This window comes from Podarcis vaucheri (genome assembly GCF_965113315.1).
Source record: "Podarcis vaucheri genome assembly, chromosome: 9".
Lineage (NCBI taxonomy): Eukaryota > Metazoa > Chordata > Lepidosauria > Squamata > Lacertidae > Podarcis > Podarcis vaucheri.
In genome coordinates this window covers 80,923,296-80,993,765 of record NC_138767.1, presented here as the reverse complement: position 1 = coordinate 80,993,765, position 70,470 = coordinate 80,923,296, and the positions used below count along the sequence as shown (strand labels likewise).

The 70,470-nt window shown below is 46.1% G+C and overlaps 1 protein-coding gene and 1 long non-coding RNA gene across 3 annotated transcripts in view; both read right to left on the bottom strand.

Annotated features, from left to right (window-relative positions):
• Window positions 1–26,375: 26,375 nt before the first annotated feature.
• On the bottom strand, window positions 26,376–44,398 carry ISL2 (ISL LIM homeobox 2). Of its 2 annotated transcripts, none has more exons than XM_082238408.1 (7): window positions 44,268–44,398; window positions 43,292–43,481; window positions 41,759–42,030; window positions 37,488–37,771; window positions 33,178–33,345; window positions 26,706–26,818; window positions 26,376–26,575 (listed from the first exon to the last, which is right to left on the bottom strand). In XM_082238408.1, exons 1-7 carry the CDS (start codon window positions 44,323–44,325, stop codon window positions 26,542–26,544), a joined length of 1,119 nt encoding a protein of 372 aa, XP_082094534.1. In that variant the 5' UTR covers window positions 44,326–44,398; the 3' UTR covers window positions 26,376–26,541. The 2 variants fall into 2 exon arrangements, with proteins under 2 accessions (XP_082094534.1, XP_082094535.1); XM_082238409.1 differs by having other exon boundaries at window positions 43,292–43,540; window positions 44,268–44,333.
• A 25,095-nt stretch (window positions 44,399–69,493) lies between these two features.
• Window positions 69,494–70,470, bottom strand: part of LOC309541017 — a 3,117-nt gene continuing 2,140 nt past the window's right edge. Inside the window, exon 2 of the long non-coding RNA XR_014223616.1 lies at window positions 69,494–69,652. This is a non-coding gene — a long non-coding RNA (uncharacterized lncRNA). The remainder of the gene's footprint in view (window positions 69,653–70,470) is intronic.

Genomic DNA, 70,470 nt, shown 5'->3' with positions numbered 1-70,470 from the left:
GGGGCAGGGTTTCTGTTGAGGCAGGGGATTAGCTGTGGGAGGAGCTTATCAGAGTTTGCAGGGCATCAGTTGAAGAAGGAGCAAAAAGGGTTTTCTTGTGTGTGTGTGTGTTTCTTTGTGGCTCATTAGCTGTTTTCCCTGTGTAAAGGTCAGAGGGGGCAGGGTTTCTGTTGAGGCAGGGGATTAGCTGTGGGAGGAGCTTATCAGAGTTTGCAGGGCATCAGTTGAAGAAGGAGCAAAAAGGGTTTTCTTGTGTGTGTGTGTTTCTTTGTGGCTCATTAGCTGTTTTCCCTGTGTAAAGGTCAGAGGGGGCAGGGTTTCTGTTGAGGCAGGGGATTAGCTGTGGGAGGAGCTTATCAGAGTTTGCAGGGCATCAGTTGAAGAAGGAGCAAAAAGGGTTTTCTTGTGTGTGTGTGTTTCTTTGTGGCTCATTAGCTGTTTTCCCCTGTGTAAAGGTCAGAGGGGGCAGGGTTTCTGTTGAGGCAGGGGATTAGCTGTGGGAGGAGCTTATCAGAGTTTGCAGGGCATCAGTTGAAGAAGGAGCAAAAAGGGTTTTCTTGTGTGTGTGTGTTTCTTTGTGGCTCATTAGCTGTTTTCCCTGTGTAAAGGTCAGAGGGGGCAGGGTTTCTGTTGAGGCAGGGGATTAGCTGTGGGAGGAGCTTATCAGAGTTTGCAGGGCATCAGTTGAAGAAGGAGCAAAAAGGGTTTTCTTTGTGTGTGTGTGTTTCTTTGTGGCTCATTAGCTGTTTTCCCTGTGTAAAGGTCAGAGGGGGCAGGGTTTCTGTTGAGGCAGGGGATTAGCTGTGGGAGGAGCTTATCAGAGTTTGCAGGGCATCAGTTGAAGAAGGAGCAAAAAGGGTTTTCTTGTGTGTGTGTGTGTTTCTTTGTGGCTCATTAGCTGTTTTCCCTGTGTAAAGGTCAGAGGGGGCAGGGTTTCTGTTGAGGCAGGGGATTAGCTGTGGGAGGAGCTTATCAGAGTTTGCAGGGCATCAGTTGAAGAAGGAGCAAAAAGGGTTTTCTGTTGTGTGTGTGTGTGTTTCTTTGTGGCTCATTAGCTGTTTTCCCTGTGTAAAGGTCAGAGGGGGCAGGGTTTCTGTTGAGGCAGGGGATTAGCTGTGGGAGGAGCTTATCAGAGTTTGCAGGGCATCAGTTGAAGAAGGAGCAAAAAGGGTTTTCTTGTGTGTGTGTGTTTCTTTGTGGCTCATTAGCTGTTTTCCCTGTGTAAAGGTCAGAGGGGGCAGGGTTTCTGTTGAGGCAGGGGATTAGCTGTGGGAGGAGCTTATCAGAGTTTGCAGGGCATCAGTTGAAGAAGGAGCAAAAAGGGTTTTCTTGTGTGTGTGTGTGTGTTTCTTTGTGGCTCATTAGCTGTTTTCCCTGTGTAAAGGTCAGAGGGGGCAGGGTTTCTGTTGAGGCAGGGGATTAGCTGTGGGAGGAGCTTATCAGAGTTTGCAGGGCATCAGTTGAAGAAGGAGCAAAAAGGGTTTTCTTGTGTGTGTGTGTGTTTCTTTGTGGCTCATTAGCTGTTTTCCCTGTGTAAAGGTCAGAGGGGGCAGGGTTTCTGTTGAGGCAGGGGATTAGCTGTGGAGGAGCTTATCAGAGTTTGCAGGGCATCAGTTGAAGAAGGAGCAAAAAGGGTTTTCTTGTGTGTGTGTGTTTCTTTGTGGCTCATTAGCTGTTTTCCCTGTGTAAAGGTCAGAGGGGGCAGGGTTTCTGTTGAGGCAGGGGATTAGCTGTGGGAGGAGCTTATCAGAGTTTGCAGGGCATCAGTTGAAGAAGGAGCAAAAAGGGTTTTCTTTGTGTTGTGTGTGTGTGTGTTTCTTTGTGGCTCATTAGCTGTTTTCCCTGTGTAAAGGTCAGAGGGGGCAGGGTTTCTGTTGAGGCAGGGGATTAGCTGTGGGAGGAGCTTATCAGAGTTTGCAGGGCATCAGTTGAAGAAGGAGCAAAAAGGGTTTTCTTGTGTGTGTGTGTGTGTTTCTTTGTGGCTCATTAGCTGTTTTCCCTGTGTAAAGGTCAGAGGGGGCAGGGTTTCTGTTGAGGCAGGGGATTAGCTGTGGGAGGAGCTTATCAGAGTTTGCAGGGCATCAGTTGAAGAAGGAGCAAAAAGGGTTTTCTTGTGTGTGTGTGTGTTTCTTTGTGGCTCATTAGCTGTTTTCCCTGTGTAAAGGTCAGAGGGGGCAGGGTTTCTGTTGAGGCAGGGGATTAGCTGTGGGAGGAGCTTATCAGAGTTTGCAGGGCATCAGTTGAAGAAGGAGCAAAAAGGGTTTTCTTGTGTGTGTGTGTTTCTTTGTGGCTCATTAGCTGTTTTCCCTGTGTAAAGGTCAGAGGGGGCAGGGTTTCTGTTGAGGCAGGGGATTAGCTGTGGGAGGAGCTTATCAGAGTTTGCAGGGCATCAGTTGAAGAAGGAGCAAAAAGGGTTTTCTTGTGTGTGTGTGTTTCTTTGTGGCTCATTAGCTGTTTTCCCTGTGTAAAGGTCAGAGGGGGCAGGGTTTCTGTTGAGGCAGGGGATTAGCTGTGGGAGGAGCTTATCAGAGTTTGCAGGGCATCAGTTGAAGAAGGAGCAAAAAGGGTTTTCTTGTGTGTGTGTGTGTGTTTCTTTGTGGCTCATTAGCTGTTTTCCCTGTGTAAAGGTCAGAGGGGGCAGGGTTTCTGTTGAGGCAGGGGATTAGCTGTGGGAGGAGCTTATCAGAGTTTGCAGGGCATCAGTTGAAGAAGGAGCAAAAAGGGTTTTCTTGTGTGTGTGTGTTTCTTTGTGGCTCATTAGCTGTTTTCCCTGTGTAAAGGTCAGAGGGGGCAGGGTTTCTGTTGAGGCAGGGGATTAGCTGTGGGAGGAGCTTATCAGAGTTTGCAGGGCATCAGTTGAAGAAGGAGCAAAAAGGGTTTTCTTGTGTGTGTGTGTGTGTTTCTTTGTGGCTCATTAGCTGTTTTCCCTGTGTAAAGGTCAGAGGGGGCAGGGTTTCTGTTGAGGCAGGGGATTAGCTGTGGGAGGAGCTTATCAGAGTTTGCAGGGCATCAGTTGAAGAAGGAGCAAAAAGGGTTTTCATGTTGTGTGTGTGTGTTTCTTTGTATCTCATTAGCTGTTTTCCCTGTGTAAAGGTCAGAGGGGGCAGGGTTTCTGTTGAGGCAGGGGATTAGCTGTGGGAGGAGCTTATCAGAGTTTGCAGGGCATCAGTTGAAGAAGGAGCAAAAAGGGTTTTCTTGTGTGTGTGTGTTTCTTTGTGGCTCATTAGCTGTTTTCCCTGTGTAAAGGTCAGAGGGGGCAGGGTTTCTGTTGAGGCAGGGGATTAGCTGTGGGAGGAGCTTATCAGAGTTTGCAGGGCATCAGTTGAAGAAGGAGCAAAAAGGGTTTTCTTGTGTGTGTGTGTTTCTTTGTGGCTCATTAGCTGTTTTCCCTGTGTAAAGGTCAGAGGGGGCAGGGTTTCTGTTGAGGCAGGGGATTAGCTGTGGGAGGAGCTTATCAGAGTTTGCAGGGCATCAGTTGAAGAAGGAGCAAAAAGGGTTTTCTTGTGTGTGTGTGTGTGTTCTTTGTGGCTCATTAGCTGTTTTCCCTGTGTAAAGGTCAGAGGGGGCAGGGTTTCTGTTGAGGCAGGGGATTAGCTGTGGGAGGAGCTTATCAGAGTTTGCAGGGCATCAGTTGAAGAAGGAGCAAAAAGGGTTTTCTTGTGTGTGTGTGTGTGTGTGTTTCTTTGTGGCTCATTAGCTGTTTTCCCTGTGTAAAGGTCAGAGGGGGCAGGGTTTCTGTTGAGGCAGGGGATTAGCTGTGGGAGGAGCTTATCAGAGTTTGCAGGGCATCAGTTGAAGAAGGAGCAAAAAGGGTTTTCTTGTGTGTGTGTGTTTCTTTGTGGCTCATTAGCTGTTTTCCCTGTGTAAAGGTCAGAGGGGGCAGGGTTTCTGTTGAGGCAGGGGATTAGCTGTGGGAGGAGCTTATCAGAGTTTGCAGGGCATCAGTTGAAGAAGGAGCAAAAAGGGTTTTCTTGTGTGTGTGTGTGTGTGTTTCTTTGTGGCTCATTAGCTGTTTTCCCTGTGTAAAGGTCAGAGGGGGCAGGGTTTCTGTTGAGGCAGGGGATTAGCTGTGGGAGGAGCTTATCAGAGTTTGCAGGGCATCAGTTGAAGAAGGAGCAAAAAGGGTTTTCATGTTTGTGTGTGTGTGTTTCTTTGTATCTCATTAGCTGTTTTCCCTGTGTAAAGGTCAGAGGGGGCAGGGTTTCTGTTGAGGCAGGGGATTAGCTGTGGGAGGAGCTTATCAGAGTTTGCAGGGGCATCAGTTGAAGAAGGAGCAAAAAGGGTTTTCTTGTGTGTGTGTGTTTCTTTGTGGCTCATTAGCTGTTTTCCCTGTGTAAAGGTCAGAGGGGGCAGGGTTTCTGTTGAGGCAGGGGATTAGCTGTGGGAGGAGCTTATCAGAGTTTGCAGGGCATCAGTTGAAGAAGGAGCAAAAAGGGTTTTCTTGTGTGTGTGTGTTTCTTTGTGGCTCATTAGCTGTTTTCCCTGTGTAAAGGTCAGAGGGGGCAGGGTTTCTGTTGAGGCAGGGGATTAGCTGTGGGAGGAGCTTATCAGAGTTTGCAGGGCATCAGTTGAAGAAGGAGCAAAAAGGGTTTTCTTGTGTGTGTGTGTTTCTTTGTGGCTCATTAGCTGTTTTCCCTGTGTAAAGGTCAGAGGGGGCAGGGTTTCTGTTGAGGCAGGGGATTAGCTGTGGGAGGAGCTTATCAGAGTTTGCAGGGCATCAGTTGAAGAAGGAGCAAAAAGGGTTTTCTTGTGTGTGTGTGTGTGTTTCTTTGTGGCTCATTAGCTGTTTTCCCTGTGTAAAGGTCAGAGGGGGCAGGGTTTCTGTTGAGGCAGGGGATTAGCTGTGGGAGGAGCTTATCAGAGTTTGCAGGGCATCAGTTGAAGAAGGAGCAAAAAGGGTTTTCTTGTGTGTGTGTGTTTCTTTGTGGCTCATTAGCTGTTTTCCCTGTGTAAAGGTCAGAGGGGGCAGGGTTTCTGTTGAGGCAGGGGATTAGCTGTGGGAGGAGCTTATCAGAGTTTGCAGGGCATCAGTTGAAGAAGGAGCAAAAAGGGTTTTCTTGTGTGTGTGTGTGTGTTTCTTTGTGGCTCATTAGCTGTTTTCCCTGTGTAAAGGTCAGAGGGGGCAGGGTTTCTGTTGAGGCAGGGGATTAGCTGTGGGAGGAGCTTATCAGAGTTTGCAGGGCATCAGTTGAAGAAGGAGCAAAAAGGGTTTTCTTGTGTGTGTGTGTGTGTGTTTCTTTGTGGCTCATTAGCTGTTTTCCCTGTGTAAAGGTCAGAGGGGGCAGGGTTTCTGTTGAGGCAGGGGATTAGCTGTGGGAGGAGCTTATCAGAGTTTGCAGGGCATCAGTTGAAGAAGGAGCAAAAAGGGTTTTCTTGTGTGTGTGTGTGTGTGTGTGTTTCTTTGTGGCTCATTAGCTGTTTTCCCTGTGTAAAGGTCAGAGGGGGCAGGGTTTCTGTTGAGGCAGGGGATTAGCTGTGGGAGGAGCTTATCAGAGTTTGCAGGGCATCAGTTGAAGAAGGAGCAAAAAGGGTTTTCTTGTGTGTGTGTGTTTCTTTGTGGCTCATTAGCTGTTTTCCCTGTGTAAAGGTCAGAGGGGGCAGGGTTTCTGTTGAGGCAGGGGATTAGCTGTGGGAGGAGCTTATCAGAGTTTGCAGGGCATCAGTTGAAGAAGGAGCAAAAATGGTTTTCTTGTGTGTGTGTGTGTGTGTGTTTCTTTGTGGCTCATTAGCTGTTTTCCCTGTGTAAAGGTCAGAGGGGGCAGGGTTTCTGTTGAGGCAGGGGATTAGCTGTGGGAGGAGCTTATCAGAGTTTGCAGGGCATCAGTTGAAGAAGGAGCAAAAAGGGTTTTCTTGTGTGTGTGTGTTTCTTTGTGGCTCATTAGCTGTTTTCCCTGTGTAAAGGTCAGAGGGGGCAGGGTTTCTGTTGAGGCAGGGGATTAGCTGTGGGAGGAGCTTATCAGAGTTTGCAGGGCATCAGTTGAAGAAGGAGCAAAAAGGGTTTTCTTGTGTGTGTGTGTGTGTGTGTGTGTTTCTTTGTGGCTCATTAGCTGTTTTCCCTGTGTAAAGGTCAGAGGGGGCAGGGTTTCTGTTGAGGCAGGGGATTAGCTGTGGGAGGAGCTTATCAGAGTTTGCAGGGCATCAGTTGAAGAAGGAGCAAAAAGGGTTTTCTTGTGTGTGTGTGTTTCTTTGTGGCTCATTAGCTGTTTTCCCTGTGTAAAGGTCAGAGGGGGCAGGGTTTCTGTTGAGGCAGGGGATTAGCTGTGGGAGGAGCTTATCAGAGTTTGCAGGGCATCAGTTGAAGAAGGAGCAAAAAGGGTTTTCTTGTGTGTGTGTGTTTCTTTGTGGCTCATTAGCTGTTTTCCCTGTGTAAAGGTCAGAGGGGGCAGGGTTTCTGTTGAGGCAGGGGATTAGCTGTGGGAGGAGCTTATCAGAGTTTGCAGGGTATCAGTTGAAGAAGGAGCAAAAAGGGTTTTCTTGTGTGTGTGTGTTTCTTTGTATCTCATTAGCTGTTTTCCCTGTGTAAAGGTCAGAGGGGGCAGGGTTTCTGTTGAGGCAGGGGATTAGCTGTGGGAGGAGCTTATCAGAGTTTGCAGGGCATCAGTTGAAGAAGGAGCAAAAAGGGTTTTCTTGTGTGTGTGTGTTTCTTTGTGGCTCATTAGCTGTTTTCCCTGTGTAAAGGTCAGAGGGGGCAGGGTTTCTGTTGAGGCAGGGGATTTGCTGTGGGAGGAGCTTATCAGAGTTTGCAGGGCATCAGTTGAAGAAGGAGCAAAAAGGGTTTTCTTGTGTGTGTGTGTGTGTGTGTGTGTGTGTGTTTCTTTGTGGCTCATTAGCTGTTTTCCCTGTGTAAAGGTCAGAGGGGGCAGGGTTTCTGTTGAGGCAGGGGATTAGCTGTGGGAGGAGCTTATCAGAGTTTGCAGGGCATCAGTTGAAGAAGGAGCAAAAAGGGTTTTCTTGTGTGTGTGTGTGTGTTTCTTTGTGGCTCATTAGCTGTTTTCCCTGTGTAAAGGTCAGAGGGGGCAGGGTTTCTGTTGAGGCAGGGGATTAGCTGTGGGAGGAGCTTATCAGAGTTTGCAGGGCATCAGTTGAAGAAGGAGCAAAAAGGGTTTTCTTGTGTGTGTGTGTGTGTGTGTTTCTTTGTGGCTCATTAGCTGTTTTCCCTGTGTAAAGGTCAGAGGGGGCAGGGTTTCTGTTGAGGCAGGGGATTAGCTGTGGGAGGAGCTTATCAGAGTTTGCAGGGCATCAGTTGAAGAAGGAGCAAAAAGGGTTTTCTTGTGTGTGTGTGTTTCTTTGTGGCTCATTAGCTGTTTTCCCTGTGTAAAGGTCAGAGGGGGCAGGGTTTCTGTTGAGGCAGGGGATTAGCTGTGGGAGGAGCTTATCAGAGTTTGCAGGGCATCAGTTGAAGAAGGAGCAAAAAGGGTTTTCTTGTGTGTGTGTGTGTGTGTTTCTTTGTGGCTCATTAGCTGTTTTCCCTGTGTAAAGGTCAGAGGGGGCAGGGTTTCTGTTGAGGCAGGGGATTAGCTGTGGGAGGAGCTTATCAGAGTTTGCAGGGCATCAGTTGAAGAAGGAGCAAAAAGGGTTTTCTTGTGTGTGTGTGTTTCTTTGTGGCTCATTAGCTGTTTTCCCTGTGTAAAGGTCAGAGGGGGCAGGGTTTCTGTTGAGGCAGGGGATTAGCTGTGGGAGGAGCTTATCAGAGTTTGCAGGGCATCAGTTGAAGAAGGAGCAAAAAGGGTTTTCTTGTGTGTGTGTGTGTGTGTGTGTGTGTGTGTTTCTTTGTGGCTCATTAGCTGTTTTCCCTGTGTAAAGGTCAGAGGGGGCAGGGTTTCTGTTGAGGCAGGGGATTAGCTGTGGGAGGAGCTTATCAGAGTTTGCAGGGCATCAGTTGAAGAAGGAGCAAAAAGGGTTTTCTTGTGTGTGTGTGTTTCTTTGTGGCTCATTAGCTGTTTTCCCTGTGTAAAGGTCAGAGGGGGCAGGGTTTCTGTTGAGGCAGGGGATTAGCTGTGGGAGGAGCTTATCAGAGTTTGCAGGGCATCAGTTGAAGAAGGAGCAAAAAGGGTTTTCTTGTGTGTGTGTGTTTCTTTGTGGCTCATTAGCTGTTTTCCCTGTGTAAAGGTCAGAGGGGGCAGGGTTTCTGTTGAGGCAGGGGATTAGCTGTGGGAGGAGCTTATCAGAGTTTGCAGGGCATCAGTTGAAGAAGGAGCAAAAAGGGTTTTCTTGTGTGTGTGTGTTTCTTTGTGGCTCATTAGCTGTTTTCCCTGTGTAAAGGTCAGAGGGGGCAGGGTTTCTGTTGAGGCAGGGGATTAGCTGTGGGAGGAGCTTATCAGAGTTTGCAGGGCATCAGTTGAAGAAGGAGCAAAAAGGGTTTTCTTGTGTGTGTGTGTTTCTTTGTGGCTCATTAGCTGTTTTCCCTGTGTAAAGGTCAGAGGGGGCAGGGTTTCTGTTGAGGCAGGGGATTAGCTGTGGGAGGAGCTTATCAGAGTTTGCAGGGCATCAGTTGAAGAAGGAGCAAAAAGGGTTTTCTTGTGTGTGTGTGTGTGTTTCTTTGTGGCTCATTAGCTGTTTTCCCTGTGTAAAGGTCAGAGGGGGCAGGGTTTCTGTTGAGGCAGGGGATTAGCTGTGGGAGGAGCTTATCAGAGTTTGCAGGGCATCAGTTGAAGAAGGAGCAAAAAGGGTTTTCTTGTGTGTGTGTGTGTGTGTGTGTGTTTCTTTGTGGCTCATTAGCTGTTTTCCTTGTGTAAAGGTCAGAGGGGGCAGGGTTTCTGTTGAGGCAGGGGATTAGCTGTGGGAGGAGCTTATCAGAGTTTGCAGGGCATCAGTTGAAGAAGGAGCAAAAAGGGTTTTCTTGTGTGTGTGTGTTTCTTTGTGGCTCATTAGCTGTTTTCCCTGTGTAAAGGTCAGAGGGGGCAGGGTTTCTGTTGAGGCAGGGGATTAGCTGTGGGAGGAGCTTATCAGAGTTTGCAGGGCATCAGTTGAAGAAGGAGCAAAAAGGGTTTTCTTGTGTGTGTGTGTTTCTTTGTGGCTCATTAGCTGTTTTCCCTGTGTAAAGGTCAGAGGGGGCAGGGTTTCTGTTGAGGCAGGGGATTAGCTGTGGGAGGAGCTTATCAGAGTTTGCAGGGCATCAGTTGAAGAAGGAGCAAAAAGGGTTTTCTTGTGTGTGTGTGTGTGTTTCTTTGTGGCTCATTAGCTGTTTTCCCTGTGTAAAGGTCAGAGGGGGCAGGGTTTCTGTTGAGGCAGGGGATTAGCTGTGGGAGGAGCTTATCAGAGTTTGCAGGGCATCAGTTGAAGAAGGAGCAAAAAGGGTTTTCTTGTGTGTGTGTGTGTGTGTGTGTGTTTCTTTGTGGCTCATTAGCTGTTTTCCTTGTGTAAAGGTCAGAGGGGGCAGGGTTTCTGTTGAGGCAGGGGATTAGCTGTGGGAGGAGCTTATCAGAGTTTGCAGGGCATCAGTTGAAGAAGGAGCAAAAAGGGTTTTCTTGTGTGTGTGTGTTTCTTTGTGGCTCATTAGCTGTTTTCCCTGTGTAAAGGTCAGAGGGGGCAGGGTTTCTGTTGAGGCAGGGGATTAGCTGTGGGAGGAGCTTATCAGAGTTTGCAGGGCATCAGTTGAAGAAGGAGCAAAAAGGGTTTTCTTGTGTGTGTGTGTGTGTGTGTTTCTTTGTGGCTCATTAGCTGTTTTCCCTGTGTAAAGGTCAGAGGGGGCAGGGTTTCTGTTGAGGCAGGGGATTAGCTGTGGGAGGAGCTTATCAGAGTTTGCAGGGCATCAGTTGAAGAAGGAGCAAAAAGGGTTTTCTTGTGTGTGTGTGTGTGTTTCTTTGTGGCTCATTAGCTGTTTTCCCTGTGTAAAGGTCAGAGGGGGCAGGGTTTCTGTTGAGGCAGGGGATTAGCTGTGGGAGTAGCTTATCAGAGTTTGCAGGGCATCAGTTGAAGAAGGAGCAAAAAGGGTTTTCTTGTGTGTGTGTGTTTCTTTGTGGCTCATTAGCTGTTTTCCCTGTGTAAAGGTCAGAGGGGGCAGGGTTTCTGTTGAGGCAGGGGATTAGCTGTGGGAGGAGCTTATAAGAGTTTGCAGGGCAGTTAGATCCGTCTTTTAGATTTAGGGGAGCTAGTCTCAAACGTTTGTGGGGGGAGATCTAGGTGTTTTTTTTGTGTGTGGGAAGTTATTTGTCCTGTCTTCAAGCTTTTTATGATGGAGGACCTCTGTAGCCAACCCCAACGACACGATCTCAAGATGGAAGGGGAGGGAACAGCTGCAGTCGCCTGCGATTCCTGCGCAATGTTTGCCATCTTGCCAAAGGTTGTAGGCAGCTTTACCTGCAGCAATTTCATGTTGATTGCTCTCTTAAAAGACAAAGTCCAGCAACTGGAGGAACGTGTAGCTACGCTCCAAAGAATTAGAGAGCTGGAGCTCTTCTTGGAAGCAACAGAGCACACCGTCTCCACCAAGGAGGAGACAGGGGACTCCCCTGAGAAGGAGTCTAGTTCACCAACACAGGAGCCAGATATATGGAGAAACGTGACTCAAAGAAGTAGGAGGCCCAGGGTTCACTCTGATTGCTTAGAAATACACAATCGCTTTGAGGTCCTCTCCCCTAGCATGGAAGACGAAGAGCAGACTCCATTTGAGGATCTCTCCCTCATTACAGTCGATCAGGTATATGAAGACGAGCAGCAAAGTCAGTCCTCAGGGAATGTGCAGGCGACCTTGGAACGGACAGCTCACGGAAGAACCCCGACCAAACCCAAGAGGAGGCGTGTAGTGGTGATAGGGGATTCCCTACTGAGGGGAACAGAAGCAGTGATCTGTGGGCCTGACAAGATGTCTCGGGAAGTGTGCTGTCTCCCCGGGGCTAAGATCCAAGATGTAACTGAACGACTGCAAGGAATCATAAAACCCACTGACAAATACCCCTTCCTCTTGGTTCATGTGGGAACCAATGACACTGCAAGCAATAGCCTCCAGAAGATCAAAAGAGACTACGAGGCTCTCGGCAGGAAATTGAAGCAACTAAATGCACAAATTGTCATCTCGTCTGTCCTCCCAGTTGAACGACGTGGCCCAGGGAGAGAGGGGAAAATAGTGGAAGTGAACAGCTGGCTTCGCAAATGGTGTAAACAGGAACGGTTTGGATTCTTAGATCACGGACTGCAGTTTCTTGAAGATGGACTTCTGGCAAGTGATGGGCTGCACCTCACAACGGTTGGGAGAAATGTTTTTGCCAAAAATCTCAGAAACCTCATCAGGAGGGCTTTAAACTGACTAATGTGGGGGAGGGAGACAGTGCTCCTGAAGGTAGGAGCCTATCAATTAATGAAGATGATCATCCAAATGTCATAGACCAAATGGAGAAAACAGCACACGGACCTAGTGGTGGGAGGAAAAAATCCTTAAATAAGAGACACGGGGGAATGATTAATGGACTTCAATGTCTGTACACTAATGCGCAAAGCATGGGAAATAAACAAGATGAGCTTGAGCTCTTGGTACAGCAAACTAAATATGACATAATAGGCATCACTGAAACCTGGTGGGATAAGTCCCACGATTGGAATGTAATAATGGGGGGATACAATCTATTTCAGAGAAACAGACCAGACAAGAAAGGAGGAGGAGTGGCGTTATATGTCAGGGATGTGTATACCTGTGAAGAGATCCAAGATTTAGATCCTCAAAGCCAAAGTGAGAGCATTTGGGTCAAAATTAAGGGAGAGAAGAATAACAGAGACCTCATTGTGGGAGTTTACTATAGATCCCCAAGCCAAACGGAGGACATAGATGATGCCTTCCTGGAACAGATGGCCAAGCATGCAAAAGGAAGGGAGATAGTAGTAATGGGGGACTTCAATTACCCGGATATTTGTTGGACGTCAAACTCAGCCAAGAGCATAAGGTCAAACAGATTCCTCACTGGCCTTGCAGACAACTTCATTGTCCAGAAAGTGGGAGAAGCAACAAGAGGAACAGCCATTTTAGATCTGGTCCTAACCAATGTTGATGACCTGGTTAGTGGGGTAGAAGTGGAAGGATCATTAGGCGCGAGTGATCATGCTCTTCTGAAGTTTACTATACAGCGGAAAGGAGCAGCCAAGCATACTAGGACTCAATTTCTTGACTTTAAGAAAGCCGACTTCATAAAACTTAGGGAAGTGCTGGGTGAGATCCCATGGACAACAATACTAAAAGGAAAGGGAGTTCAAGATGGCTGGGAGTTTGTTAAGAGGGAGATACTAAAAGCACAACGTCAGGCAATACCAATGAGACGGAAACATGGAAGGTGCCTAAAGAAGCCAGGGTGGCTATCTAAAGAACTTTTAACTGAATTAAGATTAAAAAAGGATGTGTACAAAAAATGGAAAAGGGGGGAAACCACCAAAGAGGAATTCAAACAAAAAGCCAGCACATGTAGACACAAAGTCAGAAAAGCTAAAGCACAGAATGAACTCAGGCTTGCTAGAGAGGTTAAAAGCAACAAAAAAGGCTTTTATGGGTATGTTTGTAGCAAAAGGAAGAACAAAGCAACTGTGGGGTCACTCAGAGGAGAAGATGGTGAAATGCAAACAGGGGACACAGAAAGGGCTGAACTACTCAATGCCTTCTTTGCCTCAGTCTTCTCCGATAAAGAAAACAATGCCCGACCTGAAGAATTTGGAGCAAATGATTCAGCAAAGGAAACACAGCCCAGAATAACTAAGGAGATAGTACAAGAATATTTGGCTAGTTTAGATGTATTCAAGTCTCCAGGGCCAGATGAACTGCATCCAAGAGTATTAAAAGAACTGGCAGATGTGATCTCAGAACCACTGGCAGTCATCTTTGAGAATTCCTGGAGAACAGGCGAAGTCCCGGCAGACTGGAGGAGGGCAAATGTTGTCCCTATTTTCAAAAAGGGGAAAAGAGAGGACCCAAATAATTACCGCCCAGTCAGTCTGACATCAATAGCAGGGAAGATTCTGGAGCAGATCATTAGGCAAACAGTCTGTGAGCACCTAGAAAGGAATGCTGTGATCACCAATAGTCAGCATGGATTTCTGAAAAATAAGTCATGTCAGACTAACCTGATCTCGTTTTTTGACAGAATTACAAGCCTGGTAGATGAAGGGAACGCAGTGGATGTAGCCTACCTTGATTTCAGCAAGGCATTTGACAAGGTGCCCCATGATATTCTTGTAAAGAAGCTGGTAAAATGCGGTCTTGACTATGCTACCACTCAGTGGATTTGTAACTGGCTGACTGACCGAACCCAAAGGGTGCTCATCAATGGTTCCTCTTCATCCTGGAGAAGAGTGACTAGTGGGGTGCCACAGGGTTCTGTCTTGGGCCCGGTCTTATTCAACATCTTTATCAACGACTTGGATGATGGACTCAAGGGCATCCTGATCAAATTTGCAGATGACACCAAACTGGGAGGGGTGGCTAACACCCCAGAGGACAGGATCACACTTCAAAACGACCTTGACAGATTAGAGAACTGGGCAAAAATAAACAAGATGAATTTTAACAGGGAGAAATGTAAAGTATTGCACTTGGGCAAAAAAAATGAGAGGCACAAATACAAGATGGGTGACACCTGGCTTGAGAGCAGTACATGTGAAAAGGATCTAGGAGTCTTGGTTGACCACAAACTTGACATGAGCCAACAGTGTGACGCGGCAGCTAAAAAAGCCAATGCAATTCTGGGCTGCATCAATAGGAGTATAGCATCTAGATCAAGGGAAGTAATAGTGCCACTGTATTCTGCTCTGGTCAGACCACACCTGGAGTACTGTGTCCAGTTCTGGGCACCACAATTCAAGAAGGACACTGACAAACTGGAACGTGTCCAGAGGAGGGCAACCAAAATGGTCAAAGGCCTGGAAACGATGCCTTATGAGGAACGGCTAAGGGAGCTGGGCATGTTTAGCCTGGAGAAGAGGAGGTTAAGGGGTGATATGATAGCCATGTTCAAATATATAAAAGGATGTCACATAGAGGAGGGAGAAAGGTTGTTTTCTGCTGCTCCGGAGAAGCGGACACGGAGCAATGGATCCAAACTACAAGAAAGAAGATTCCACCTAAACATTAGGAAGAACTTCCTGACAGTAAGAGCTGTTCGACAGTGGAATTTGCTGCCAAGGAGTGTGGTGGAGTCTCCTACTTTGGAGGTCTTTAAGCAGAGGCTTGACAACCATATGTCAGGAGTGCTCTGATGGTGTTTCCTGCTTGGCAGGGGGTTGGACTCGATGGCCCTTGTGGTCTCTTCCAACTCTATGATTCTATGATTCTATGATTCTATGACTTCCGGGGTGGCACCATCGGCAATGGCGGAATTCCTCTGAACTGGAGGGACTAGCTCTGCGTGAAACGGGTCTTTTCCCCTACGGCGAAGCGGGGACCCAGCTAAAAATCACAGGCGGATGAAGCCTGTGACCATGGGACTCGGCAGGCACCCTTAGTGCCCCCCAACCCGCAAAGGAACCCACTAACGGGCTCCGAAGTGAAGAGGGGGGAGTGGCGCAGTGCTGTGAGTCAACTGCTATTTCCGTGGAGCGAAGCCGCACAGCCGTTGCCAGAGAGCGCTGCCTTTTTCCTGGGACAATTCAGTTTCTAAAATAAGCACCCGTGAGTACTTAAACTTTGAACAATTGGACTTTAAACAAGGACTTGCGAGAAGAAAGGAATTGGACTTAAAAATTTTATTTTAATTTGGTACTGAAATGGGAAGGTCTAAACAGGAAGTCGGCCTTCCATTTCTTTGTAGACAGAGTAAAGCAAAGACAACGTAAAATAGAGCTCAGAAAATCACTTTTAAAGGATTGGCTTTCATCATTTAAAATTGTTGAACCCCCCTTCGGCAGCAGGAGAAGAAGGGGGATCTTTTTTGAACTGTTTAAACCTGCAGAAGTGAGTTTAAATTAAAGTAATCTTCCACCGTCCTGATCCTGGAGCGGGGTGTCAGGACTGACGTTTTGAAGCTCATTGACCAGAGACAAACATTTTTGACAGATAGCTAAAGGAAGAGAAACATAGTGATTCCATTGTTTCCTTTCGCACTTTAAAGGAACAAATATTGACAAAATATCTCAAAAAAGATACTTTGTTGCAAGAACAAATAGAAGTCCCCCCTAGAGGGAGACTGAGAAACTGTAACTAATTCCAGGGAGCTTGCAGCTGTCTCAGATTACAATCGTGGGAATGGACTTGTGACCTTGTAGGACAATGTATTCAGAGGCTCTGTTGTGTGCTCTCTGTAAAACAAGTGCCCTACTGGAACAGTTAAGTGAGAAGATGGATTTGATGACTAATGCGGCCAGAATCTTTGAACAGGCAGTGGGAAACTATGTGGAGCCCACCCAGGAATTAGATCAGGAGTGTGTCCTGACAGAGCAGATGAGAGAAGAGGATGTTGCTGAATCTTGGGCGCCAGAGACGGAGGGAGCTGCGGCCTTGCAGGAACAAGAGCTTTTGGATTTGACAAATGAATTTGGAAAAAGCCAGATTTGGAAAGAAAGTTTGGACTGGTCTGGAAATGGGGGGTTGGATAGACCCCCCTATGCAAGGATGTTTGGACTTTCCGAGTCTGGCAATGGGCCGTGAGATGTTTGGAGCTGTGGGGGCTCTCAACTTCAGAGGGATTCTGAAACATCTTCTTAAACACCACATGGAGTTGAGTCTGGGCTATGGAAAAGGGGCTGATCTGTTGAAAACGGTCAAAAACATCACCAAGCTGGAGTTCCCACGAGTGAAAGGAGAATATGAAGAAGAGCTGCGGAAGGGACATGGAAGTGATTTAAGGGCCTCGGATATAAGGTTGCCAGGTTAATGCGCTAGATCGATGGGATAAAAAGGACTGACAAAACCCGGGACCAGGAGGAAGGGACGCTGGATGAAGATTGGATTGCTTTTATTTCTTCTTTTTACTATCAGGATTGTTTTATAAAATTAATGAATGTTAGGAAAATGTTGGAACAAAATTATTTGACTTTAGTAAAAAAGTTTAAAGAATTAGGTAAGAATATTATGGTTGTGAGAAGTTGGTAAAAATAAGATTTGAGTTTTAAGTTTTTAAGGTTTTCTATAAGATAAGATGAAAATAGATTAAGGTAACGTAATGACAGAATACTATGAAATATGGAAAGGATTTGCTGCATAATTATTAATCAGGATACAAAAAAAAGGGAGGAGGAGGAGGTCAAAGAAAGAAGGTAATGAGAGTTGAGGATTTGAGAATGAGGGATGTATTTTTGTTTGTGGTGTATTTTGTATTGTTTGAGGTGGTTTCTTTTTTATTGTTTTTCTATTTTCTTTTTCTGCTTTGTTTTTTCTTTGTAATTTCAAAAATTTTCAATAAATTTTTAATAAAAAAAAAAACAAAGCGGAGGAGGGGATCCGGGGGGGAGACCTCTCCTGTTTTGCCTCCCCTCCCTGGGTGCTCCAAGGCTGGTCCTGGTGGCAAGAGGCTTCCCTCCAAACTGAAGAGAGGGGGCAAACTTGGAGACCTGCAAGGCTTGAGGGCCAAGGCCGGGTCGGGTCCTGGGGAGAAGCCTAGTGGGGCTTCCCTCCCTGGCGTGTCTCGGAAACGGCCTTCTGTCTCGGTCTGGATGTTGGGCATCACAAGCTCCGCGCTCGAGGACGTGGCCGAGGGGGGGAGGGAGAGTCCCAAGGCCAGAGAGAAGCGCCTCTGGAGCGCCGGGCCCGACGCTCCCTTTCCAGCCCCAATCCAGGTGTTCGCCCTGTTCTCCGCACAGGGAAGGGAGGGATCCCTTGGAAGCGCCGCCAGGAGACGGACGGACAGACGAGTTGTGTTTCTAGGCTACGTCGCGGCTCCTTCCGAGGAATCCCCGAGCGCAGCGAGACCCGCCGCAGCCCCGGGGCGCTTCTTCCCGGGAGAGGCAGCCGCCGAGGGCCGAGGCCTCTCCGCTCCCGCCGCAGGATCGCCCGCGCAGATAAGGAGCCGGCGGCCCCTCCGCCCTCTAGGCCTCAGACTGAGCGCGGCCTCCCTGCGCCCCTGCGGCGGGCACGAGCCCCGAGGCGCGCCCAGCTGGCGCCCTTCTGGGCTGGCTGGCTGGGCCTGCAAACGCCCGAGCGGGCGGGAGCGCGCGCCGCCAGACTCTGTCGCTTTTAACTTGTTCTTAACTTCTTTTGGTTTCCTGGGTTCATCTTGTTGCAATTGTGATAAATTTGTATGATATGGTGGAATAGAACTATTTTTTATAAATAACCATCAAAGGCTGATGGCGGCTTTGCTGAGGCTCCTTCTCGGGTGAGGCTGGAGGTCCCAGGTCAGTCTAGCTCCGTGGGGCCACAGCTTGCCGGGTCTCGACTGGGACTCTGCCCCCCTGCCCATGCTCTGAGGTTCAGAGGCAACTGGCCATGACAAGAGACCAAGTGACAAGGCCTAGAAAGCAAGCAGATCACCAGGTGTAGGTGGCACCCATCAGAAAGTTCTTCAAGGGCTGGTCATCTATTGCCCCTAAGAACAGCCTCCAGACCCAAGAACTGGGAAGTGGCCGGTGTGAAATCAATTTTAAAAAGGGGTCCAGGAAGGTTCCAGGAAATTACAGGCTAGATAATGTCTGTTCTAGGAATACTAGTGGAAAGCATGATTAGAGATAGAATTACGAAGCACACAGAAGAACAAGTATTGTCTCAGAAGGACCAGCCTGGCTTCCATAAGAATGAGTCCTGTCTAACTTTTTCGAGTTATCTGAGTGTGTCAATGTTGCTAGGTAAGATCCAGCCCACATTCTGTGCTTAGGCTTTGAAACATCTCCCACCTTTAGGGGAGAGGAATGTACAGATCTGAGAAGTGGGTTCCTCCAAGGATCAAGAATAGGAACTCTGCTTTTTAAGTCAGGAGTGAGCAATGAGGTGGCCACGTGTCCCAAGGACACCACATTTTTCAAGGTAAGAACAAGAAGGGAGGGAACTCCAGACTGGCTGAATGGACATTATAATAGGAAATGCAATACAACATAAGCAAGTGCAGAGTGATTCACATTCACATCTATGCCTTCTGGAGGATAAGCTGTTGGGGGAAACCCCCCAAAAAATCTTAGAGTCAATGAAAATGTCAACCTAGGCCAGCTCCTTTTAGGTTTTTTAACCAGTATTGTTGCTTCTCTGGTGATGTGCTGGTATTTCTGACCCTTTTTCTGGGATTTATTGAACTAGTTTTATGCCAACTTCTTTGATTTATTGCATTTTACTTTGGCTGGCCATGCCAAGTGAGCCAGCAGTGTGATATTACTGCTGTTATTGGCGGGAGTATCCTTCATCTTGCAGAACAAGTCGAGTATCTTTCTCCCCAACTTCCTCCCCAGCCGATTTTTGACATTTAACATCCGTAGGAAGCCAGTCTTGTCCTTCATGTGGTGTCATACTCCACTGTGCAATAGTGCATCTGCACTGCTCTTATGTATTTGAAAACTCTTTCAGGAATTAAATTTGAATAAATAGTTATGCTGTCTGTGTGAGTTTTGGAACAGAGGGGGTTAAACTTGAACACAGAGTTATCCTTGCAGGTTACTGGACAAAGAAAATTGAAGAGGGGAGAAGAGGAGAGAGGAGTAATATAGATTCCATGTTTGAGAGCAATGAAACACTGGAAAATGTAGACTCCAGGGAATCAGACGCCAGGAGGGACATTTTAATCTTTGCTCCCTGCTTGGCAACACTGCAGACTTAAATTCCTTAATTAATTACTTCCTCTCCTGGAACAATTTGTACTCAATCCCTGGACAGCTATTTGTTTTGTTTCTTAGTAATAAGCAATGACAATGTAAAAAAATTATGCAGATTTGTCTTTAACAATTAACGGCAATTGTTTGCTGCTGCTGCGTGATTTGAATCAGTTGGATGGTGGCTACTGAGACTTTTCCTAAAAGAGCAGAGAAAATCCAGCAGACAAGTTTCCTACTAATTGCGTTGTGAAATTGCCTAGACAGATGGGGTGCAGAGAGGATTTCTCCTGGCCAGGCATTTGCAGGTGAAACTCATGGGATGCCCAGCCTGATCATATACAAGTTTACTCAGAGCTAAGGCCACAGTCCTGGTCTCCACTTAGCAGCCACTTTTTCTTTTCTTCTTAATCACTATTGTGCAGCCAACATTTTTTTAAAGGATTAGGTGTATTAAATAGAACACACACAAAAGTATATTTTATAGCGAGGGGACCTGTAGTCCACCAGACGCCATTGGACTATCATTCTTGACCCCAGGCAGGGCCACCGCCAGATGCAGGGGGAGTCCGTGGGGCCTGAGGACGTCACACTGGTGCCTCCTCAGAAACAGAGGACCAGGTCGCAGAAGCACGTCGGAGGCATAGGCTGCCGGAGCTCACGTGGCAGAACCGCTGCTCATCTTCTGCATGGCTATCTAAAAGATGTTATTCCAGAAAAGATTGAGAAATAGTGTTTAACCTTATAACTGCTGCTAAGACGATAATAGCTAAATATTGGGTGAGGTAGCATATATCTTACTATATTTGAATGGACTGAGAAAATTTGGCCCATAGTAACTAACTTTATTATTATTACAAAAGAATAAAGCCAGCCTAAGAAGTTTATGGGGAAATGGGTTTTTTGTTTTTGTAAAGCTTTGGAACAACAAGTTCAAGGATGGTGTCCAACCTTATGCTGCTTTCAACCTACAGTTGAACAGTCTTTATGCCCTTTATCTTTGGTTTATTTTATTAATAATTGTCAGGGGTTCAGAGACAGAGGCACAGGTGAGGGAGGAGACGGAGAGCGACGAGGAAGAATCCCAGGACAGTGAGGAAGAGGATGACAATGACTTGAGATCTTCCATGAGTCTCTCAAGTGAATCGGAGGATTCTCAGGAGGGGGCGCCCCTAGTCAGGACAAGGGGGGTCACAGGGGGGACCTGCCAGGAGCAGGGAAGCAGCAGGGAAACCCCGAGCGGGAGTGGGAGATCGGGGCCGGCTTCCCAGCAGGAACGAAGGGAAGAGAGGGGGGTTCCCAGTGTGACACACGGAGCGGAGCAGGAAAGAGACAGGGGAAGGAGATCGGGGGAGAACGTCCTGCCGGAAGAGGCGGAGAGTAGTACAGGGAGTAGTGTAAGTGTCAAAAGGAAGGTCAGGGGTAGCGAGCGCGCGCCAAGTTCAAATGTGGAGGCGCGCGGAAATGGAGAAAGCCCGGAGGAGGAGCCCAGCCCCAAAGCACGAAGGAGGGGGGAACAGGCATCTCAGGAATCCACTTCAGGAGAGAGCAGGAGGGAAGGAACCCAGGGGGGCAGAAAGACCCTGCGGAAAAGGAAAGACAGGAAGCGGTGGTCTAGCACAAGCCTCTTAAGTTGGTGCAGGGGCGGGACCGAGTCAGAGGGGACTTCAAATGTCTGACGTTAGACACTCGGGGCTGCGCGCCTCGGTTGTGGAACCAATAATGAACTGCAATAAACATCCTTGTATATAAGAAGAGCTTGGCGTTGGTCTTTTGTGAGCTGAGACCTGAGGCAGCCGCTGACAATAATGGGGGGGCATAGCCCTGGGCATGGGGGGGCATAGCCCTGGGCGCATGATTTTGAGGGGGCTTGAGCCGGGTGCCCCCATGCAGGGCTCCCTGTCCTGCCCCATCTGCTGCCAGGATCTCTGGGACCCAGAGCCTAGCCTCATCGTTGTGCTCCCAGCCCCCTCACTGAAAGGTCTGCCGGCTGGTGGGGGGGATGCGCCCACCAAGGCCCACATTGGCTGGCTGGGCTTCCCCCTGAGCGGGCAGGCAGGCAGGCAGCACAGCAGAGCCCTGTGAGCCCTCCATGCCCCTGGTCCCACCTGGGGGGGAAGGCTGGACTGACGCAGTGAGTTTTCTTCACCCTTTGCGCCACAGCCCAGGCGCTGGCAAAGGACGCAGCAACACCAGAACGCTTCTCTCCCATAACATTGTCTGGGTCTTCCAATCAGCCTTGGTTTGCTACTTGCCTTGCAACATCGCCCAATATTGTCATTCCACTGTTCTGGGAGAATTAAAATAGAGATTTGCAGACCTTGTTGCCCAATGCAGGAGCAGAGGTCTAGAGCAGAAGTCAGCACTGGTGGCCCTAGCATTGCCTTGCCAGGCCTGCTGCCGTGTAGAGGGGCAACGCTGCTCCACAGCTCCTAGTTTGGGGGCTGGCAGGGGAGGAATATAGCCCTGTTATTGCAGTTCTCACCTTGCCAGAGTCTAGTGCATAGCCCTTTGCCTACGCACCCCTTTGCCTTTGGCCATTCTTGACTCAGAAAGTGTTTCTTCCCCCACCTTATTAGGGTGGGAAGGAGCGGGGCCTGGAGTGGTTGGCTGGGTTTAACTAAGCTACTAATTTAGAGCAATTTGCTCAGCAAATTCTGTTAAGCACAATTAAGCTTATTAGCTTATGAAATTCATTACCCCCAGGGTGTAGAAATGTCCACTGGCTTGGTGGGCCAGTGGCTCTGCTTATCTGGAATACATTTGAACTCTGCCTGGAAAAGGTCACAGACTGGGCTTCTTGCATTTCATAGGCTTTTGGCATCAGCGGGTACAATTTTTATTTTTTGCTGTATACACACATCTGCCAATGAGAGTGAACATTTTAGTGTGTCTGATGGAGTGGACCCTGCCCACAAGCACTTAAGTTGCAGTAGATATCCTACGTCAGTCTTGAAGGGAAGCTGGGGGACCTGTGGCCCAGCCAGCGCTGCTGAGCTACAGCTCCCATCACCCCCGACAAGTGACCATGAGGGCTGGAGCTGATGGGTATTGTAGTCCATCAACTTTGGGATGGGGTGCAAGATTGTCAGCCTTGCTATGCCCCCCTCTCTGCCAACTCCTTAGGGAGAATGTTGAAGCGTATATGGATCAGGAGCAGCTGTCCAGATGCTGCCACACATTCCCCCCACGCAGTGTCCCCCCCCCCGCATGGTACCCGGCGGCAGCACCTTTTTTCTTCCCCCGTCTTGACCCTCTTGGGGTGGCCTCCCTGAGTGCCAGCAGTGCAGTCTGGCCGCTGTAAGGGGACAGGACGGGGGGGCAGCTGGCTTATTGAGCAGCAGACGTTTTGGGGGGTCCCACAATGCGCCCCCTATGAATTGGGGGCAGCGAAGGCAAAAAGCCAATGGCCATGAACCTGGTGAATACCAGCACTGCCCTCATGCACATCCCATGCACACATTTGAAGGTCAGAAGGCTCTCAGTTGCACATGTTGCCACAAGTGAATAGCGCAACCCCAAACATACTTGCTAGGGCGTAAATTCCATTGAGCTTAGTGAGACTAATTTCTCACCCATGGATGAGAAGTCAAGCAACAGCTATTGGCTGTACTGTCTATGGCCTATTTTATTTTATTTTATTTATTGCATTTATACTCCCCCCCCCCTTTCCACCAAGGAGCTCAAGGTACAGTCCATAGTTCTCTTCCCCATTTAATCCCCACAACAATCCTGTGAGGGAGGTTAGGCTGAGAGGCAGGGACTAGCCCCCAAGATGAGATTTATTGCTGAGCAGGGAATTCGAACCCTGGTCTCACCCAGGTCCTAGTCCAGCACACTAACTGCTACACAACAATGGCTCTATGGGTATTGTAGTCTAAAATGTCTAGAGAGTAGAAGGTTGAATAAGGCTGGCCTGGGGAATAGGGAGGGGGAGAATGGATATTATATTTTAAAAAGAAAACAAACAAAAAACTTTATTTTATTTAAACAGATACCTTTTGAATGAAGCAGCATGTCAGCCGTCCTCATTTTTGTATCCCATCCCCCAAAATCAAGCAATTCTGCTAGTAAATAAATAAATAAATAGTTGTGGTTTAGTCGTGTCCGCCTCTTCGTGACCCCCTGGACCAGAGCACACCAGGCACTCCTGTCTTCCACTGCCTCCCACAGTTTGGTCAAACTCATGCTGGCAGCTTCGAGAACACTGTCCCACCATCTCATCCTCCATCGTCCCCTTCTCCTTGTGCCCTCCATCTTTCCCAACATCAGGGTCTTTTCCAGGGAGTCTTCTCTTCTCATGAGGTGACCAAAGTATTGGAGCCTCAGCTTCAGGACCTGTCCCTTCCAGTGAGCACTCAGGGCTGATTTCCTTCAGAATGGAGAGGTTTGATCTTCTTGCAGTCCATGGGACTCTCAAGAGTCTCCTCCAGCACCATAATTCAAAAGCATCAATTCTTCAGCGATCAGCCTTCTTTATGGTCCAGCTCTCACTTCCATACATCACTACTGGGAAAACCATGGCTTTAACTATGCGGACCTTTGTTGGTAAGGTGATGTCTCTGCTTTTTAAGATGCTGTCTAGGTTTGCCATCGCCTTTCTCCCAAGGAGCAGGCGTCTTTTAATTTTGTGGCTGCTGTCACCATTTGCAGTGATCATGGAGCCCAAGAAAGTAAAATCTCTCACTGCCTCCATTTCTTCCCCTTCTATTTGCCAGGAGGTGATGGGACCAGTGGCCACGATCTTCGTTTTTAAATAATAATAATAATAATAATAATAATAATATTTAATGGCATAGGAAGGGGGAAAGTGCAATTGGTTTAAACGACTCTGAGACTGGTTTGACTTTGGCATTTCTTGCAAGTGTGAAAGATGAACGATATTTTGTTTCTAAATATTTGGAGGATCAGACTGATGGCTCAGTGGTTTCAGTCACCAGGCAAGCTGGTTCCAGGTTTGCTGCAACACAGGAGGTCAGGCCTCTGCTACTGCAGTCAATATGACCAACAGTATTTTTCTCCACTGTAGGACAGAGGAGGCTTTTAATGAGTAATAAGAAGGGTTGCAACCCCTCCCATAAAGACTACATAGCAGGAAAAGAAATAATTGCATTTCAAGTAACGGTCATTGAACAGATACACACTCTCTCTCTCCTCTGCCTTTGCTTCACTATCTTTCTTGGTGCTCTTTCTGTCCTCTTCCAAGTGGCAGAAAAGGGTGGAAGTGGGAATGGAAATGGAATGACCAAAAGGAAGCTAACCGACAAGCTTGAGCAGAAGGCAAAGGTAATGCCCTTTCCTGCAAAGACCTTGGTCCAGCCTCTCTGTCTCGCTCCCTCTCAGCCTAACCTTCTCCACAGGATTGTTCACATCCACCTGAGCTCCATGAAAGAAAAGCAGGATATTTGCAATGTAATAAATCCGCCCCATAGACTTACACTCTACTAAGACCCTTTCAATAGGGCTGGGGAAAGCTCCTTGCTGAAGCCTTGGAGAGCCATTGCCAGGCCCCATAGACCAGGAGGAGAGAGATGGGCCAAAGGTTGGACTCTATATCTGGCAGCTTCTGGTCTTCCTACAAGACCATTATAAACCCATTTTGTTACAACCAAATGGCCTATAAATTTTTGTAAACTAAAATTAAAAAAATCTCCATTTGCTATACAGAATACAATTTTAAGCTATCTGGTCTGTCATGACTTCCTCCAAAGAACTATTGTGATTGCTGGCTTTTGTGAGGTTGTTAATAAGGAAGCCTTAGTCTTCCTCACAGAACTGTGGATGTGTCAAGTGATCTGCCCTAAGTGCTTCAGGGGTGACTTTAGGCTTCCTTGCACTGGTGCTGTGACAGAGATGATGCCTTGAGCCCCTTCCAGTTCTTGGGGTCCTGCAACCCAGTGAGGGTTGGAATCTAGTAGAAGTGGAACTAGTCAGATAATTTATTTGTAGGCCAATGACCTTAGCCGAACACTTAAATGTCCTCATCAGCATCCCAAAAGGAGCCGCCAAGTTGCAATGGCTGCAACTAAGTGATGGTGCCTTCCACCACCCCCTCACCTAGCTGCCAGGTAGGAGCTAGGCTGGAAGCAGGCGGGAAGCTGGAGACACGGAGACCTGAAAGTGGTGGAGCCAAAGCTGTAACTCGTGGAGAAGCAACATCTCCATGGAGTGGTGATGCAGTGAGTCCCTCCATCCCACACTGAGGTTGCATATATGTGTAAATAAAGACCACAGCCTCTGCTGACCTTCATTCCAAGGAAACCAAACCCCGGGTAAGTGCCTAGAACTCCAGAATCTTTCACTGCTTAGAGACAGAGGAAAACATCCAAAGAGCAGCTTCCCACCACAAAGTGCATATACGTCAATTCAGAAAGTGCCACTGAAATCCTGAGTGGGTAGACTTCAGCTTGTGCAGATGCCAGCCCTGGAAAAGACAGGTTCTGAGCACATCACATTGCAAAAATTGGCACTAGTCTTTCTCAGAGGCACTTCAAAGCATGAACCAATTTGTGAAAACTGCTGAGTAGTTCAGGGCTGGGGACCCTTTTTCAACCCAAGCGCCACATTCCCTTCTGGCAAGCTTCTAGGGACCACATGTCAGCAGCACATGGGGCAAGCCAAACATGCATGGAGCAAGGAATTCAAAATTTGCCTTTGCACAGCGAGTTGATTCCTGCACACACCCCTCTCCATTACCCGTTTCATCCAAACAAGAGGCACGATCAAGGACACAGTCCAGCCAGACAAAAACCTTCAAGGAAGGGCAAAGGAGGTTCAGAAGGGAGTGTGGCTGGGGAGCAGGAAAGTCCTGAGGGCTACATAGAGAGCCTAGGTGGGCCACATCTGGCCCCTGAGCCTGAGGGTCCATGACCCTGCACTCATTCAACCAGCACCCTCATTCTGCCCCTTTCTTGTCACAGGAGCCTCTGACGCCACTGTGTGAGACCCTGGCTGGATCTTGGAGCCTCCTCACCTTCCGCAGGGAAGACGCATGGACACACCTGCCCAGGTCAGGGCCTGATCAGGACCAGGAAGGCGGTGTAGCCTCCAGCTCCCATACAAGCTTCCAGTCTGATGTGCGGCTGAAGGAGAAGCAGGTTTCATATAGTTCCAGTCTGTCTGACCTGGGGAAACCCTTCCGTGTTAAGATGTCTTCATTCCACACAAACACACACAGGGAATGTTCATGTGGCCTCCATATTTGACGGCAGTGATGATCCTTAATCCCAGCCTTCTGATCCTGTGTGGCAATGATTCACACAGGCTTGCAGCACTTTCTCATCAGGTATTTGTTCGTTTTTATTATTAAGGTCAAAATATCAATCCCAACCATTTTATCTTCTGCCGTAACAATAAATAATAATAACAATAACTTACTTTGGTCTGCAATGGCCTAACAAACCTCACCTCCATCCAGAAGATAATTTAACATTGGCAAGAGAAGTGGGGGGGATACTTTAAGTCTTGCAGATAGTTTTCCAGCAATCATGCAGTCTTGGAGGGGGGGAGGGAAAAAGAGAGAGAGAGAGACAAAGAGAGACAGACAGACAGACAGACAGACAGACAGACAGACAGACAGATCCCCCCTTCCAGGGCCAGCAAACAAATATAAGGGAGTTCAAGATTTGTCCAGGCTCCTGGCATAGCGTGGCAAATGGCACCGGCAATTCCAAGACGATCAGGTTTGCTTCTTCCCAATGAAGTGTGTTTTGTTTGTTTGTTTAAAAAAAAAAAAAAAGACAACGTACTCTAAAGCTACCATTACATGAGTCAGGAAAGTCATCCTAGTACAATCAAGAGGTATTCACGGAGGGTGGGGGCATGGAATCCCTTGGGCGTCTTGCTCTGCTCCCCCCCGGTGTGCTGGAGAGGGCGGTGCAGTCCAGAGGCGGGTGCCGCTTACAGCCATGACGGTTTAGGAACGATCGGGGAGCTGGGTTTTAAATAAAAGATAATAATTTAAAGAGTTGAGTTTGCTCGGAGCTGAGGAGATCTCATGCAGGGATCAGGAGCATGCGAAAGTCCATGGGGAGGTGGGGGTGGTAAAAGGAGGCTCTTCTCACGTTTCCACCGGGCTGGGGACCATGCTGTTGGGGGTATCAGGGAGCTGCGAGGACAAGGAGGTCACGTCGCTGCCAGATGAGTTGCCCAAGGAGCCGGACTCTGAGAAGGAGACCTGCAGGGGCGGAGAGAGAGGGCGACAAGGTTGGGGATTAGTCAAGTGATGCCAATCTTGCAGCAGGAGTGAGCGGGAAACCGTTTTTCAGCCGGGGGCCGCACTGCCTTCTAGGCAAACTTCTGGAGGTACACATGCCACTGGGGCAGGTGCAAAGGGGGGTGACCTGAGCTATAGAACAGACTGTGGGAGATGAGCTGCCAAACCTAACAAAAGCATATAAGGCGCTAATATCACAGAGCTGGATTGCTGAGGCGGATACACGGCCCATAGAAACGCAGTTAGCAGAGAGGGCTCTGTGTGGCACCATTTGCCCTGCTCTCCTGGAGAGGAAAGAACAGAGCACCTCCCGTCCCTGCTGCCCATCAGATGCAGACATGCCTCCCCTCGCTGGAGCTGGGTTTACTGTAAGTATTTTGCCTGCATAGTTTTTACTGCTTCCACTGCTGTGAACCAATAAAGTAAGTTGCTGCCTGATATTTTGTTAAGTGGGGTAAGAATGGGGAAGCCAACTTACTTTGTAGCAGGACTTGCTCAAAACAAGATTTTACAGCTCCTATGCTTTTTATTTTGCTTCCAAGGATGGGATTTTAAAACTCTGTTCAACCCCCACATGCAGGTGCCTGGAGGGATAAACTGCAATTTAATTGCATTAAAACTCATCCCACACAGACTCCCCAAAGAGGCTCAGCCAACACCTTTTCTATGGTCTTTGTAACAGCAGGTGATGGTGAAGATGTCTTTATTCACGCAGGGAGTTTGGTAGTTTAAATCAGATTGTAATCTGCTCTATGCTGTCTCTGTTGCTCTTTCACTTTAATTTTTATTTTAAAATGATTTTAAGCCACCCAGAGAATATTTATTGATGAAAAGATACAGGAATTTATTTGCCCCAGTTCTTTAGTTTTTAAAACTTAACTCACAGGAGGCTGTCTCCTTGCAGGTGAGACCATTTGTCCCTCTGGACTGGAATTGCCTACTCCTTCCGACAACAGCTCTCCAAGGTTTCAGGCAGAGAAAGCCTTTCCCACAGTGATCCTTTTTAATATCCTTCTGCATGCAAAACAGACGCTATGGTCCCCAACCCCCAAAAGCTCATCCCAAAAACAGATATCAGTTCGTATTGCCAACCCTTCCCTTGTTGCCAGGGCAAACTGAAACACAGCTGGAGGCAGAATGAGAAGCTGCTCAAAAGATATAGTTGATTTGAATTATATCAAAAAGTGTTTTGGGGCAGCACTCAGCAACATTGGATGCCACTCCCCCAGCCCTCATGCTGCCTTCCCAAAGCTGGCCAGGTGAGGCAGCACTAGGCTTTGGGAAGGAGGCATAAGGCTCTGGCAGGGTCCCCGAAGCCTAGTTAGGGCTCGCCCATCTTTGGGACCCTGCCAGAGTCCCTTCTTCGCACTTCCCTGAAGCACTCTTGCAGCTCACTGTGGGAGATTTACAAGGCAGTCAAACCAACAAACCATGTTTGCTAGACAGGCACATGATCAGAGCTGAAGCTCACAGAGTTTTCCTGTAAGTTTGATAGACAGAACTCTGAGACAGACACTCCCTCTGTGCCCTGACGGGGGGGGGGCATAGCCATGTATAATTACTCACAAGGCTTGGCACTTCCTCTTGGCTCTTTGGCCTCTCTTCACTCTTACCTCTTCATCTCAGCACCAAGTCAGAAAGGTGAGAACAACCTGCAGATCTGAGCTCCATTGCTCAGACATGCTAGACTTAAGCTAGACTTAAGCATGTCTATCTAACTGAATTACCATTTTAAGCCTGTCTGAACAAAGCTGCTGTATCTGTCATTCTGCAACAGAAATGTGGAATGAGTAAATGTTATTTTTACCTTTTACAAGAATGTTTGTATGATTATTGTTTTAAGGGGGAAATACCAGGAGAGCCCAGTCTGCCTTAAGGCATCCTGGATTACTTAAACTAAAAGGCTAAAACTAACCTATCTAAGCTTCACTTTTAAGCTACAAAGGGATGCACTCTGCTGAACTTACAAACGTGAGGAAGGAAGGAAGGAAGGAAGGGTAATCTCTAATAAATCTATACATGTCTATTCACATCCCTACACGCACTTGGTATGAAAAGCGGGAGCACAATCCAGTGGAATGAAAAGGAACTGAACATGAGCACGTCCTCCTCATGTGCCGGAGGACTCCCAAAGGAATATTGTGAGTGAAAGAACCTTCTCCCAAACTGTCAGGATCCCAAACACTTCATTATTCAAATGTGAGGTGTGCCACTATATATTTCCTAAAAGGACTCAAATAATGGGGAGAAAGTAGGGGGCTCATCATCTGAGCTTCATCAGTTGTGGCCAGATCACACTCACTCACCAAACCCATGAATAATGGACCTAAATAATGGGTGCAATTAAAGGGCACTGCTTGAAATTATTTGAACTGATTACCGTATTTTTCGCTCTATAACACGCACCTGACCATAACACGCACATCGTTTTTAGAGGAGGAAAACAAGGGAAAAAATATTCTGAATGAAACAGTGGACGTATCATTTTTGTGCTTCATGCTGTGGCCACAGACATGTGATCTGATGGTGAATTTGGGGTGACCCAATGCAAAAATCCTGAGAATCCCTGTGGATCCATGCTTTGTAACCACGTTTTTGCACCATTGCAGCCCCAGGCAACAGTGGGTGCGTGATTTTTTTTTGGGGGGGACAGGCTGTAGCCATGGACATGCTATGTGCTCTGATGGTGAATTTTGGCTGACCCAATGCAAAGATCCTGAGGATCCATGTGGATCCATGCTTTGTAACCACGTTTTTGCACCATTGCAGCCCCAGGCAACAATGGGTGTGTGATTTTGGGGGGGCAGGCTGTAGCCATGGACATGCTGTGTGCTCTGATGGTGAATTTGGGGTGACCCAATGCAAAGATCCTGAGGATCCATGTGGATCCATGCTTTGTAACCACATTTTAAGTGGGGAGGGAAGGAAAAACACAGAAGGCTAAGAATGCAGGAGAGGGCTATAACGTGAGGAAAGGAAGGCAAAAGTTTCCCCCCACCCACACAAGCCAGCCAGCGTTCTCTCTCTCTCTCTCTCTCTCTCTCTCTCTCTCTCCCTCTCCCTCTCCCTCTCCCTCCCACCAGCATGACAGAAGAAAGCATTTTAACTGCATTAAGAACTATTTAGCAGCGAAACCTAAGCTTTGCCATCCCTTAAGAGGTACAGACACTGTAATCTTCCAGATCGCATGAATTTACAGGCAAAACACTGTTTAAGGATTTCATCCTTTTAAATGGAAGAAAGCATATTTGAATGCTGTGTGTCTCCGAAAACAAAAAGCAGGAAGTCAAATCAGAATTTTAAGCCGAACCTGTAATCTCTCTTCCCTTCACAAACATTGTTCCCTCCGGAGCAGGGAGAGGATAGAACAAAGGATGCTCTGCTTTTCCTCTCTTCTTGCCTGGAGGGGAGGGGCTTTCCCTGCTCTTTGTTCCGTTTGAGCAAACACAGCAACGAAACAGAAGCGGGTGGGCAGTAAGACCCTGAGGCAGAATGCAGGAAAGCAACAGCTTCCTCTCTCACGGAGCTCCCTTCTCCCTGAAGCGCGGTTTGATTTTTGCCTCATTTTTCGGCTCCAGGGACCACACATTCGCTGCATAACACGCACAGACATTTCCCCTTCCTTTTTAGGAGAAAAAATCTGCGTGTTATAGAGCGAAAAATACGGTAATTCAAGCACGGTTCCTTAAACACACCTATTACGTAGGGTCAGAAGTTCACAAACTTTGGTCTGTGGGTTGCTGGTAGTCTGTGAGCTCTGTTCAGGTGGTTTTGTGGAAGGCTTGCAGAGCAATGGAGGATCTCTATCCGCAATGCCTTTCCCTCCCACCCTTCTCTTTTCCAACAACATAGATTCAGTCTGAACAGGCTAGATTTATCAAGCAGTACCACTGATTTAGATGTCTGGGGTGCTCTCCAACCCATTCAGGTAACTTGCCATACTGTATCACAAGAGGAGGGAACCTCTGGCCTGGGGCCCAATGTGGCCCCCCAAACATCTCTATTTGGCCCTCAAGACCATTCCCAGGCCACATTCCTTGCACCCCAGCCCTGCTCTGCACACTCGTCAAGTGCTCTTGCCTGACTGTAGCGTGATCCTGCCACTTGGGGGGGGGGTAGAGAGGGGTGTGTGAATGTATAGCAACTGGACCCTCTGCAAAGGCAAATTTTATACTCCTTTTCCCAGCCACATTTCCCTCCTGCATTGCCTGGCACTGGCTTATGGCACCCAGAAGGAAATGTGGCCCTTGGGCTGCACAAAACACTTTCCCTTCCTTCCTCTAGCAGGTTTTCCCTCCATAAGGCTCTTGGGAAACCAGATGGGGGGGGGTGAGGGTAGAAGGGGAGGCCTTCACCTTTGTCCCAACATCATCCCTATTCCCCCACAGAGCTACAATTCCCAGAGTGGTTTAACGGCTGATCCCTCTTCCCAATGAACTCTGGAATTGTAGCTCTTGGGAACAGGGGAGGATTCTATCAACTCTCTGCACCCTTAAGAAATTGCAGTTTCTGGGGAAGAAGCCATGACTGTTAAAGTGGCACATAATGCTTTCCCTCACGGTCTCCAGTTGCAGAGCCCCTTGAGCCTTTCTCCTGCAAAGAGGAAACTGTTCCGTAAGGAATTTGACAGACTTCCTGCACACTCCTCTCTGTCTAGGCAAAGCTCCAGTGGCAGCTAGGCAGAGCAGGGCTCCATATTTCATAAACTGATGTATAGGACCCATATTTCATTTAGTGGCACTTCCGTTTCTAGCAAATGACCATTTAATTATGCAGGCAGCTCACCCGTCTCAATTCTCCATTATCTTAACTAAATATTGCACCAGATTCATTTTTTATTATCCTCTAAAGCATAATCAAGATACAGGAAAGAACTGGAGGGCCCAGTTTGCCTATGCCTGCTCAACAGGCAAGTTGAAGTGAACTAACCTTTACGTTTTCAGTGTGCCTGTGCTAAGTATTTGACAAAACTGCAGCCTCAGTCCAACACGGAGTTGACATTTTGTATTTACATCTCTCTCCCTCCAAAATTATCCCTCTTCCTCAAGCATTAACATGACCTTATTCTGGTGTATTCAGGCAGGGGATAAGGCCTTTCTTTCAAATACATCCCAGCAACTTCTTTATCACACAGTTCTGTGAGCACAGTAAGCTGCCTTCTTCATACCGCTGGTCCACCTAGTTCAATATTGTTTACACTGACTGGCAGCAGCAGCCCAGGGTTGCAGGTAGGGTGTCTCCCAGCTCTACCTGGAGATACTGGGATTGAACCTGGGACCTTCTGTATGCCCTCCTGCTGGGCTGGGCCCCTTCCCCATTTTGTCTAGGCATCTACCATTGCCCGAAGACTCTGCCCCAAATGTACAGGTAAGTGCATCTTACACCACAATCCTAAACATCTGCTCATGATGCCAACATAGGATCACATTTGGTGACGCTGCATTGGGGCGGTTCTTGATGCAACTCCATCCTAACTCCGCTTTAACTAATGGTGCAAGTACTCCAACAAATCATTAAAGGATCCTCTGATGTTGCAATGGGAACCCAAACTTAGGTACCTGTTCCCATACGTTTATACATCCAGAGGGCCAGTTTGAATTTATATTAAGCAGCACATACTTCAAACACACCAGCACAGATGAGATTGCACTCAAGATCACTTAACACACCACAAAGCACAATTTGAAGAGCTCTTTCCCTGTCACACAAAAGCAGGAAAAAGTGCTAAAGGGGTCTCAATTCCTGCCCTCTCCATCTTCCCACTTATGTCCACAGTGATCCTCATCCTACACAGAGTGTAGTGATTGTTCGAGAGTGCTTAATCCACAGTACAGAGCACAGATGGTTCTTGTGTTGTGGCTGTCAACCACCGTCCTCCCAACCTCCTTTTGATCCCCAAAAGTCTGAGTCAACACCGAGGAGACTTTGGGTTGAAGCAGGCTTGCTTAGGAGATGCGTCCCAGTCAGGGAGGTGAGCTGGGTGTCAAGGCGGGCCAGCGGAGCCACGGGGCAGAGTGAGGCAGCTGGCTGGTGGAAGATGCTGGGCCTGCGTGCAGGGAGATGCAGTACAGAGCTGTGTGCCCCACATGGCCTTCTCTGTGCCCCCAAAGCAACCTGACTGTCCCCACGTGTGGTAGAGGGCACAGCATTTAAGGAGGAATCAACCACTCACATACAGTCTGGGAGTGGGTGGCGATGTTTTTATTAGGCTTGAGCCACAAAGGCCACGAAGGTGCACCTTCCCCACTCTGCTCCCAAGCTGGTTCAAAGGAAGACCTGGTCCTCTTGGCTGTGTGTTCCCAGCTCTCCCGGTCCCTTACCAGTTGCTGGAAGGCTGGCTGGTCCAAGTCGCTCTGCAAGGCGAAGTCACTGAGTGCTTTCCAGGGGGGCTGATAGGTTTGCACCTCCACTGCGTTGCCCTGCACAGCACTGTCATGGCGGATTGGGCTGCCGGCCACCAGTGGAGTCCCAGTCAGACCCTGAAGGCTCTTGTGGAGGAGTGAAAAGAAAGGAGCAGTCAGCAAAGACTCAGCCCAACCCACCTGTTCCCAGAGGAAGAATCTGGCAGCAGTGACAGACTTGGATGTGTCATCATGTCCCAATGTCACATCCAGCCATGCGCTACAGATCAATAATAGCAAATCACCCCTGGTTCTTTTAAAAAATTATATAGTCACAAGACTTTACAATGAAGCAAAACAATTTCTAAGACTCAAATGTAGTGACAAAGCAATTTATGGAGGTCTCTTCCCACCCCACCCCCAAAAACACCCACGGAAAGGCTAGGGTATCTGCATATGTGTTGTCAGAAACTTTTTCAGATCCATTGCAAGTCACCTCAGGGATCTTGTCAGTAGATCCCGATCTACCTTTTGCTCACCCTTGTGATAAGCCATGCCCCCAGATGCTGAGTGTAAAGGGGCTGGTTATGGCTGCTCAGTAGCAAGAATTCTTGACAGGTTCAGGGACAATCTCCTGTTTCATATTACTTGGTATTTTGCAAAGCCTTGGACTGAGCCCCACCTCAACCCCCCCCCCCACTGATACTCAGTTGGAAGGCTGGTGTATTTTGGAAAACCCCCATTTGCAGCTGCTTATGATGGCAAAAGGGATGTACCTTGGCCCTCCAGATGTCTCGAGACTACAATTCCCATCCCTGACCACTGGTCCTGCTAGCTAGGGATCATGGGAGTTGTAGGCCAAAAACATCTGGAGGGCCGAGGTTGAGGAAGCCTGGGTTAGGGGGAGGAGAATTCTCTTACAAAGTGCTCCATATCAGGGAAGAATGGACAACAGAAAGAAGTGGAAGAACCCAAATGGGGGAGGGGCTAATCAGCAATTAATCATTAATTAATGCTGGATTAGCCTACAAAATCTGGCAGTAAGGAGGGAGGAGAGTGAAAGAAAGTTTCCCTTTATTCTCCTCCTGCCCCAATCCAAATCCTTTATAATAACCAAACTGGCTTCACCAGCAATAACATATTTTCCCAGAAGGGCAGCAGTTGGTTTTTCCACTTTGCCACAAGGAGAGCAAGCGCTCTTCCCCCTCTCAGTTTGATCTGTGGCAGTAATGGAATGAACATTAAATGATTTGGTTTCTAGAGAAATTAAGCAACACTTCCACCTCTGATGGTCAAGATACGTCTCCTGCCCGCCTTCCTGATCCCACTCCTCTCAAGGCTTTCGCCTCCCCCACCTCAAACCCCTTACCCAGATCAAATATGCTTCACAGTTATTTATAGGGAAGAGCAAAAAGTGTGTTTATTCACTGGCATTTCTACCCCACTTTTTGCTCCAAGAAGCTCAAGGTGGTCCCATGGTCCTGCCCCTCCTCATTAATGCCCCAAACCGACCCTGCAAGGTAAAGGCAGCGATTGAGCCCCAAGTCCACCCAGTGAGATTCACGACCAAGCAGGGGAGTTGAACCCTGCTCTCCCAGTGCTGGTCCTAACCACTACGCCACACTGCCTAAATCACATATAGTAGTTTTCTAAAGAGTTTAAAAAGCAAACAAAAGAGGTGGGGGCTAAATTTTGATTCATTTTTCAAACATAATTTTAATATATTAATTTAATCTATAAAAAGTAATAGGATTTATTTATGATGACATTACCTGCTGGTATATTTGCTGCAGAGCCTTAATTGGAATTCTATGGGTGGTGGCACTAATAATTGCTCTGGAGGGGGGGGGAGCCAAGAAGCTGTTTAAATTAGCATTATCTTCTCATTCTTTTTAATTTGCTTGAGCTTGCCTGGAAGTTTTGCATGAAACCCAATCAAAAGAGGGTTCTCTCCGGACAAAATCCCTAAGAAAGTGCCTCCCCTCAAGGCTGGAGCTACTTGCTGTCATTTTCTACAACGCCCATGAACATGGTTTTGAAGCCAATTAAAAGTATTTTGGGGCTGGGGGTGAACCACCAGGGGAAGATGCAATATTTAATGCCACCGGGGTAATTATTAATTAATCAATAGTAAAAACAATATGAGTGATAACATTCCAGGAGCAAAGTGTTCCCTGCTATGCCGATAACCGTCTCCCGCGAAAACGAAAGCGAAGTGCCCGAGGTTGCGAACTCTTTCGCCCTGACCCTGCGCGAGCCTCGCTCCGCTCTGCAGCAAGTCCCTTTCGCGGAGACCCGTTTGCGCGTCTGAAGGAAGGAAGGAAGGAAGGAAGGAAGGAAGGAAGGAAGGAAGGAAGGAAGGAAGGAAGGAAGGAAGGAAGGAAGGAAGGAAGGACGCACCCTGGAGGGCAGCGGGAACAGGCACGTGGCAAAGCCCATGGAAGTCAACGGGCCTGGCCTTAATGTGCAGCCATATATTTCCTCCCTCGTCCCTCTCCTCGCCAATTGCATTACAGCAGAAAAGTGACAATTGTTCTAGAAGGGGAAAGCGGGGAAATGGTGGTCATGGTTTTGTTATACTTCATTTTAACAATAAATGGATGCATTTAGATGGTTTCCCATAACAGTATAGATGGAATGACAAAATCCACCGGGTAATTATTCCACACATTGAGAGTTATTGCATCTTTCCCATTCATTTCAATGTAGTTCACGCACAGAGAACCTTTCTGAGAATCCTAATTGTAGACCTGGGAGCGACCCTCCACTCTTGGACTATGTAACCTTTTTCGTTATAGAGTCCTGTGCAGCACCAGTCTGTGCCCGTTTACTCGGACGTTTCAATGGGGACACGCTCCCACATAGCTGGGCATTGAGCAGCAGCCTTCACAATATTTCTGTCCTACAAAAGCCCTGTAAAACAGAGGCAATAATACTGTTCCCTATATTCCAAGTAAGATTACAGTGGTTTGCCGCGGCGGTGTGGGCAGAAAGACTTTTCCGGCTCGTATATTGAAGTAGCACAAGCCTATTTCCTCAGAAGTAAACCCCAATTAAGTGTTCATAGAGGTATTGCTTTAGCCAGTAACAACACAATTTCAACCATGTCTACTCAAAAGTAAGTGTAATCGAATTCAGTGGCGCTTACTCCCAGGTAAAATGGGGTTAGGATTGCACCTGATTTACCTGGGACTCGGGAATAAGTCCCAAGGAACGAAACAGGACTTTCTTCTCAGTGCACACGGCTAGGATTACACTGTTCGTGACACCGGATCTGTTAATGTGCCCCTTTGTGGGTTTCAAGCGCCTTTCAAAAATAGATTATATATTAAAAGCAAAAACATTATTGTTGTTCTATTTTTAAGATGGGGCGCCAAGTTTATTTAATCGGAACTAAACTAATTTAGCAATAGATTTTGCTCAAAAAACACTTGGTTTTTTAAGAACTTTCGATTATTATTTTTTTAAAAAAATTCACCCGAATACATTTCCAGGGACGCTTTAGAGACACATTGTATTAAGGGGGGGGGGGATATATTAAGAGATCTGGTGTCACGAAACCTTCTCCTAGTCCAGCTTCGAGAAAGGGGGCCTTGTTTAGTTTGTTGTACCAAAAAACCAGAAAGAGTCTTGTGGCATCTTAAAGACCAAGGCACTGCCATCTACATAAAACGTAATCCAAAACACTGCCAAACACACGTGTGCGCGCGTGTCTAGGGGTGTTAAGCAGTAGGGGAGAGGGATCCTAGTGATGTGAAACGCAAAAACAAAACAGTTTGCCTTTTAAAACAGTCCGTGGTCCCCCACCTGCTGTGATGAAATTGGAAACCTGTTAATACACGTTTGAGTTTCTCTCCGATTAGACCAGATTATAAGGATGTAGCTTCTACAACTGTCACGTACACAACATTTATCTTCCTACATCTTCAGGTGCCGGCGAGCACCTTTCAAAAACGAGAGAGATTGGAGAGAGGAGCCCTGCGCCACTTAAGCCATAGGTCTTCACTGCAGACTGGGCCAATTCAAACCGCCCGCGGATGCAAAGCGTGGGTTCGTGCTGGTGGATCAGGCCTGTCCAGAAGCCAGTTTAAATCCTCTCCCCGAAATCTCTAGGAAATCCTCCCCCTTGACTTGGGGACTTGGGTCTCTCGAGATGGAGGGGGCTCTCCCGACCTCCTAGAACAGACCCGGCCATTGATTTCAACGCGCCAAAGATGCGCGCCCGGAGTTGGCGCCCCCGGGAGGGCGAGGGCTATTCAGACGTGCCGAGTAAGGGAAGGGGCACTCACGGCTTTGTCGCTGTGCTGCTGCTGCTGGAGCTGCTTCATGAGGATGGACTTCTTCTTGTCTTTGCAGCGCTTGTTCTGGAACCAGACGCGGATCACGCGCGGGCTCAGGCCGGTCATCTCCACCAGCTGCTCCTTCATGAGCGCGTCGGGCCGCGGGTTGGCCGCGTAGCAGGTGCGCAGCGTGTGCAGCTGCTTCTCGTTCAGCACCGTCCTCACGCGCGTCGTCTTCTCCGCCTGCTTGTGCACGTGGGGACGCAAGGAGGGTTGGCGCCCGGGCACGGAATCTGCGGGGAGAGAGAGGCTGATCAGGAGGGGGGAGGGAAGATTGCGCCCCCCCCCGGGGGAAAGGTTGGGACGACCCGCCCAGCTCGTTCAAGGGCGCGCCTTCCGGGGCTCAAGCCACCCCCATGTCCCAGACCGAGAAGCCCTTTGTGGCTTTGAGATGCGTTTTAGTTACAATTTTATTGTGCGCGCACCGCCGCAGAGAGCTCTTTAAGACGTTCCAAACTATTTCTGGCTAATGTTTCTAACTTATTTTAATGGTCTTATTGTATGGTCTTATATTCCTGTAAACTGTAAAATATTTGTATACTTCTGTAATATGATACAGGGGTATACAAATATTTTTATAAATAACTAAATAAGTAATAAAGTAATTGTTTTTCCTAGTTCTTCGCAGATCATTAGTCAGTGAACCTGCCTTTGCGAAAGTCACATTGATACAAAAAATTAACAGCAGCAGCAGCAGCAACAACAACAACACCGCAAAACTGAGCCCTTTCTCGGAGGGGGGGGAGTGACTGGCACCTCAGGACTGACAGCTCCTCCTTGAGACAGCAGAGGAATTTTACTTCGCCCCCCCCCCCCGCCGGGCGCAGTCTAGAAAGAGGCTCAGCTCGGGGCCGGAAAGGCAAACGCGGCGTGAAACAAAACAAGACCAACACGCGCAGCTTCTAAACTGCCATTTAGAATCATAGAATCATAGAATCATAGAGTTGGAAGAGACCACAAGGGCCATCGAGTCCAACCCCCTGCCAAGCAGGAAACACCATTTAGTTGTACAATAATTGCACACCCCATAACTAAGTCTCTGGGAGGGATTGCCCCCCCCCAAAGAAAACGCACCACTGGGCAGCGTTTGCACAGTCTCCCCGCTGCCACTCGGATCCCGCAGGCCCGGCCCGGAGCGGCCGCTGCCCTGGAAGGGGGTCCCGTCTCCCGGCGGAGGCGCCTCTCCGCCCAGCACCAAGGGCGGCGAACCCGACCCCCGCCACCGCCCGGAGCCCCCCCCCCCATCAGGCAAAGCTTTCCCACTGAAGATCAAAATAATAATTAAAGAACAGGGTGTACAGGAAGTTCCTATTCCTGTTTTATTATCAATATTATTATTATTAGCCAAGTCTAACAAATAACCACGAATCTTCTCAGAAAAGGACCAACTTGAAAGAAACATGTTTAAATTAAAATATAGTAGCAGGAGTAGTAGCAATATTATTATTATTATTATTATTATTAATAATAATAATAATAATAATAATACTTTCGGCCTTGTCCCCCCCCCCACAGGTTCTCCAAATAATGTTAAAGATGTCATTTCAAACGCACAAGCCGAGGGTTGGCGAGGGACTGGACAGTCTCAGGAGAGGCTGGGCTTGAATTTCGCAAGGTTTGTCTCTGTACACACACGCGCGCGCGCGCGCACACACACACACAAATATCGATCAGACTGCGCAAAAATCAAGCTACACCAAAGAGAGAGTTTAGACCAATAAATCCGATTGTTGCAATTATTACTATCATTCTATTTTTTATTAAACAAATCCGAAACTAATGTCGGCCTCGAATATTTACGTCCTTTTAAAAAGGTGCGCGTGTGAGGGGGTCGGCGGGGGGATTTAGCTCAGCAATGACTCAGATGACAGCCCGGCGTTAAAAGGAGACGCATCACATGTCACACAAAACAGATGTCGGGGGCGGGGGGGGGACCGGGCGGCGGGGGAGGAAAGCCGAGACAAACGGAATTGCCTGCACCTTCCGTCCCTGGGAGCCGCGGCCTCCGGGCGAGGAACCGGCTGCAACAGAAGGACGCTTTGCGGCAAATGTTAAGAGACGGATTAAAAATGAGTCGTCGTCGTCGTCGTCATCCCACCGCAACGCTTTTAAAACCAATAAATCATTTATTTATCTGTTTATTAGATTGCTATATTATTCTAAACCCGCGTCTTTGGAAGGTACAGGTACAATGCATCACATACAGATGATTATGATAATAAAAATAATTAATAAAAAACCTACAACAACTCAATATAGTTTCCGTGGTTTGGAGATGAAGGAAGGAAGGAAGGAAGGAAGGAAGGAAAGAAGGAAAGAAAGAAAGAAGGAAGGAAGGAAGGAACTGTCCCAGTGTTAAGGAATTGCCAGCACAATCTTATTATGCAGGTATGTCTACTTGGGAGTAAGCCTCACTGTATTGAATTTGGCTTGCTCCCTTGTAAGTGAGTCCAACGTCAGAGAACTCGAGGCTGAAATGTTTAATTCACTTACTCGAGAGTAAGCCTCAGGACGGAGCAGTGAAATTTCCTTCTGCGTAAACACCAGAGTGTTGCTCAGTTCAGTTGCAAAGCCAGCCTCGCTGTCCAGGGAGGACTTTAGTTCTAAGCAAATCCGGGGAGGTTTGGGCTGTAAGAATAGTAAAAGGAGTTCCCATGTCTAACTTTTGAAATCTTTTTTTGTTCTTGTTTTTGTTTTGTTTTTGTTTTAAAGATGAACGGAAATCTGGTTATGCGCTGTTCCCCAAATTTTGTTTCAAACCTGATACATGGCCTCTGATTAAATCGAGAGTACATGAACAGCATCAATGTTTTGCGGGTATTTTCTTCTGTTTCTAACCCCGCCTCCTCCCCTTAATCACTTAAGATCCCAGGACAATTTGCAAAAATTACATTAAAGCAATAAATTTAAGTAGCCCGTGTGAAAAGCAATTAAAATCCCAATATTCGAAAAGAGTGCGTACGTATGTATGTAATACATTAATTCCGAAAACTAACCGTGGGGTAATAGTGCCTTTATTAGGACTAATTCAACAGTCACAAAAGAAGGAATTCCCGTGCTGTTGAGCTGGGATTTCCCCCGCCCCGCGTGGAGCAATAGAGTTATCTGAAATTTAATAAATTAAAATTGAGTGAGAGACACAACTTTCTGTGTTTACACTCGGATCCTGTTTCCTGAAGAAGCAAGTCCCCCTGCCCATTCAGCGGGACTTGCCTGCCTGGCAACTCGAATCAACTCTGCTTGAGGGTTTAGGTCTGAAAAGAAACTTTGCTGCAGGCTGCATGTGCTCTCTCTTCCGCGGCCCCCTTTTCTCCACGGAGTAGCCGAGGGAGGCGTTCCCCCAGTGCGTGTGCGAGAGAAACAGAGAGGGTGACTTTGCCTCCACTCCGAGGCTGGCAGAGACGTCGCTCAGAAGGGAAGCCCCCTGCCCAGGCCTGGAGGGGTATATTTTATCTGGTTTTCCTAAAAAGCCCCCAGCTGTGGAGACTGGGCTGTCCAACGAGGTCCAAACGCAGGACGAGAACCAGCGCCTTCAACAAAATCTGGAAGCTCTCCCCCTGTATTTTGGACCTCCCTGTCTATATTGTTCATCACGTGTGTAACTGGGGGGCGAGGGACTAGGACCAAAGTTTGCCACTGGGAGAGACTGGAGGAACGGGATTCAGACAGAATCCATTCACCCAACACTCCTAAGTCTGTGTGCCCACCATTTAAAGCAGACACACACACACACACAGCCCGCAAATGATCTGGGAACTGCAGTGCTTGGATGGGGTTCTTAAAGGAGACTGCTTTCAATGTGTCGCACTCACAGGACATTCCCTAGAAGTGAGCAGGATCTACTTTCTTCAAAGTATTGATTTTGGAGTGGGGGTCAGGGGGTTCACCATCACCTCCGCATGTCTTCTCTGTAGGTTTAAAAGAGGCTAACTAAACAAAGCAAGATTAAGTGCGGGGGGGGGACACACGGGGGGCTCCCATCAGACCAGAGCTGGAGAGTATCAAAAGTTTGGGACATCAAAGAGAGTACCAAAAGTTTGTGGACAGAGAAAAGAGAGAATCAGAAACGAAGGAAAAGAGGGGGAAAGTGAGAAAGGAGTCAGGGCGGAGGGAGGGAACGAGGAAGGAAGGAAGGAAGGAGCGTTAGCTGAGGTTTCTACATTGCAGGGGTCCCTTCCAGCTCTCCAGTCCCCCGGTTCTCTGCTGGGGCGCCCGCCTACCTGCGAGCTGGAGGCCCTGCCGGGCGCCTGGGAGGTGTCCGGGGCTGCGCGGGGGGCTCTCGGCCGACCCGGCCCGGTCGACGAGGAGGCTGTGGTCTGCGCGGCAGAGCAGCTCGTGGTCCCGCAGCGAGAACTCGTCTCCCGGCAGGAGCTGCCGGCTGCACACCGAGCAACGGAAGCACTCCAGGTGGTAGACGTTGTCCCGGGCGCGCATCACCAGGTCGCTGCTGCTGAAGCCCGACGCGCACTTGGCGCACTTGATGCCGAAGAGCCTGCGGGGAGGGAGGGAGGGAGGGAGGGAGGGGGCAGCCGTCAGCGGGGGAGGGGCACCACGGGCTCCCCACCCCTCGCAACCCCCCCGCGGCCTGGCAGGGACTAGGTGGCCCTGGGGACCCTCCCGGCCCGCCCATTCTGTGCTACCAGGGCGGCCAAGGGAGACTGCACCGCAGTTACCCCGCAGCCTCCTCCGGGCAGGACCCTGGCGTTTCCCTCCGCTCATTTAACGACAGGCAGCAATGAGGAGGAAGGAACCAGGCCTGGCGGCCTCTTGGAAGGCTACTATTAGGGATACTCCAAGGCTATCCGTAAAGGGATCCATCGTTAAGCAGTTGAAGATTTGTAAGCTCCTCGAGGCGGGGACCTAGGCTGCCAAAGCCGCGAACTTAATAACGGGCAACTTCAGCTCGGCAGCTCTTATGGTATACTATGATGAATAGCGATTCAGATTTCAAGTCTCTTCAGACAGAGACCTAAGTTGCAGATGAGTGGTGCCAAATTAAGAATAATAAAATAAGAAGAATCGGCCTCTCTCGGACTCAGTTACGGAGAGTCCGTTCCGCCTTCCCATTGGCACGCTGCTTATTAGCCGTTCTTCTTGCCAAGCTGGCTTTGGGGTTTGCTTTAGGGTGGCCAGGAATTTGTCTGGCCGGCATGTCTGACCCAGGCGAAGCTTGGCACAGCGGAGATCGGAAATGAAAAACACAAATAAGCGGCACCGCTTAGGATAAGCCGGAGCAATATAAGAAAATTAAGCCACCTGGGGGGGGGTTGGACTAGATGACCCTTGGGAGCCTTTCCAACTCTACAAATCTATGAAATCCCCCGCTTTCCCTCCCTCCGAACTCTATGTGAAATGTCTCGCTCTTATCGCATCTGTCGGGTGGGAAACCACCAAGAGAGGATTGTGAAAAATGAGGCTTCCACAGGCGAGTCTTTCTCTGGACTTCCGGCCGTCCTGAGTTCAAAGACCAAAAAGACATCCCTCCATCCTCTGGGGCCTGAACCCCCCCCCCCGCAAGCAAGATTTCAACAACATAGAGAAGAGAGGGTAGGGGGAGAAGAAATTTGCCAAAATAAAGCAAACATTTGCAAACAATTAATCGAATAAATAAAAGGGGGTTGTGCGACAAAAAAGGCTCCGAAGAGGAGGAAAGAAAACGAAAGGGAAGCGGGGGGCAACTGGATTTGCTAGGCGTGTTTTTCCTTCCGCTCGGTGGGCGTCCCGCTCCGGGAGGGGGAGGAGGTCAGCATCACCTGATATAATCCCTTTTACAGTACGTTTTGCCATCTCTCACAAAACAAGTGCAGGTCTCGTCCAAATACTGGCTACAATCCGCGCATTTCAGGCACGCCGCGTGCCACTCCAGGTCCGGGGAGACCTTCAGGATGTACTGGTCGTGGATTTCGCTCCCGCAGCCCACGCACATGGCAATCCCGGGTTTCTCTGCCGGTGGAAAGGAGCAAAGGACACTAAGAACGGACAGAATCTCTCATCAGGACTTTCTGGAAAGGGGGGCGGGAAACAAGTTTTCTTTTTAAAAAAGCAATCAGTCTAACACCAAACCACATCAATCCGTATAATTTAACCCCAAATCAGGCACCGGTTTGGGTGCTGCGGCGGCACCTCTTTTATAAATCAGCGCCCCAGCAAAGCAGGGGGATAAAACGAAGAACGGAAGAACTCGGGGAATTTTGCATCTTTGACTTTCCTGTATAACTTTGTTTTCCGACTACACCGCAGAAAATAAAAGCAAACGGCCACGTATTTAATACGCCCAGAAGAAATGATGAAAAGAGAAAGAGAATCTGGGAATCTTTCCATGACTTCGTTGTATTATCATAATTGCTATCTTTATAGTTATTGCTAATTCTCCCTACAGTTTTCTGGAGGATCGTTCAAGTGTTGGGCGACAAGCCCCCGAATAAAAACATGCTCGTTTAAAAATAAACCAGCAGCAAATTCTGCAACTGCCAGGTTTTGATAAGAATCCAGGAACGAAAAGGCAAACGGTGGCGTAAAGGAGAGGGGGAAATTTATGCTTATAAATGCATATCTATATATAGCCGTAGATATATAGATGGGACCCTTTTAGAATATCTGTTATGTTTGGCCATCTCCCCGCCCTCCGCCAAAGGGGTTTGCAAAAGCAAAGCCCCTCGCCAGAAACCACATTCCGATGCACCCAAATCTTTGCGCACCAAAGCGAGAGAAAGAACTGGAGCCACTTACTTTTGGAATGATCCCCCATAGCACCCGGGAAGGAAGAAGGAAGAAGAATGTCCACCATGCAGAAGGCGAGGCGGGGAAGCGCCGGGACGCGGAAGGGGGGCGGGGGTCCACGCGGGCTGCCGAGCCCCACCGCCTGCGCTGCCCGACTAACTCTTCCAGCCCCGCCGCGCGGGGAGGGCCCGGGCGCAGCATGACGTCAGCACGCCACGGACCACCCCCCTCCGGGGGCGGGGCGCTGACCTCACCCGGCGGCTCCCGCGCCCCGGAGCCCATTGGCCGAGAGGACGGCGGCCAGCGCGGATTGGCCCGCCCTGAACAATGGGGCGCAGAGCCCGGGCGCCAAGTCCCGCCCGCGGAGACCCCGGGGAAGAGGGGAGGGGGGAGGGATCCAGAAGCCGGGCCTCCCCTCCGCCTCCCGCCCCCCCTCCCTCCCCCGAATGGGCAGCCCGGGACCCCGCAGCAAAAGGGGCTTCTGGCCGGCAACCCGCCGCGCTCCTCGGCGCTGCTTCCCCCCGGGCGCCTCCTCCGAGGGGCCGCCCACTCCCGGAGGGATCCTGCGACAGGCGGAGCAGGCAGCGCCCAGCTAGAGAGATCCGCGATCTGACCCGGGAGAAGGCGGGCGGGCGCCGAGTTCAGGGTCCCCCGATCCGATGGCGTTTCCTCTCCGGGAACCGCAAGAGCGCAGTCCCCTCGCAGCATCCTTCCCCAGAAGTAAGTCCCATCCAGTCCCTCCCTCCCGGCGAAGCGGGCTGGGCAACCCGGACGGCGCTTCCCAGCGAGCCCATTTCGGGTGGTGGGGCTGCTTTGGAATCTGCATGCGTAGGATGGCGCTAGAAAGCGCGGAAAAGTCCATGTTTTTCTTTCGTATTTTCTCTTCCCCATTTCCTTCCCTAGGCAAATACTGGCATATTTTCTAGATTTCTTGATGTTTTATCCCAGTTCATTTACTGTGTTTTTAAAATCACAACTTTCTCTCCGCTGCTTACTTGACCCATGGAAATGGCTAAACTCCTGTCATATTGCAGCCTCGGGACTCGGAGAAGCCGCAACAATCCGCCTAGAAAATTTGTTTATTTTTTTCTCCCCCCGGCCAGCCTTATAAGAAACAGAAATACCCGCAACTCCACGCGTTCCAAGCGTTTCTTGAATTTAGAAACACGTTTCCGAAGAGAAGGTTCCTTCGTTTGGATTTTTTTAAAAAACCCTCTGTGTTTCTTCTTAAAATCCGTTAATTAAAAGTGGCAGGAATAAAAACCTGGGGAATGTTTTGGATGTTATTTTTTTAACAATTAAACCGGATGCAACTCACCCCTAATTTTATTCAAACGAAAGGTTTCTGATTTCAGTTCACTTCTCTTAAACCAGAAGCCTTTCGGCTCTCCTGGTTTGCGAGGCGCCATAAATTAACAGACACAAGGCTCCTAACAGAGCTAATTCCGTGACCTCCTTTCCATATATTTAAATCTTTTTCTCTCCTCACATCTTTTTTAAAAAAAACGATGGGGATGCGGCGTGTGGGAAAGGGACTTTCTAGCATAGCGAGAAGCTGTTCCGATGGTCATGTACACAAAGTAAATTTGGTGACAGAAATCGTCTTTAGTTGGTAGCGCGTGTAGGTTTTATTATTACACAGAAATCTTCGTCAGGCAAACCAGAAATTTAGTGAAACATTTGAACTTTTAAACCAACTGAAGTTGTTTCAATAAAATCTACACCAGCTCAATCCCTGCTAACGAAACTATGGCCCAGAACTGCTTGGTAGACTTTTCCTTCAAGGAGTGGGCTACCTTAAGGTCTAGCCACTTTATTTAGTATATATTTAGTATTTATAGTTTTATAGAACAGCATTATATTGTTCTATTAGGATAGGATTACACTTGTTTGGTATTATGCATGCCTACCCGTGCTTCTCTGAAATCCGCGCAGCTTACTCCCCAGGTATATGAAGGCATCAAGATGTGAAATACGTTTTTTTAAAAAATAATGTTTGTTTCTCCCTCCTCTTCACATAATGGTATCGACAACTCTATATTTTAATAGGACATAACTCCCACATATAATTTACTGATTTCAAAACATCTTAAATTATAAATTAATATTACCATTATCCATAAAGTTAGGAATAGTCAGAGTGCATATTCAGGCCACATGGCCTATATATACTATGGGTTTTTTGCGGCCGCCCGCCGTCCCCAACCCCGCCCTCGAGTTGAGGGTATTCCGAGGAGGCCCTCTCCCCTCGTGTGGACGCCCCCCATCGGACCCGGGGCGAGTTCTTCTCCCTCCCGCCTTTCACTCGGATGCAACAGGGAGCTCTGCCGGGAGGGCGGCTCCGGCGCCCCAAGCGGGAAGCAGCCGCGGATCCGCCCGGCAAGAGCAGCTCCGAGCGAGGGAGCCCCTGCCAGAGGAGCCGGGCCTGGGGAGCGGAGGAACGAAACGGCCCACAGCTAAGCCGAGATGAACCTGCTGCTGCTGCATCAATTTGCATTTTGAAGTTGTTGCAACCTTAGGATGAAAGGCGGATATGAATGAATTGAATGTTCGGACCCAGGGCTCACCTCTCGACCCCCCTAGACAAAGCTCAAGCAGGATCTGCAGGTAGATCTCTAGGGGATTTGCAGTATTGGCAAAAGGGCTTTGCTTATATCTGGTTCTCCCCCTCCTCACCTGAATCCCCCAACAGCCCTGCTTCGGCTGGGAGGCACCGGGGGGCTTGATTGCTGAGGGGAGATTTGAACCCTGGTCTTTCCCAGGTCCTAGTCCGTCACGAACCACTCCCCCAAACTGACGCCCCATAACAGAGGCCTGTCAGTTTCCCACAAGAGCCAGTCAGGCCAGGGGGGCGACAAAAGCTGGATCAGGACCTACAAGTGATTTGCAGTATTGGCAAAAGTTCTTATTCTAACCATATTTACCACTGTGTTCTTTTTGTTTACCATCTTTCTATCATGTCTTTCCTCCAGGGAGCTCAAGGCAAGTATTTTTAGTGGCTGCCTCTCCTCCCACCCAATAAAAGCAAGGATAGGAGATCACCTGTGATTTGTGTACTTCATCCCTCCCACCTTTAGCAACACTCTAGATCCCTCATCCTCACATTTCCTGCCCTGAGCTGTCCTCTTCCACTTCTACCAGCCTCCCTCACAGGGTGGTTCTTTTGGAGGGGGGAGGGGGTTGAAAGTGGCCATGACCTTGATTGGTTACAATAAATAATAAAAAATGTGCACCCCACCCCTGAGACCATTCCATTATAACTATCTATCTAACAAATACCTTCCATATCTCCTCAAAATCATTTCTCCTACATATTCCCCATCTTACCTTAGTAGCACATGTTAATGTATCATTAATAACTATATCCCACACCTCTTTACACCATTCTTCCATTTTATATTCTGCTTGCCCCTTCCACTTCCTAGTTATAATAACTTGTGCAGCTGTTAATACATTTGTGAGCACGTCTTTCATAGCCTGCGAATCTTCCACCACATTGTAAACTGATAAAAATGCTACCTCTGGACTTTTGGTCAGCTTTAACCCTCTGATTTCTGTTATCTCCTTAAATACCCTTTGCCAAAAAGTTTGTATGTATTTACACCTCCACCACATGTGAATGTAAGTCATCCTGGCATCCCCTCCAACATAACGCCAAATATTCCTTCTTTAATTGATTTAATGGTGTGCAGTACCATCTCCATACTAACTTATAGTAATTTTCTTTTCTCCACCCAATCCTTTATTTTAAGTCTTTTCTTCTTTTTCGCTTTTTCAATTTCCTTTTTTCAATTTACTGGGAAATCTTCTATCACTACCACCAGAGTTAGTGGGGAATTTACTGGTACCAAATTTCCTTTATATTTCGCCCATATCTCAATAATGTTTCTTAATAAGGGATTTTCAATATTCTGCCACCGTTGCCTATTTGGTTTGATAAAAAATATATTCACTAACTTCTTCCTCATTTCCTGTGTACCACTCTCACTCTCCTTGTTATATTATCCCATCTATAATATATCTTAACTGATTTGCTATATAATATAACTTTATGTATATTTTTTGGGGTTTATTAATTCTGGGTTTATTACCCCAGTTACAAAATCTTTTGATCATATTTTGCCAACCCTTTAGCTCTATGTCCGATATCTTAATTGATAACATTTTAAATGAAAAAAAATATTCTAGACAAAATTTTCATTTAAATTATCACTATTCTTCCAAACCATGAAAGCTTAATTTTCTTATATTCCTCCAGCTTTTCCTTAATTTCACTCTTTAATTTCATTCTTTAATTTTTCTCTTGTTCTAAATTTTCTAAGTTTCTTGTTCTATTTATTCCCAAATACTTTATTACATTTCTTAGTTTTATATCTATTTTTTTCCTTCAAAATTTTTCATTTTTCATCGTCATAATTAAATATAATCATCTCTGATTTGAATCAATTAATTTGCAACACTGTTATTTCTTCCCCCCAAAATCCAAATGCGTTTCTATTACCTGCATATTTTCCAATGGATTTTGTTTGTTTGTTAGCAAGGTGTCATCTGAAAATAAGCTTATTTTCTCCTTTCCTTTATTGCTTATTCCTTTTATATTTCCATCTTCTCTAATTACATTGGCCAGAGTCTCAGTGACCAATACAAATAAAATTGGGGAAAGGGGGCATCCTTTGTTGTTTGTTCTGTTATACCATCATTCACTATGAAATATGCCTTGTTCATCAAGTATAATTGATTTCTTAATGCTTTAAATAGTTCTGCAAATCCTAAACTTTTAATGCCGGCCATTCTATACAGTCAAAAGCCTTAAAGATAGCCAATGCTACTATACCAACTTTCAATTTATTTCTTCTTCTTATATCTATTTTATTCAACACTTTCCCTATTAAACTAGACATCTGTCTTCCTGCTACAAAACCACATTGGTTTTTATTTATATATTTATACATGAAATTATTCATACTTTTTCCCATTATTAAGGTCAATATTTTACCATCTTGATTTATTAGAGAAATTGGCCTATGCAATCCTGGGTCCTTCAAATCTTTTCCTGGTTTTGGCATTAAGCTAATTATTGATTGTTCCCACAATGGTGAGATCCTCTCACCCTCTATTACTGAATTATATACTCCTTCAATTTAGGAACCATTTTTTAAAAAATACCTTATAATATTCCGTTCCCAATCCACCTGTTCCTGGAACTTTACCCCCTTTTAGTTTCCCTATAACTTCCTCTATTTCTTTTTCTGAAATTGGTTGTTCCATAACCTCTCTATCCCTACTTTCTAGCTTTATCTTCCAGTGTCTCTTGATATATTATTTCAGCTTCCCCATAGTATTGTTAACTGCTGAATATAACTCTTGATAAAACTCCTGAAATACTCTCAACTTATCTTTCATCAGATTGTGAATATTACCCATTTTATCTTTTATTAGGCTAATTGAATTCTTTACTTTTTTTACTGTACGGCTCTAGCCAGCAATTTAGAATTTTTATTACTATGTTCAACAAATTCTCTTTTCAAGAATATCAAATCTCTCTGCACTTTTCCCATATCTTTATTTTCTCCTTCCCTTTTGCCCGTAATTGTGCATAACTTATTTTATCGTTATAATTAATATATTGATTTTCCAATGTCCTAATTTCTTCCTATAACTTTTTCATCTCTTCTTGTTGTTGTTTTTACAATTTACCGGATTCCCTAATACCAATTCCTCTCACCACCAATTTCATTGTATCCCCTATTATTTCTTGAGTACTTTGCCCCTTCTCATTAATCTCACATATGTCTAATGTTTCTTTCCCTTATTTACTGTTTGACTATTGACTGTTCTTCCAGTTCTACCACCACAATCACAGGGTTGTGGTGGGGTTTAGCTGGGTAGGGGGAGTTCCATATACACCACATCAAACTCCCAGGAGAAAAAGTTGGGATATAAGTGAAAACAATAATTGTTATTACTTTTATAAAGTGTTCTCATCCCTCTCCTCACAACAACCCTGTGAGGTATATTCAGCTGGGAGGTAGTGACTGGCCCAATCAAGGCTGCCCAGTTAGCTTTATAGCAGAGCTGGGATTTGAACCTGTGGTCTCCCTTGTCCTAGTCCAACACTTTTAACACTACAGCAAGCTGGGTCTCTGGCTTTCAGCCGTTGAATAACAGCAAAATGAAGTGGACATTGGTGCAAAAGCAGCTGTGTTGAACTCAGTTCAGTTCCCATTCTGCAAAACAAATGAAGGGGCTCAGAATGCACTCAGAAGCACCCTGTTATTCAATACTGAATATGTCTTTTGTATCTTGCTCTGGTTGGTAGCACTTAAGGTTCTAGTAAAACAAGGAAACGAAGCAGATCCAACGAGCCTAAAGTCTGCCCACACCTGTGCTAGGTGCTTTCAGGAAGCCCACAAACAAGATGAGAGCAATAAGCTCCCCCCCCCCATTTCTTTCCCCAGCCCCAAGCAACTGGTATTCAGAGACAGACTGCCTCTGCAGATGGAGGTTCTGTTCCTAGCTGAGATGATTAAGAGCTCTGGATAGACTCTGTCTAGGAACAAAAGCAGCTGCCTTTTCACAGAGTCAGATTATTGATTTATTTAGCTCAGCAGACGGAGTACACTGAGTGGCAGAGGTTCTCCAGGGTTTCAAATGTGGGTCTTTGAAGCCCTGGAGAACCTCTGCCACTCAGTGTCTTCCCACTCCTACTTCCAGGTGCCTGCGACTGAACCTGGGACCATCTGTATGCAAAATTCCTAATGGAATTTCTCCAGCACTGTGCTGGAATCCCAAATAATTTTGGACATGCAGAATACTAAATTGGTTAGGGTTTCACATTGAGATTTGCTAAATAAGGAATACTTTTCAGGTTAGTCCTTCTTGTCTCATCTGGTTTCAGCAGAGAGCAAGAGATGGGATGCAGAATCTATTCAACTGGCTTAGTGAAGAGATCAGCTCATTTTGGCTGTTTCCATTCTAGGCAATCATTGTAAGATGATCATGTAACTTTGGTGCCTAAATTTGCTGGTTTTCCTCCTCCATCTCTGTACATTTTTAATTTTATGCCATATCTTTTAGGTGTTAAGCCTAACACCTTAAGCAGGAGAGGTTATGACTTTATGGCCATAGAGCAGGGTCTGGGTGTGTGCTCATAACAAACAAACCAGGAATCCACCTAGAAATATATATTAGCAATGTTAGCATCGGATTAATTATGGCTCAAAGTTTTACACCATCAGTATGGTTAATTGACTGTAGCTTCCATTCCAAACTAAAGTGTGGTCCTTGATTAACTGATCTAGTGAAGTGAATGGGGAAGATGTTTTGAGGGGGAAGAATTCTGTGTGCTCCTCAGCTCCCCCATCTCAAAGAGGTTGCTGCAACACTCAGCAAAACAATCTCCAAAGAACCTTGTGAAGCAGTCCTGTTTAGGGAGGAATCAGCAAGTTTGGGAGAACCCCAAGATTTGTACTACCAAAAAATATTTAGGGGGGATGATGGAAGCCGAGAGGTGAGGCCAAAAGCAGCACAATGAGAACAGAGCAGTCTGAGTGAGCACAGAATGCTGACTGGCTGGAACGCTGAACAGGAGACTCTGTGCTGCAAGATTTTGCTGCAGATCTCCCTAGTTATCCCCCTAATACAGATATGTAACTGAGCTCAAAAGATTATGGTTTCTGTGAAGCCTGCTTTATGTCTTATGCTCTATACTGACTCTCTGGAATAAGAAGTTCTTTGTGGCATGCACATGGATTGCAGTATGCTAATAGGCACTAAAAGATAGACTTCATGATATAATATCCAGTGTTTCCATTTCTTCTTCCACAAGATCCCCTTAGGTCTGAGATTCCAGGTCTTTACCAAGCCAAGCCTCTTCCCCTCCAAACCACACACACACACACACACACACCCCTACATAAATTTCCACGTATATACATATATAAAATTAGTAGTTTGATATTGGATACAGTTTGAAATGCTGGCAATGCTGAAATGTTTTCCATGTGGGCTGTGTTGGAAAGGTTCCTTTTTGGCTGCCCACATAAAATAAAGGTCTACAACTACATGCATTTTGGAAATGTCATTGATGGGCTGGCCTCTGGGCCTTGCTATGTTTGACATCCTGTGGGAACCTTCTACCTAAGGACAACAGGAAAGTTTCTTCCTAAGAATCTGAGGCAGAAACAGGACTGAGAACTAATCCTTCCCCAACAGAGGTATCCATTTCAACCACAAAAACAGTTTTTCGTGCAGGGTTTTTATAACATTTTGATAGTCACACAATAGACTAACCAAGTAGTTTATGGCTGATGGCAGGACTCAGTACAGTTAATAGTCTGTATTTGCCATTATCTACAAACTCATGATTTTTCAAAGGCAGAATAGAGAACAAAGTTTCTTTTGAAACCACTGTTCTTTGAATTAATCTATTCATGAGCATCTGCCATAAACAGTTGGTTACTACAACAGCTGGGAGGAGCTAGCCAGCAGAATATACCGTAACTTTGGAACCAGCTAGTGAGGGAGCCCCCTCCACAAGCTAGAGGGAGCCTTGGCTGGCAAAGCATCAAGGCAAGTTCAGCAGATGCGTGAGTTTGGCAGCAAACGAAGAAGGCCAGGACACCCCACTCTGCTCAACAGAATCCCTTACTCTTAATCGTGTAACAAAAACAAGCAAAGAACAATCATGCAAGTAGAAAGCCAGCAGGGACATGGGGGCTTTCCCGTGTTTACCCCCCCCCCCAACCCTACTATATGTATGACTATCTCTTAATGGGGCAGAAGTTGTGGGTATGTATGAAATGCAATGAGCTATTGGATCTCTGGGAACGTGTTTGGTTTTTTTCCTTTGAGGCCAAGGTGATGGAACTGGAAAATTTAAGAGAGGCAAAGAAAGTGGTGGAAAAGGCCTTTAGGGATGTGGTCCCACACCCTCCATATCAGCTCCCCTGCTGTCAGGGAGAAGGAAGGTATTGAGGAAGGACAAGATCATCTTGAGATAAAGGGAGGCATTCCCTTGGAAGGGACCCATTTATTGGCAGATGACCATATATCTTCTCATGCCAAAGATACCTCTTCTATGGGTGGGGGGATGGTGGTAGTGGGCAATTCAATTGTTAGGAAAATAGCTGTTTGTGTCTGTGCAATGCACATAAGACCACTAAGTTAATTGTGGGTTCTGCTCATAGCCTGGTGCTGGGGAGGAGACAGTTGCTTTGGTGCACCAATTATATGGGGAAATGTAGCTGTAAGATCCTGGAAGCCAAATTTAGGGTGCAACATAGGGTGCTGAAAACCAGGACCTCGAAGGTAGCTTTCTCTGAGATGCTACTTATTTCACACTTAGAGTAAGTCAGACAGGTTTGTGGTCTCATGAGATGATGGCGTTGGGAGGAGGGGTTGGGATTTGTTAAGGGCAGTCAGAATCATTCTGGGGCAGACTGGACCTTTACCAGAGAGATAGGCACCACTTGTGAGGCGATAAAGGAAAATTTGTTAAAGATGTTTTATAGATGGTATTTAACACCAAGCAAAATATTTAAAATGTATAAAACAAAATCTAAATTGTGTTGGAGGTGCAATCAAGCAGAGGGGACGCTTCTACATATGTGGTGGACCTGTGATAAAATTAAGAGCTTCTGGGATTTGGTATATGAAGAGCTGAAGAAAATATTTAAACAAAACTTTTGTAAAAAACAACAACCCAGAAGCTTTTCTATTGGGAATATTAGATCCAGATATCGCTAGGGAAAACACAAAAATATTCCTGTATACAACATCAGCGGCGAGAATCCTAATTGCCAAAAATTGGAAAAACGAGTCAGCGCTAACAAAAAAAGAATGGCAAGAAAAATTATTTGATTACCTTGAGTTAGCTAGAATGACAGATCCAGTTAGGGGTCAGTCTAAACAAAAATTTCAAAAGGAATGGGGAAAATATAGTGATTACAGTGGTACCTTAGCTTACGAACTTAATCCATTCCGGAAGTCTGTTCTTAAACCAAAGCATTCTTAAACCAAGGTGTGCTTTCTCATAGCAGCAGGGGACTCAATTTACAAATGGAACACACTCGACAGGAAGTGGAACATGTTCTGCTTCCAATGCAAAGTTCACAAGCCAAAACACCTACTTCCGGGTTTGCAGTGTTCTTAATCCAAGTTGTTCATAAACTAAGCTGTTCTTAAACCAAGGTACCACTGTATCTTAAAAAGCAGTGCCCTCAAATTAATCCCTGGACTTGTTTTGATTAACTTTTGCAAAACAAATTAAGGTGTAAAAGTCTAAAATAGCAATAAAAGTAGGAAAAAACAAAATGAGAAGGAAACAGTTTATTAAATATGAAAGTAGACCAGTGTTGAGGACGAAGGAAGTCAATTAGAAGAAAACAAGAAGTGAAATATGGTTATACAGTATGTTTATTATTTGAAATATGAAACATTTAAGTAAATATGAAAGTAGACCCGCACTGAGAACGAAGGAAGTCAATTAGAAGAAAACAAGAAGTGAAATATGGTTATATGTTTATTATTTGTTTAGTATTTGTATCTATATTCGTACTTGTATTTATATTTTCTTTTTAAGTTTATTCCTTTAGTGTCGTATGTGTTTGTGTTACAACAATAAAATTTATTTAAAACAACAACAGCAGCAGCAGCAACGAGATAGGCACCACTTCAACAGGGATGGAACCAGACGGTTGGTGCTTAAAATAAAAAAGGTGGCGGAGCAGCTTGTAAACTGATTGAAGAGGAGGAAGGAAGCCAACAAGAACCGAGGAGGGTCTGGTTCATAACAAATCTCCTCCCTGGGATGTAGATGATAAAACTGATGAACATTTACATGGGAGTTGCAGAGAACTGGGCATTGTAAGTGCAGGGGACCAAAGTGCCACAAGCCTGATCTATCTGGCTATTCTTATGTTCTTAGGTTAATTACAGGAATTACTGGTCACATAGGGCTCAAGGGCTGTCGCATAAGAACATGGAAGAAATGCTTTAGAAATGTACACCACAATGGCACTTTGTGATAGAAAGCATTTTCTGGCTTGCTACTAGTTAAATCTCTCATCCACTTCATTAAGCACAGAGAGAAATTTTGCACTCTGAAACTGCTGCAAACCTCCACAGCAGCCTGGAGGCCTCCAGATGTTTTGGACTACAACTCCCACCCACCTCTGACAGTGTGGGCAGTGGCCAGGGATGCTGGGAGTTGTAGTCCAAATCAGTTGGAGGGTACCAGATTGTGGAAGACTGAGCCATGGCATAGCTTATCACTAGGCTCCTGATACTTGGAACTCAGCCTGCTTCCCTTTCCTTCTGGTGTAGGAGAAGGAAATGATTCTCTTCCATGCCTGTGAGCAGGGGCGTCAACTTGAATAAAATATTGGGGGTGGCAGGTAAACCCCACACTGCTTAATCGATCACATTACGTGGTGCACACACACCATTTGAATGGCAATGTCCATCAACCGGGGGGGGAGCCCCCTCAAATATTTTTGGAGGGGGGACAAAGGGACCTCAGCCCCTAGAAGTTGTCTCCTGTTCCTGTGAGACTGCTCCCTTGCAGCCAAAACCCACCAAAGGCTTCTTCCTTGTCTGTTTGCAGGAGAGATGTGAAGAAATCCACATTTACCATGTCCTGTCCACAAGTGAGAACCCACAGAGGAATGGGAGTAGCAGGTGGGTGGATCCAAACAGACTATGTTTTCCAGACACCAGGGAACCTTAACATCCTTTTCTTAAATCCCTGACCACACAGGAGTTGCCTAGGGCTGTCCCATTCAAGATGGCCAAAATCACAGAAATACAATAGTGACCCAGTGTTGAAATCATAGCTACCTACATAGCCCGTAAAAGGGCATGGATGAGATGATTGGGATTTGCCTCCCCAGTAAGACTGACCATATATCAGATGTGGACTTTCCCCTGCAAAGCTGCCATTCTCATGCCCCCACCTCAAGTAGTGACCAGGACATGGATTGGGAGGAGGAGGTACCCCAAAGTCCTGGGGAGTTCTGGGCCCTGGTGGTGCAGGTGATGAAGCTACCAGTTGTGGACCTCTGATCTTGGTGCGTCTCCTCCCCAGACAGAGGCCCTCAAGCCAGAACATTCACAGGAGCCCCTGCACTTGTCCCCAAGGATCTCCAACCCACACCTGGCACTAATGCCAACACACCAGGCTTGAAGAAAGTGAACAGCAATGATACTGAAGGCTCCTGGTCTGTGCCTTTAAACCTCTCAACCCATCTCGGGGCGGGGGAAGGGCTGTGATAGGTAGCTGGGTCAGAAAAAGATGTAAGGCAGGGGTGAGGAAAGTGTGGCCCTACAGATGTTGTTGGACTCCAGCCACAGCCAGCAAGACCAATGACCAGGGACGAGGAATTGCAGCCCAGGAACATCTGGAGGCCCATTGGTTTCCCATTCCCAAAAAAAATCTCTGTTGGGTTCCTTCCATACCTTCCTGGAGCAAGAGCCATTTGTCTTGGAGCTCTCCAAGGTGCTGCCACCCAAGATGGACCTTAGTTGTTAACTTGCCTGTCTGTCTTGGTCTGACTGCCATGGAATTTGGAAGTTGGCCTTTCTAGAAAAGATAGATCAAAAGCACACACTCTAAATCTGTTGGGCCTCTCCCCTGCCTGGGGAAGGTGGCATCCTTAAGCTAGGGATTGGGCTGGGGAAAATAGTTTTTGCAGTGTGAATTTACAGAGAGAGAGTGGGTGAATTACTGAAGAATAATCATGTTGGGGTACAGTTGGTCTTGTCAGTATCTGAAGCAGGATCAATTGTTATGCTGCCTTCTGTGGGAGTCTATCAGCTTCCAATAGGGTCTGCTTGTATATTTGTAAATGTACACCATCACTTCAAGTTATAGGTGGGGAGGGTGCCGTTTTTGAAAGATCTCTTGTGTACAAAATGTCTTGGAAGTGAAAATCTAGCCCCTCGGGACTAAAGACTGCAAGCCCAGTCCCTCCTTGGTGTACTACGTTTGTATACTTGCAGGGAGCTTTTTACACAAGAGAGCATTGACAAATGTGACCTCCCACCTTTAGTGTGAAGTGGTACCACAACTGCAGAATGTTTATTTGGGGTCTGCTCATAGATTGCAAAGGGCCCAATCAACTGGTAAGTTACCTGGCACAAGTCCCTTTGAAATGAATAGGAGCCACACAGGAACAGAGTTTATTCATCCAAACTTTCTTCTGGATTGTCCCCAATGACAAATCCAGCAACAGATTAAGTCCATTATAAAATCAAAGCAAATGGAATGCAATTTATTATATACGTCATGAAATATCTGCAGGAAGATAAATCCTTACGCAATAATAGTTCTGCTACTGTTAGAAAATAGTTATTAACTATTGCTTCTTCATTCAGCTGTACTTATTGGGATTTTTTTTTTGGGGGGGGAGACTTTATTTCTCTCTGAAGGAGATTGTAATATTTTACTTGGCGAGAATGGTATCTCTTAGGACTTTGTGGGAGCAAAAAGAGTGTAGGTGTAAAGATACAAAGACTCAACAGCATCACAGAAAAGGGAATGTTTGCCTTTGGGCAGGGCTTGCCTTAAAAGGGCTGCAGTTTCTTTATTTTATTTTCCTGGAGAAACAATTTTCATATGTTGTGGGACTGTGCACAGATACTGAAAATAGATAATTAATGAGATAATTGGATACTGCCTGTTACCTCCTGTCCAATGGGATTATCTGATGGCTAATTATGGACAGATTGTGATTAATGTGATTATGGATGGGATATTAATCTGATTCTGGATTGATCTAGTTATGTTTTAGTCTGCTCCAAATGGTTAATTGGATCTTAGATAATAGAAACGCAGCTTGAAACAGGTTTTGCCACATCACTTGATGGAGGGGGGGTTAACTGGTTGGGCTTGTGAGCGATACATTATTTACAAACATCGAGGAAGCTGTTCATTGAGAGAATATCATTGTTCATTTGGTTTCCAAGATCCTCTGAAATAAAAATCAATAACTATTTTTAAAGCCTCCTTGATGAAAGCAGAGCATATAAGACACAAACAAAAGGGAAGGGGTTAAGGAGTTGCCTGCCCACTGCCTGTATTGCCTGCCTGCGACGAAGTACTCCAGCCGAGTAATGTGTACCTTCAAAAGGCATATACTAGGGCAAAGTATGCATAAAATGTATTTATTGAAAATAACACACACTAGTGCATTATATACTAAAGAAACTATTTTGCAAAAGTATCTATAATTTCCTATATTAGGAAAAATTGCTGACAAAAACATGTATATTAGGGTGGGAATGTGCCAAAATGCTGCTGAATTTTCATGACAACTTCTTTTTAAAAAACCACAAACTGATAAGGAAATGTAGAGAACTAAAGATTGGAAAAACCAAAAACTGCCCGAAACAAAAATGAACATATTCTCCCATCCATAGTTCCTGCCATGCAAAATTCAGAGGTCTTCTCACACACCTCTCTGTATCCTCCTTCCTGGAAAGAGAGATTCATTATCACAGTTCAAGAAGGCACATTCCAGCAAGGCAAAAATACTCAAAAAAAGGTGTGCCCTGTGGGAGGGGGTGTGCCCTGGGAACACTCCTGAGGGCCAAATAGAGAGGCCTGGAGGGCCACATTTGATCCCTGGGCTCAAGAATCCCCATTCCTGATCTAGTCCAACTCCTTGCTCAATGCAGAAAATCTCCACCAGATTATTGTCCATCTTGAGGAGGCAGAGGCAGAGCCCAGCAATGCTCTTGGCAATGGTCCGTAGTTCCATTGTCAACCTGCTAATACAATAAAAACATTTATTGTAATGTTCAACCAAAATCTCCCCTCCTGTAACTTAAGTGCATGAGATCTTGACCTGTTTCATCTGGAGCAGCAACAGAGAACAAGACATTGCCCTCTTCCATATGATAGCCGTGTATAAACTTATGCATGACAATTTTTTTCTTTTTCTTTTGGTATTACTATTTTACTGAAAAGGTTTCAATTATAAAGAAATAAAGTGATACAAAGAAACAGAAAATAAAAATAAAAAGCACAAAAATCTGTAGAAAAAATTAATATATGAATATATACGAAAACTACCCTAACCCATGGGAAAGCAGGTGGTGCTGTGGGTTAAACCACAGAGCCTAGGACTTGTCGATCAGAGGGTTGGCGGTTCGAATCCCCACGATGGGGTGAGCTCCCGTTGCTCAGTCCCTGCTCCTGCCAACCTAGGAGTTCGAAAGTACGTCAAAGTGCAAGTAGATAAATAGGTACCGCTCTGGCGGGAAAGTAAATGGCGTTTCAATGTGCTGCTCTGGTTCACCAGAAGTGGCTTAGTCATGCTGGCCAGATGACCTGGAAGCTGTATGCCAGCTCCCTTGGCCAATAAAGCGAGATGAGTGCTGCAACCCCCGTCGGCCACGACTGGACCTAATGGTCAGGGTTCCCTTTACCTTTTACCCTAACCCATACATTCTTTTTGATTTTATTATACTAATAGCCTACTACATTTTGTATAAACTCATTCCAAATATTGTCATATTTATCCAAACAAAACAGTCCATTCATAAGTTGACTGTTATCATATTGTTGATCCATTTATCAAAGGAGATCATAGCTTATGCATGGCATCGAGAAAGTGGACTGATAAAAGTTTTTCTTCCTTTCTCATAGCCCTAGAACCTATGGGCACCCAGCAAAACTGAATGTTGAAAGATTCAGAACAGACAAAGCAAAGCACCGCTAGGGTTGCCATAAGTCCTCTTTTTCCAGGACACGTCCTCTTTTTCATGATGAGAGTGGCCATAGAGATCCATAGTTTAAAGTAGAAGTCGGCAAATGCGTCCTCTTTTTTTACTCTTCAAAATATGACAACCCTACATAAACTATGGAACATATTCCCACAAATTGCAGGGGTGGTCATCAGCTTTGAAGGCTTTAAAAGAGGATTAGACAAATTCATGGAGGAGGAGGAGGCTAGCAGTGGCTCTGCTCTGCCTCCGCAGGAGGCGGCAGCATTTCTTCTGAATCCCAGTTGCTGGAAACTGCAGGATGGCAGAGTGCCGTTGCTCCAGGTCCTGCTTTCAGGCTTCCCATGGTTCATCTGGTTGGCCAAGATGAACCTGCGGACTGAGGGGTCTTCGGCCCTCCAATAAAATATTTCAGGGAGCCCCCACCCAAGTTGATGGGGATTGCCATTCAAATAATGTGTGTGCACCCTGTCATGTGATCAATTTTGTGGGGTGGGCGGGACTTACCTGGCGCCCCCTAATATTTTATTCAAGTTGGCACCAGTGCCAGCCACTGTGAGGACAGGATGCTAGACTAGATGAGCCACTGGCCTCAGGTGAGTGATGGGGAATGTTTTATAGTCTAGGTGTCATGGGCCAGGGGTCAGCTTCATCTGCTGAAGAGGGAGTGACTCCACCTGCAGCTGATTACAACCTTCAAGGACATGGAGGAGAAGGCACTGAGGAGAACCAGCTGGCTCCAGCCTTCTTAAACAGAGCTCTCAGCAGCAGTCAGATGCTGGAAAGAATGCCTGTGGTTCCCAACCCTACCTTGCTGCTTCCTGCTCTCTGTCGGGACCCTTGGCTTCGTTATCACCGGATTCCCTGACTGCTGGGTTGCCTGACTACATGGATTGCTGTTGCTCGACCCTCAGAACGGACATGACTTTGTACGCTGACTCTGCCAAGTGTATCTCAGAGACTCTTCTTTCGGTTTGGCCTCGCACTCCACAAGCTCTGCGCACTGTCACTTGGCAATGGGACTATGGCATTGAGGGCCACATTTTGTTCTGCACAACCTTCCACATGTGAGTGGTGGGCAGGGCTAGAGGCAAAATGGGTGGAGCAACAAATGTGAGTTTCACCTTTCTTTAGCAGGCATGTTTCTACTCATCCCCCCTTCTCCATCTGGGCAACCAAGAGGCATTACTTGAGTTGAAGGACACATTCCATTCACTTCAAAACATTTAAGGAGACTTGGTGAGATGTGGTCCTGGCAGAGTGGTGTGTAGTGCTGGGAGAGTGCCAAAGGTCTGAGGTTCCCTACCACTGGCCTAAGTATAACCAGACTGAACCATTCTCGTGGGACAGTTGTGATCAAAGCTGCTTCCTGGCATTTTCTATCCATCCTTGAAAAGGATTTTACAATTACTGTCCAAATGCTGCCAATTCCACATGGAACTCCTGGTGTTTTCCCTAGAGCTGGTATATATTAAGCAGTATATGAATATTCTCCAGTAAATAAGATCTTTTCCCACACCTCCCCACCAAATAATCATTTGCAAAGTAACAATAAAGGATGCCTTCACAATTTTTAAATTATCCAGTGGTGTGGTAAAGCAGGTTGGGATTCTTTAATCATTATTGGATTTTGGAAGATTAAGCAGGTGAATCCTTTCAATTCACTGAGGGGCTCTGCAATAAAAATGTGCTGGATAAAGGTGGGAAGGTTGCAGAAAGAAGTTGGCATGGAGAGACAGTTTATGGCACTGCTGGCATTTTTAACAATGGAACTGACACTCTAATGTATAATGGCAGTGCTGGCCTGACTTATGGCTATATGGGGAGGGACCATGGCTCAGGGGAGGGCATCTGCTTTGTTTGAAGAAGGTCCCAGGTTCCATCCTGCACTGCAGGGGATTGGACTGGATGGCCATTTAAGTCCCTTCCAACAATACAGTTTCATGATCACTGGAATCTCCAGGCAGGGCTGGGAGAGACCTCCTGTCTGAAATCCTGGGGAAGCACTGTAGACAATGCAGAAAAACCAATGTTCTGATAGTGTAAGGCAACTTCCTATGCTCTTGCATGAGTCAGGTCAGAGACCTCCCTGCCAGGGGGAAGGCAGACAAGTTTGAGGAAGCCTGGGCACAATGAACCAGTACTGGTGGCGGGTGGGTGGGTGACAATGAGATAGTAAAATCCAGTCTTACACAGCTGTAGGGAGCCTCATGTATACAGCTGCATACACAGAAAGTCATTTGCCTGTGATCAGGAACTGTGTTTTTAATGCTAATAAATGCCTGAAGAGGGAAAGCATAGGACAAAAGCAATAAAGCAAGGACCTTAGGCGCTACGTGCAGAGTGCTCCAGCTTTTGTATTGCTGATAGCAGGCTTCCTCAAACTCAGCCCTCCAAATGCTTTGAGATCATGGGAGTTGTAGGCCAAAAACATCCGGAGGGCTGAGTTTGAGGAAGCCTGGCTGATAGGAAAGGGCCATAGCTCAATAGAGGCATGCAGAGCTCCCTGGTGCAGACTTCAACATTTACAGGCAGAGTTGGGAAAGACCTCTTACCTGAAGCCCTTGAGAGCTGCTGCCAGGCAGTAGTAGACAGAAGGACTGATGGTCTGACTCAGGATAAGGCAGCTTCCAGGGTTGTTCCTATGAGATGCATGCCCTGCGAAGTCCTTACGGCTGGACTTTTCAAGCTAAGCATGCTGGACGTCCAGGGGAGGCCTTGTCTGCCTTCCCCCTGGCAGGGAGGTCTCTGGTGGCCCAGGCAGCTCTCGGGAGACCTGACTCATGCAAGAGCATAGGACGTTGCCTTACCAGGCATCCCCAAACTCGGCCCTCCAGCTGCTTTGGGACTACAATTCCCATCATCCCTAGCTAACAAGGATGGTGGGAATTGTAGTCCCAAAACAGCTGGAGGGCCGAGTTTGGGGATGCCTGATTGTGCCCTTATAAACATCTGCATTCTTTAAAACATGGGCCTTTCTTCCAAATTGATCAAATCACGACACTTCCATCCTGCCTGTAGTGAGATCATGTAATGCATCATACATTTGAAGCATGTACCTCCTCCGAAAATCCTGGAAACTGCAGTGTGTTAAGGGTGCTTGAATCAGTTCTGTGAGGGGAAACTACAGTTCCCAAAGCAGCTCCCAATGGGGTATGTGCTTTAAATGAAGAAACTGTTGCAACATCTTAGTGATATAATCCTGGATAAGAATGTGCTTCCCCTAATTAATTACTCCTTTTTACTATAAGTTCATTACAATACCATGCTGTACTTCACAAAGCGTGCTTAAGCAACAAAGCCATAGGCTCACAAATAGTTTGCACTGGAGGTCATTAAACAACAAAAAAAGAATTTGTCATGGTTCAGATACTATGGATCATGCTGATATAATCTCTACCTTATTGCAGTCATAAGCTCCTAAAACACTATCCATAAGTGATAAAAGACTCCCTTTGTATGTCAGGATCTAATCTGCATCAAGCCAGATTTAGTATAGATTATTCATATCCAAAGTGCTGCCATGGTTGTCAAAATCCAAAGCATAAAATCTAATACAGGAAATCTATTGTATCCTTTTAGACTGAAATCTAAAATTTAGGGCCAAGCTTATTGTTTATCTCAGGGCAGTTCACAGCACAAAATGCATAATAAAAACAAGAACAAAACAAACCAGTAACAGATACTCAAAATAATATTGTACTTGTAAATTGTTGGAACCTGGAATCTTATGAAAAAGGCCAGGCAAAAATTGAAAATAATAGTAGTAGGAGTAATAACAACAAATTTGTTAAATCTACTCTTTAACATATATAGTTATTATTGAATTCCCTTGCCTTGCAGCTAGATGCTTAATTTTGTAAAATTGTAACACACTTTTAAATGTTATAAAACAGTATATGTTGCTTGTGCAAAGCAACAAATTTTTATCTGCATAAAAGAACTGTTTCCTGTTGGCTTTTAGAGGACATCAGAACACCATCGTTAAACTTTTATAACTTTATCATCACCATTATCTCACCTTTCTTGCAAGAAGCTGAAGGTGGTGCTCACAGGTCCCTGCTCTGTTTTATCCTCACCAGAACCCTGTGTGGCAGGCTAGGCTGAGAGACTGCAACTTGCCCAAGGTCACCCAGTGGAGATTTGAACTCTGGTCTGCTGGGTCCTAGTCTGGTAAAGGTAAAGGGACCCCTGACCATTAGGTCCAGTCAAGACCGACTCTGGGGTTGCGGCGCTCATCTCGCTTTACTGGCCGAAGGAGCCGGCATACAGCTTCCGGGTCATGTGGCCAGCATGATTAAGCCGCTTCTGGTGAACCAGAGCAGCGCACGGAAACGCCCTTTACCTTCCCGCCAGAGTGGTACCTATTTATCTACTTGCACTTTGACGTGTTTTCGAACTGCTAGGTTGGCAGGAGCAGGGACCAAGCAACGGGAGCTCACCCCGTGGCGGGGATTTGAACCGCCAACCTTCTGATCGACAAGTCCTAGGCTCTGTGGTTTAACCCACAGTGGACAAACAGGAATGAGAAATGGATGGAGTTGCTATGAATTAAAACAAGAGTCTTTTAGCAACTTAGAATTGTAGAGTTGGAAGGGTTCCCAAGGGTCATCTAGTCCAACCCCCTTAAATACAATAGATCCCTCAGAGGCATCTGTTAAAGTGGATTCTTGCTCAACTGCTTATGGCCATCATGTGATAATTATACTTTACAGAGTTATGCGGAAGTTGCCCTGGGTCATTTAACCCTTTTAATAGTTCTCTCTTTCTCTCATAGAAAAGACTACGTATGATACATTGTTTAAAAATAACATATGCCTTTTACTTGGTATACTGAAACATATTTACATGAATATGTATCTGAGACTGACTAATATTTACATCCTGATTCTGAGGCACACAGCAGCACAAAAGACAAGACCAGCAGCTCCCACAGTTAAAACTCCCTCTCTTCAGCTGATAACAGGGAAAGAAACACCTGCCGGCTGTGTTGTGGCATCACAGGATTCTGTTCTATAGCCTTTTGCATAGTATTTTGGATGCACCATTCCCATAGTAAATCCCATTGAACTCAATGGGCTTCCTGGTAATTAGGCATGGATAGTAAATCTGTTAGGCTGTGTGTGCGCTCGCATTTATTCTGCACTTTGGGGTATTTCCACTGGTGGCTTGGGAAGCGGTGGGTGCATGGAGATGTTAGCCATTTCTATTTATTTCATTAAAAAAAGAAATAAAAAAAAAACCACTAAAAGCAGTTTATAAAAAGATGTGTATCTGTCCTGTATCTAAACCACCATTTCTTGAATACTGCATTTTGGTATGTTACCGCCCCCCCAAAACCAGCTTTGATCCGAATTGAAAAACAGAATGACCTCTGTGTTTTAAGCTGGCAATGTGTACTCAGTCTCTCAGTCTTTAAGGGGACACAAGTTTTGCTAGCCCTCTGGAGCATGAATGACATCACCGGTCTTTAACAAGTGACCAAGGTTGGTCACAACAGGAGCACTACCACCATGCAAATTTATGGCAAAATATTAACACAAATGCATGCTTGGGTTAAAAGAGGATCCTGGGTCTGAAAAGGTTCAAGATACCTACCTTGCAACCATTTGCTGGGCTTTTCATAGCTGGTGGACAAATTTACAATATATATCTCACATGATTTTTTGTTACTTTTTTTAAAAAAATCAGAACCTGTATTTACTACTTTTTACTGCATTTAACTGTGAACAGCTTTGTTCTCCTCCTAAATCACAGATCCATAATTGGCTCAAAGGAGCTAATTTTCTTGGCAGGCTTTCCCATATAAGGTTTAGCCTTGTTTTGTTATTTAAGGAAGGCAAAAATCCCAACCTGTTCTATTCTTCATTAACAGCTTGATAACCCCACTAAAAATTCCTTCTGCCTCATCACCCTAGAAGCTGATTTTTTTTTTTTTTGGAAGCTTGAAGTCGGATTAAAAAGGGGTGTGTGCCACTCCTTTAATAAGTAAACACATGGTAATTAATGAAGAAAAAGGATATGAAGGGGATTCAAAGCCTCCTTACTCAACACACAGATTCACATGCAGCCTGACTCTATGCCTGCTTACTCTAAAGTAATTACAACAGATTTCAGGATCAGGATCAAGTAAATGTTGTGAGGATTGCACCTTGAGGTTGGAGAAACAAATGGTGTTGTTTTAAGAGAGTTATATTGGTTTTACCTCTTTGAAATTTATTATTTAGGGCAGGGTGTTCACAAACTGTGGTCTGGGGACCACCAGTGATTCACGAGTTTCATTTCTAAAAACATTTTTATTAAACTTCTGAAAATTTTAAAGATAAAATTCCAATACATTTTAAATAGAGATTTCTTTTCTCACTTCCCAACCCATCTTCCGTGATGTTTTCCTTGTCCCTGTTTTGCTGCACCCTGTCTTCATTCCTTTTTAATGATAATCATAACACAATAGTCTCTATTTTTTTCTGTTGCTCATAGCTCAAAACCTGGTTGTGGATTCTTTATGTTGTAATATTTCTTCAAATAATCTGAAAAGGGCTTCCATTCTTCAAAAAGGTAATCATCATTAGATGATTAGTATAGCTATTAGCTTTGCTGATTCAGCACAGTCTGAATCTTATCCATCCTTCTTCAGCAGCTACTTCTTCATCTTTCCATTTCTGAGCATAATGAAGCCTCGCTGCTATAGTTACATACATAAACAAATTAACCATTCTTTTTTGGAATTTCTGTCCCCATAATCCCTAGCAGGAAAGCTTCAGGGGTTTTTTGGGTTGTGTTTTTTGGTAAACTCACTTTAAACATCTTTTTTATCTCATTGTATATCTTATTCCAAAATACCCTTTTTTGGAAATCCACCATATATGAAAAAGGAGCACCTGCTTGCTTACACTTCCAGCAGTTATTGGAGACCTTCTTATACATTTTAGATAATTTATCTGGTGTTAAATACCATCTATACATCATTTTCATATAATTCTCTTTTAAATCATAGCAAGCAGTGAAGTTCATATCTACTGTCCACAACTTTCCTCAAGTGTTTATTTCTATATTAGGTCCTAAATCTTTGGCCGATTTTATCATTACCTATTTCACCATTTCAACTTTTGTCTCCCATTCTAATAATAGTTTAAACATTTTTGAAATCGGTTTTTTTCTTCCTTCAAGCAGAATCTTTTAAAAATCAGATATTCGGTCCGTAAAACCTTTTACTAAATCTTTTTTAAAATATTCATTAATTTGATGTTATTATAACCAATTTGATCTCCATTCTCTTGTGTCTTCATATTCTTTTTCAATTTACAGAGATTTCCACACTATATCTCTATATTTACCCCACTTCTCCATCATATTTAATTTCTTTGATGCACCAGCTACTATTGGTGATAACCATAAAGGGGTTTTCCTTTCAAATAAATCTCTGTATCTAGTCCAAACTCAATATAAGCTTCTCCTTATACAATGACTCAAAAAATCCCTATTTCCTTTTACCTTGTCGTACCATAGGTAAGCATGCCACCCAAATTGTTCCCATATCCTTCTAGATCCAACAGTCTTGTATACCTTGTATTTCACTATTTCCCCTTAATTCCCTGCATAACACTTCTTGTTGTTTAGTCGTGTCTGACTCTTCATGACCCCATGGACTAGAGCATGCCAGGCACTCCTGTATGCACTTCTAGCATCAAGATAAACAATAATGGCGATAGTGGGCAACCTTGTCTCGTGCCCTTTGTAATAGTGTACTTTTCTGTTACCACTCCATCCACTATTATACTTGCAATTTGTTCTGTATATATTACCTTTATCCCTCTCACAATTTTCTCCCCCCAGCCCATTATATTCAATATTTTCTCCATAAAACTAAAAAAACCAAAAACATTATTGAACACCTTTTCTGCATCTAATTGCTTATCATTTCTCTTTTCAAAATATTCTACAGTATCTAATATAGTTCTAACATTGTCCTTTATTGCTCTTGTTGGGAGAAATCCAGCTTTATCTTCATGTATCTAATCCTTTAAAACTAATTTGTCTCCTAGCTAATATTACTAGTTTGTAGTCACAGTTGATCAAGGAAATGGGTCTATAGTCCAACCTGAGTTGGATCTTGATCTTGCTTTGGTATCAATGTAATATTAGCATATTTCCAGGAATCTGATTCATTAGTTTTATTCAGGTGATCCACCAAGGTGTGTCTGTGGATTTGTCGCTGAAATCAGGAGACAGCATATCCATCATATTACTACTCTTTTTTAGTTTACAGCAGGAGCTGAGAGTGTCCTCTATTAGGGAAGAAATTTAATTCAGTTCTTATTTAAAGGTGAACCTACCTAAATCACACTTCCTGAAACAATACATGAATTGAGATAGTCATGCCCACTAATTTCAATAAGCCTACACTGAGTAGGGGGGACACGGGTGGCGCTGTGGGTTAAACCACAGAGCCTAGGACTTGCCGATCAGAAGGTCGGCGGTTCGAATCCCTGCGACGGGCTGAGCTCCCATTGCTCGGTCCCAGCTCCTGCCAACCTAGCAGTTTGAAAGCACGTCAAAGTACAAGTAGATAAATAGGTAAGGTAAGCGGCGTTTCCGTGCGCTGCTCTGGTTCGCCAGAAGCGGCTTAGTCATGCTGGCCAAATGACCCAGAAGCTGTACGCCAGCTCCCTTGGCCAATAAAGCGAGATGAGCGCCGCAACCTGAGTTGGCCATGACTGGACCTAATGGTCAGGGGTCCCTTTACCTTTACTCTGAGTAGGACTAATACTGGATATGGCCCTAGGGTTCAAATCCTCATTCAGTCAATGGTGACCTTGGGTCAGTTGCTGCCTCTCAATCAAGCCCACCTTGAGGAGTTGTTGTGAGGATAAAATTGAGAGTGGGGAGAACCATGTGACCAACTTGAACTGCTTGGAGGAACCAAGGATAATAATAATAATAATAATAATAATAATAATAATAATAAAATAATAGGAGGAATATGTGTTTCCTGGGTCACAGGTTGCCCACCTGTAATATAGACAATTTACCATAATTTATTTCATTATCTCTATTTTGAACGTTGTGCTCTGCTGACAAAAAGCAAATATCTACAATTCTATGATTCTATGAATCTGGAGAACATTCACAACGTGTTATCTATCTCAAAAGAAGGAAACTTTATGGACAGAAGATGGTCATTAATTGATTTCTGGTTTGCAAGGGTTATGGGTGCATGTCACAAATCCATATGGCCTCATGATGCTCGCCACATTGATCCAATTGATTTGAAACTAAAGGACAGATACATGCTGTTAAGTGCCTCTCAAATGTTTTCAAGGATCTATAACAAGTGCTGTTGGGGGAAAACTGGGCCGCTCGCCCTGAACTGGCCATTCACACACACATCCAGATTTTTTTTTTAAAAAAGAACCTTCAGTCTTAAAAAAAACCCTAGTTCCTACAAAGTATAGTGTTATCTAGTTTTGATTGTATTCCAGGACTAATTATTGATGACTCTGCTGTGCTTCCATGGAATCATGCTCTTATTATTCATAGCATTGTTTTTATCTCTGTGAAAGAACAATTTATTCCTTCTGCATTATTTTCTTTCTTAAGTTGTGGACTGTTCGATGTCAAACAGGCAAGCCATTGATAGTTTCTGTATCTCCCAGACATCTGTATTGCTATATGAAACAAAACAAAACAATTTAATTAAAAAAGAAGAAAACAAATGAACAAAACAATCACTTTTAAAAAACAAATTTCCCCCAACAAAACTCCCCTTCTATGGTAAGGCAGCTCGCTCATTCCCTGAATGTCAGGGGCCCCTCAGGACAGGGCCTTTTTGTGGGTGCACTTCTGCAATGTGTCATTGACACAATAAAAGCACATTTGTGGTGGATTTATACTGGACCATCCACACCCCATTCAGCTTTATTAGTTGTTCTGTGGTGCCCCAGTGTTACAACATTATTGCAGTCTGCAGGGGCACTCTTGTGGTGCAGTGCAGCAAAAACAAGACAATCCTCCCCCCCCCCAACATTTGTGGCCTGGAAAGTGACAGGATTTCATCAGAAAGCTATGGAACAAGCACAGGTTGGAAGCAAAGCAGCATGGCCATCCTGAAACATTTGCAGGCCCAAACAGCATTGAAAGCAGGATCACATCTATCCACCCCGACAGCATCGTGAGCACAAATCATCACGAATGCACAACAAAAAGGATGGCTGGATTGGCCCCACATCATTATGTAGCCAAAACTAAGCTGTCTCTATTACAAATGGCCTGTCCACACACAGGGCTAAAAGAGAGGGGTTGTCAAAACACTTTGAGAATTGTAGTTCCATAAGGTGGACTGGGGTCTCCAAACAATTCTCAGCGCCCTTAACTGACTATAGTTCCAAGGATTATTTGGGGGAAGCCAAGGTTATTTAAAGTGGTTTGATCCTGCTTTAAATAGATAGTGCAGATGGGCCTTTGTGGCTTATTCTGAGATGCCACA

What these genes read in the sequence shown, in the direction of transcription:
- ISL2 (XM_082238408.1), bottom strand. Translation starts at nt 44,325, where the DNA reads ATGGTGGACATTCTTCTTCCTTCTTCCTTCCCGGGTGCTATGGGGGAT. An exon ending in AGCAGCACAGCGACAAAGCC is followed by an intron (nt 33,346 to 37,487) that starts GTGAGTGCCCCT and finishes CTCCTCCACAAG; the next exon opens with AGCCTTCAGGGTCTGACTGG. An exon ending in GTCCCCAGCCCGGTGGAAAC is followed by an intron (nt 26,576 to 26,705) that starts GTGAGAAGAGCC and finishes TTTAAAACCCAG; the next exon opens with CTCCCCGATCGTTCCTAAAC.